Source organism: Heterodontus francisci, chromosome 15, assembly GCF_036365525.1.
Source record: "Heterodontus francisci isolate sHetFra1 chromosome 15, sHetFra1.hap1, whole genome shotgun sequence".
Classification (NCBI taxonomy): Eukaryota; Metazoa; Chordata; class Chondrichthyes; order Heterodontiformes; family Heterodontidae; genus Heterodontus; species Heterodontus francisci.
In genome coordinates this window covers 95364869-95436957 of record NC_090385.1, presented here as the reverse complement: position 1 = coordinate 95436957, position 72089 = coordinate 95364869, and the positions used below count along the sequence as shown (strand labels likewise).

Here is a 72089-nt window from a genome sequence, read left to right as displayed (position 1 = left end):
CAGGTTACTGGTGATAGTTGAGCCTAGGTAGGTGAACTCTTGAACCACTTCCAGAGCGTGGTCGCCAATATTGATGGATGGAGCATTTCTGACATCCTGCCCCATGATGTTCGTTTTCTTGAGGCTGATGGTTAGGCCAAATTCATTGCAGGCAGACGCAAACCTGTCGATGAGACTCTGCAGGCATTCTTCAGTGTGAGATGTTAAAGCAGCATCGTCAGCAAAGAGGAGTTCTCTGATGAGGACTTTCCGTACTTTGGACTTCGCTCTTAGACGGGCAAGGTTGAACAACCTGCCCCCTGATCTTGTGTGGAGGAAAATTCCTTCTTCAGAGGATTTGAACGCATGTGAAAGCAGCAGGGAGAAGAAAATCCCAAAAAGTGTGGGTGCGAGAACACAGCCCTGTTTCACACCACTCAGGATAGGAAAGGGCTCTGATGAGGAGCCACCATGTTGAATTGTGCCTTTCATATTGTCATGGAATGAGGTGATGATACTTAGTAGCTTTGGTGGACATCCGATCTTTTCTAGTAGTCTGAAGAGACCACGTCTGCTGACGAGGTCAAAGGCTTTGGTGAGATCAATGAAAGCAATGTAGAGGGGCATCTGTTGTTCACGGCATTTCTCCTGTATCTGACGAAGGGAGAACAGCATGTCAATAGTCGATCTCTCTGCACGAAAGCCACACTGTGCCTGTGTGATATACATAAATGATTTGGAGGAAAGTATAGGTGGTCTGATTAGCAAGTTTGCAGACGACACTAAGATTGGTGGAGTAGCAGATAGTGAAGGGGATTGTCAGAGAATACAGCAGAATATAGATAGACTGGAGAGTTGGGCAGAGAAATGGCAGATGGAGTTCAATCAGGGCAAATGCGAGGTGATGCATTTTGGAAGATCCAATTCAGAGTGAACTATACAGTAAATGGAAAAGTCCTGGGGAAAATTGATGTACAGAGAGATTTGGGTGTTCAGGTCCATTGTTCCCTGAAGGTGGCAACGCAGGTCAATAGAGTGGTCAAGAAGGCATACGGCATGCTTTCCTTCATCGGACGGGGTATTGAGTACAAGAGTTGGCAGGTCATGTTACAGTTGTATAGGACTTTGGTTCGGCCACATTTGGAATACTGCGTGCAGTTCTGGTCGCCACATTACCAAAAGGATGTGGATGCTTTGGAGAGGGTGCAGTGGAGGTTCACCAGGATGTTGCCTGATATGGAGGGCGCTAGCTATGAAGAGAGGTTAAGTAGATTAGGATTATTTTCATTAGAAAGACGGAGGTTGAGGGGGGACCTGATTGAGGTGTACAAAATCATGAGAGGTATAGACAGGTTGGATAGCAAGAAGCTTTTTCCCAGAGTGGGGGATTCAGTTACTAGGGGACACGAGTTCAAAGTGAAAGGGGAAAGGTTTAGGGGGGATATGCATGGAAAGTTCTTTACGCAGAGGGTGGTGGGTGCCTGGAACGCGTTGCCAGCGGAGGTGGTAGACGCAGGCACGATAGCGTCTTTTAAGATGTATCTAGACAGATACATGAATGGGCAGGAAGTAAAGAGATACAGACCCTTAGAAAATAGGCGACAGGTTTAGATAGAGGATTTGGATCGGCGTAGGCTTGGAGGGCCGAAGGGCCTGTTCCTGTGCTGTAATTTTCTTTGTTCTTTGTTCTTTTATTGTACTTAAACTGAACTAATTAAAATAAACTACGCGCCAACTTTCACACATGCACATATATATGCACACGCACACAAATACATTCCAGAGTAGGGAAGGGTAGATTGGTTGAGTTAGAGTCCCATAGAAAAAAAGCTATACAGTCTGTGGAGTTTGATGATTTGGATAGCTTCTAGCTGAATTCAGTGGTTCTGTGGCATTTAGTTTGAAGCAATACTTGACTGGTTCAGTGGGTCTTTTGGAGACAGCGATGCAGATGATTTCCTCCAAAGTGGTTTCTGATTTTCGGAGTATGCAAAGGTGGTCAGTCAACAGGCAGGTTTTTAAGCTTTCATACTGGAATTGAGAAAGGGAGAGAGAGACCCCCACTTAGGTCTGCTCATGCCAGAATCCAGTTGCTTCTCCTTTCTCTGCTGCGGAAAGCCACAAGCTTAAAACCACATGTGGGGAAGGGCTTGTCACATGACAGTCACTCAGTGATTCAAACATAGCAGGCAGCAGCAGTTCTCTCTTGCTAAAAAGAACAAGCAGTTCCCTTAAACTTCCTGGATCTTGGTTCTTGTTGAGAAATGTAGCCAGTTCATTTCCCTCCTCACAGTTCTTGCAATGTCTTCAAAAAAATATAAATTTAGATCGCCAGTCAGTGGATTAAAGAAAATTATCATTCAACAAAGCAAAGTGACATAGCAATGCTAATATGTTGCCCCCCTATACTATGGTTCTTTATTTTGTTTCGTAACCTTTGAAGTGGCACCTTATCAAACGCCTTCTGGAAATCCAAGTACACCACATCCACAGGCTCCCCCTTATCTATGTTTCTTGTTACTTCCTCAAAGAACGCTAATAAATTAGTCAAACATGATCTCCCTTTCACAAAACCATGATTACATTGAGGTTTTCCAAATGGCCTGTATAACCTCCTTATGACTAACTGGCCTGTAGTTTCTCTCTTCCTCCTTTCTTGAATAGTGGAGTTACATTAACTATTTTCCAATCTGTTGGGACCTTTCCAGAATCTAGAGAATTTTTTGAAAAATTAAAACCAATGGATCCATTATCTCAGCAGCCACTTCTTTTAAGGCCCGAGGATGAAATCCATCAGGACCTGGGTACTTGTTAGCTTTTAATTCTAATAATGTTTTCACTCCCCTTTCCCCGCTGTGGTAATTGTTTTAAGTTCCTCCCTCCCTTTCAACTCTTGATTCACAATTATTTCTGGGATGTTATTTGTATCCTCTACAGTGAAGACAGATGCAAAAAAAATCTGTCCAGTTGCTCTTCCATTTTCTTATTTTCCCTAACTATCTCCCCAGATTCACTCTCTAGAGGACCAACACTCACGTGACTTACTCTTTTCCTTTTTAAATAGCTGTAGAAACTCTAACCATCTGTTTTTATATTTCTAGCTAGCTTGCTCTCGTACTCTAATTTCTCTCTCATTATTCTTTTAGTCATTCTGTGCTGTTTTCAAAATTCTGTCCAATCATCTGACCTGTCACTACTCTTGGCTGACTTGTACACTTTTGCTTTCAATTTGATACCATCATTAACTTCCTTCATTAACCATAGATACTGTGTCCTTCTCCTAGAATCTTACTTTCGCACTGGAATGTATCTTTGCTGAGAATTATGAAATTGCTCCTTAAATGTCTGCCACTGCATCTCTTCTCTTAACCTAATTTCCCAGTTTAATTTAGCCATCTCGGTCTTCAAACCTTCATAATTACCCTTATTTAAGTTAAAAACACTAGTCTTAGATCCACTCTTCTCACCCTCAAACTGAATATGAAATTCAATCATGTTGTGATCACTGCTACCGAGGGCACCTTTACTATGAGGTCATTAATTAATCCCGTCTTGTTACACATTACCAGATCTAGAATAGTTCTGTTTTACATTTGAGCCACACAAACATTATTCTTTTCCACCACTTTTCCATCTTACTCATTCTTCCCAACCCAGTCACATTTTTCCTGAATTTCACCCCCCCCACCTTCACCAAACCCACACGCTTATCCACACTATAATATCTGCCCAGTGATACTGTTTCTAACAGATCTCCTCATTGACTGACACTGAGAGTCAGAGACAGTGGCATCGAATTTCTAGCTCATTGGGCAGCATTTAATGTAGGAAGCAGGGGGTCAGAAGCTGGGATAAAAACAAGAAATGCTGGAAATACTCAGCAGGTCTGGCAGCATCTGTGGAGAGAGAAGCAGAGTTAACGTTTCAGGTCAGTGACTCTTCTTCAGAACTGACAAATATTAGAAATGTGAAAGGTTATAAGCAAGTAAAGCGGGGGTGGGGCAAGAGATAACAAAGGAGAAGGTGTAGATAGGACAAGGTCACAGAATAGCTGACCGGAAGGTCATGGAGCAAAGGCAAACAATATGTTAATGGTGTGTTGAAAAACAAAGCATTCATACAGATAGGGTGTCAACGGACTGAAAATTGAACAGCCACAAGTACAAATGAAAAAAAACCAATGGGTAAGCAAACTGAACAAACTAAGGTGAAATAAAATAAAATAAACACACAAAAAAATATAAAAAAGAAAAAAATAACTAAAAATAAAAGTAAAATGGGGGGCCCGTCATGCTCTGAAATTATTGAACTCAATGTTCAGTCTGGCAGGCTGTAGTGTGCCTAATCGGTAAATGAGATGCTGTTCTTCGAGCTTGCGTTGATGTTCACTATGAACTGCTCATTACAACTGCCCACGACACTGCAGCAATCCCAGGACAGAGATGTGAGCATGAGAGCAGGGGGGAGTGTTGAAATGGCCGGCAACCGGAAGCTCGGGGTCATGCTTCCGGACTGTGCGGAGGTGTTCCGCAAAGCGGTCACCCAGTCTGCGTTTGGTCTCCCCAATGCAGAGGAGACCACATTGTGAGCAGCGAATACAGTATACTACATTGAAAGAGGTACAAGTAAATCGCTGCTTCACCTGAAAGGAGTGTTTGGGGCCTGGGATAGTGAGGGGAGTGGAGGTAAATGGGCAGGTATTACACCTCCTGTGATTGCAGGGGAGGGTGCCATGGGAAGGGGATGAGGTGGTGGGGGTAATGGAGGAGTAGGCCAGGGTGTTGCAGAGGGAATGATCCCTTCGGAATGCTGACAGGGGAAGGGAGGGGAAGATGCGTTTGGTTGTGGCATCACGCTGGAGGTGGCGGAAATGGCGGAGGATGATCCTTTGGATCTGGAGGCTGATGGGGTGGAAAATGAGGACAAGGGGAACCCTGTTGCGGTTCTGGGAGGGAGGGTAAGGGGTGAGGGTAGAAGTGCGGGAAATGGGCCGGACACGGTTGAGGGCCCTGTCAACCACAGTGGGGAGGAATCCTCGGTTGAGGAAAAAGGAAGACATATCAGAAGTGCTGTCATGGAAGGTAGCATCATCAGAGCAGATGTGTCAGAGACGGAGAAACTGGGAGAATGGAATGGAGTCCTTACAGGAGGTAGGGTGTGAAGAAGTGTAGTCGAGGTAGCTGTGGGAGTCGGTGGGCTTATAATGGATATTTGTAAACAGCCTATCCCCAGAGATGGAGACGGAGAAGTTGAGGAAGGGAAGGGAAGGGAAATGTTGGAGATGGACCATGTAAAAGTGAGAGAAGGGTGGAAATTAGAAGCAAAGTTGATAAAATTTTCCAGTTCGGGGCGGGAGCAGGAAACGGCACCGATACAGTCATCAACGTACCGTAAAAAGAGTTGGGGGAGGGGGCCTGAGTAGGACTGAAACAAGGAATGTTCAACATATCCCACAAAAAGACCGGCATAACTATGACCCATGCAGGTACCCATAGCGACACCTTTTACTTGAAGGAAGTGAGTGGAGTTGAAGGAGAAGTTGTTCAATGTGAGAACAAGTTCAGCCAGGTGGAGGAGGGTGGTGGTGGATGGGGACTGGTCGGGCCTCTGTTCAGGGAAGAAGCGGAGAGCCCTCTAACTGTCCTGGTGGGGGATGGAGGTGTAGAGAGATTGGATGTCCATAGTGAAGAGGAGGCGGTTGGGACCAGGAAACTGGAAATTGTCAAAATGACGTAGGTCAGAAGCTGGGACTGCAAGTGAGGAGTGACACCACTTTAGCGGGTAGTGAGACCTATGGCCACATTTTGCTGGTGGCAGCTACTTATTGGCTGCCACCGAGGCTGCTGACCCTATTAAAGATGGCGGCCCAGTTCAAGCTGCACCTGGAAGATGAGGGTGCCTCGATGGCCGTGCACCCTCAAAGTCAGGTAAGTGGGGTTTGGGGGCATGGCCACCAGTGGGTGGGTGCGTCGCAAGGTCAGATGGTATAGTTGTTGTGGAGGTGACCATTGCTGGTGGCAAGCCCCTCTGTGGGCCAAAAAGTGCCTAAAAAGGAGCCCCCCCCCCCCATCACTCTCCCCTCCCCGACCCCCCACTGCCCTGCCACCCCTGGAGTCCACTAGGAGCCTGCCAGGTTTACCTAGTGGTCTCCCCACACAAGGTGGGCCCCCTCCCCCAGCAGTTGGAGGAGGTGAGAAGAGTCCCTTAATTGGCCACTTAAGTGGCTCAATTGGACTTCAGGCAAGTGGGCCGTTTGCCACCTTTCCCACCTCTGGCAATATGGCATAGCAACAGAAAGTCAGTGGACATGCCACTTAACGCCTTCCCACGCCATTTTGCCATCTTTCCCTCCTGCCAGCGCGTCCGGAAAGAGCTGATAAAATTAATCCCATTGTGTTCATTTTTTTTTTAAGAGATACAGCACTGAAACAGGCCCTTCGGCCCACCGAGTCTGTGCCGACCAACAACCACCTATTTATGCTAACCCTACAGTAATCCCATATTCCCTATCACCTACCTACACTAGGGGCAATTTACAATGGCCAATTTACCTACCACCTGCAAGTCTTTGGCTGTGGGAGGAAACCGGAGCACCCGGCGAAAACCCACACGGTCACAGGGAGAACTTGCAAACTCCGCACAGGCAGTACCCAGAATCGAACCCGGGTCCCTGGAGCTGTGAGGCTGCGATGCTAACCACTGCGCCACTGTGCCTACTTCATTGACTTGCTCCTGGCTGAGATGCTCAGTGCTGCTGGATTACTGAAAGAGAAATTGATGAACTCATGGCACATATTACTGAAAGAGAAATTGATGAACTCATGGCACATGACCTGTTACCACAAAAGAGGAACAGGCTATGTCACTGTGCTCATACCCTGTGTGGATTGATCATAACTGACTCTGAGTGAGAATGAGAGTAAGCTGTCACTTATGGAAAATGATTTGGGCTTCTCTGCAAAATGCACAGACACACATCTACACAGCATGTTTATTATCATGCAACATATAAGAAGATCACATCATATATACTGTACACAAACATTTCACCATATTCAATATGCACAAACATTTCCAAATCAATGACACACATACAGATATCTTACTGATTTTTCTTCATCCTCCCCTGCCGTCTCCATCTTCAGCCTCTCGCTTATGCATAGCGATTCACCCTATGCCCCTCCTCCAGCTTTCTAACTACACTCTCTGGGGCACTGGTACCCATGCTGCAGACTTTGGATTGGGGGAGTGCTTGCTGCAAAGTGCTGTGATGTGTGACAGGCTGTGCAGCCACTTGGTCCTGTCACCACACCCTGGGCTGGTGTTACTGACCCTGGACAGTTACATCTCAGGATGTAAAGTGATTTCAGCTCCAGTTGGGAAAGTCCCGTCAATTTAGGAATGCTTCATCAGACCCAATTACTGAATGATTCAGCAGGGTCGTTTCCATAGTCCAAGCAAGATATCATCAGAACAATAACAAATGTTTGATTGGCTTCCCTTTTGAAACCAAACACTTCATTTTTGTAGAAGAAGGACTTTGAAACATTAGTTAATGCACAATAATCTTTGTAGAATCAGCAAAGTCTCTCAGGCTCAACTATATAAGCAAAAAAGGAAATCCTTGCATTTATGTAGTGACTTTCATTCTATCAGGACATCAGAAAGTGTTTTGTACAGAAACAATGGAAAAACAAACTTGCCTTTATATAGCACCTTTTACATCCTAGGAACATCCCAAAGCCGATAAAGTACTTTTGAAGTGTAGTCACATGTGACAGCCATTTTGTACACAGTAAGACTCCATAAACAGCAGGGGATTAATGACCAGTTAATCTGTTTAGTGACTTTGACTGAGGAACAAACATTGGCAGAATACCAAGGCAACCTGTCCTGCTCTTTTACAAAGTGAGTCATAGGACTGTTTGTATTGACCTGAGAGGACACATTCAACAGTGCAGCACTGGGAGTGTCAGCCTGGATTATGGGCTCGAGTCTCTGGAGTGAGATTTGAACCCACAACCTTCAGATTTAGAGGTGAGAGTATTTCGACTGAGCCAGGATAACAGCTACAATATACTTAAAGATATTGCATAGATATTGTTCAACTGAGTGCTGAATGAAGTTAAATATATCCATGGCGTCCAGTTCAAGAAACAAGTCACTCAATACAGCAGCAAGAGCCACTTGCATTTCTATAGCACCTTTAACATTAAAAAACATCTCAGGTGCTTCACAGATGTGTCACGAAACCAGAAATGAGCCAATGAGAATAGGAAGGATGACCTGGAGTTGTTTTTTTTAAGGACAGCTTAAAGGAAGAGAGAGAGATGGAGAGGCAGAGGGATTTAAGGAGGAATTTCCAGAGACTGGGACACAGGTGGCTGAAAGTGTGGCTGCCAGAGGTTGGGATGAAGGAAACAGAATATTGGAGTCAGAGAACCAGGTGGGGGTGGGGGGTGGGAGGTTGGGGGTGGTTAGCATTGTAAAACAGGCGAAGGTTACACGAGATGAGGTAGGGGAGGCCGAGGAAGTATTTTACTTTGAAGGCGCTGGGGACCGGGAGTCAATGAATATCACTGAGAACAGTTGCAATGGGCAAGTGGGACTTGGTGTGGGTTAGGATGCGGGCAACAGAATTTTAGATGAGCTGATGTTTACAGAGGGTGCAAGATGGAAGGCAAGCAATGGGAGCATTGACTGGAGATGACAAAGGCACGGATGAGCAGCATGTACTGAGATAGTGTCAGTGCTTGATGATGTAATGGATCTGGAAGTATTTCCCTTTGTGATAATAGACAAAAACGGCCAAATATTAGCGACATTTTGAACGGGAGCCAAGGTTGCCAACAGCCCGGTTCAGCCTGGGAGAGTTTAGGGAGATGGAATCAGTGCTGATAGTATGGACTTGTGGTGGGGCAAAAGATGACAGCTTTGGTCTTTCCAATGTATAAGTGGAAAACATTAAGATTCATCCAAGGCTGGATATAAGCAAGCAGTTTGACAGCACAGTGAAGAGGCAAAGAGACACGATGGAGGGGAGACATCAGTGTGATCAGCATAGTTGCAGTGATCGGATGAAGTGGCAGTGTGAAAGTTAGTGAGCAATCAGTAGTGTTTAAGATTGTGAATAGTCTGTAGTGTGCAGACTGTAGTGAGCAATCTGTAGTGAGCAGTCTGTAGTGTTCAGAACTGTGAGCAGTCTGTAGTGATGAGTCTGTAGTGAACAGTTTGTAGTGAGCAGTCTCTAGTGAGCAGCCTGCAGTGAAGAGTCTAAAGTGAGCAGTCTAAAGTGAGCAGTCTGTAGTGAGCAGTGTATAGTGAGCGGTCTGTACTGAGCAGTCTATAGTGGGCACTCTGAAGTGAGCAATCTGTAGTGAAGAGTTTGTATTTAGCAGTCTATAGTGAGCAGTCTGGAATGAGTAATCTATAGTACAAAGTCTGTAGTGAAGTGAGCAGTCTGCAGTACGGAGGTTAAAATAAGCAGTCCACAGTGAGCAGTTTGTGGTGAGCAGCCTATCGTGTGCAGTCTGTGCTTAGTGTGTAGTCAGTGTGTAGTTGAAGTCAGTCGTGAGCTGACTGTAGTGAGACATCTGTCATGGGCAGTTGTAATGAGCAGTTCATAGTGAGCTGATGTGCAGTCTATAGTGAACAACTGTAGTGAACAGTCTAGATTGAACAGTCTATAATGAGCAATCTGTAATGAGCAGTCTATAGTATGAAATCTGTAGTGAGCAGTCTATAGTGACCAGTCTGTAGTGAACAGTCTATAGAGAGCAGTCTATGGTGAGCAACCGTAGTGAGCAGTCTATAGTGAGAAATCTATGGTCAACTACTTGTTGTGAGCAGTCTATAGTGAGCAACCGTAGTGAGCTGTCTAAATTGAACAGTCGACAATGAGCAGCCTGCAATGAGCACGCTATATTGAACAGTCCAACATGAGGCAACTGTGGTGAGCAGTCTATAATAAGCAGTCTATAGTCTGCAATGAGCAGTATATAGTGAGCAGTCTGTGGTTCGTGTGTAGTTGAGATCAGTAGTGCGCAGACTGTAGTGAAACATCTGTAGTGAGCAGTTGTAGTGAGCAGCCTGTAGTGAGCAACTGTAGTATACTGTCTATATTGAACAGTTGTTATGAAAATGCTTCCATTTTAAAAAAAAATTTTGAGGACTTATATTTTAGAATTGCGGAGATGAATTCATTGGAGGACTGAAGTGATTCCATAGATTCTGGATTTTTTTTTAAATATAAAGGATCATTTTTCAGTCACATGTCTTCAGCTAAACAGTAAGTGCCTCTGACTATGGGAGTTGTTTACAGAGAAGTGACATGTCAATATTTATGGTGGTCAAGAGTTGGGTTTCATTTTTGAAGACTGTTTTGAGTCAGTTGGAGGTGAGCCTGCTAAAAGAGAAGAAACCCTGAGAATTAAGTGTAAGTAATACAGAAACTGAAACATTTCTTCTGAGAAGCTTCCAGAAGACTTCCTCTCAACATCTCCTGAATGAACTGCTTCTGAAAAGATCCCAGCAACCCATCTACGTGAACTCAGACATCACTCTGTATGCCATCTGGAACATAACATATCTAAATGACCTCATAGTTACGGCACCCCTAGGTAGCAGCGATCATGATTGAATTTTACATTCTGTTTGAGGGAGAGAAGAGTGGTTCCAAGACGCGTATTTTAAACTTAAATAAGGGTAATTATGATGGCATGAAAGCGGAGCTAGCTAAAGTGAACTGGCAAATCAGGTTAAGGGATACGTCAATAGAGATGCAGTGGCAGACATTTTAGGGGATATTTCAGAATACACAGAACAGATACATTTCAATGAGAAAGAAAAATTCCAAGGGTGGGACCGGTCATCCGTGGTTAATTAAAACAGTTAAAGATAGTATCAAACTTAAAGAAAAAGCCAAGAATTGCACAAAGATGGGAGGCAGATAAGAAGATTGGACAGAATATAAAAATCAGCAAAGAATGACTAAAAGATTGATAAGGAAGGTAAAATTAGAGTACGAGAGAAAGCTAGCTAGAAATATAAAGACAGATAGTAAGAGTTTCTATAGATATATATTCTATTCTTCACTATTGAGGTTACAAGTAACATCCAGTATTAGCTGCAAGTCAGGAAATGGAAGGGAGGGAGGAACTCAAGAAAATTACAATCACCAGGGAAGTGGTACTGAACAAATTGTTGGAGCTGTGGGCTGACAAGTCCCTGGGTCCTGTTGGACTTCATCCTAGGGTGTTAAAAGAAGTGGCTAGTAAGATAGTTGATGCATTAGTTTTAATTTTCCAAAATTCCCTATATTCGGGGAAAGTTCCTTTAGATTGGAAAATAGCGAATGTAACTCTTCCATTCAGAAAGGGACGGAGACAGAAAGCAGGAAACTACAAGTCAGTTAGCTTAACATCTGTCTTAGGGAAAATGTTAGAAGTTATTATTAAAGATATTAGAGCAAGGCATTTAGAAAAATTTGAGGTAATCAGGCAGAGTCAACATGGTTGTGTGAAAGGGAAATCATGTTTAACCAATTTTTCAGAGTTCTTTGAGGGAGTTACATGTGCTGTGGATAAAGGGGAACTGGTGGATGTACTTAGATTTCCAGAAAGCATTTGATAAGGTGCCACATCAAAGGCTATTGCAGAAAATAAAAGGTCATGGTGTAGGGGGTAACATACAGGCATGGATAGAAGATTGGTTAGCTAGCAGGAAACAGAGAGTAGGCATAAATTGGTCATTTTATGGTTGGCAAGATGTAACGAGTGGTGCCTCAACTTTTTACAATTTATATATATGATTTAGATGAAGGGAACGAAGGTATGGTTGCTAAATTGGCTGATGACACAAATATAGGTAGGAAAATAAGTTGTGAAGATGACATAAGGAGGCTACAAAGGTATATAGATAGGTTAAGTGAGTGGGCAAAGACCTAGCAAATGGAGTATAATGTTGGAAAGTGTGAAATTGTCCACTTTGGTAGGAAGAATAAAAAAGAAGCATATTATCTAAATGGTGAGAGATTGCAGAGCTCTGAGATGCAGAGGGATCTGGGTGTCCTAATGCATGAATTGCAAAAGGCCAGTTTGCAGGTACAGCATGTAATTAGGAAAGCTAATAGAATGTCATTATTTATCGCGAGGGGCATTGAATACAAAAGTAGGGAAGTTATGCTTCAGCTGTACAGGGCTTACATGAGACCACATCTGGAGTACTGTGCATAGTACTGGTCTCCTTATTTAAGGAGGGAAGCAGTACAGAGAAGGTTTACTAGACTAATACCTGGAATGGGGAAAGATTGGGCAGGCTAAGCTTATATCCACTGGAACTTAGAAGAGTAAGAGGTAACTTGATTGAAACATATAAGATCCTGAGGGGTCTTGACAGGGTAGATGTGGAAAGGATGTTTCCCCTTGTGGGAGAATCTAGAACTAGGGGTCACTGTTTAAAAATAAGGGGTCGTCCATTTAAGACAGAGATGAGGAGAATTTTTTTTCTCTCAGAGGGTCATGAGTCTTTGGAATTCTCTTCCTCAAAAGGCAGTGGAAGCAGAGTCTTTGAATATTTATAAGACAGAGGTAGATAGATTCTTGATAAGCAAGGAAGTGGAAGGTTATTGGGGGTAGTTGGAAATGTGAAGTAATCAGTTCAGCCATGAACTTATTGAATGGTGGAGCAGGCTTGAGGGGTCAAGTGGCCTGCTCCTGCTCCTAATTTGTATGTTATCCTTTTTCTTCAAAAAATCAATAAGTACTTTGGCCAAAGCATCTTTATTTTTCCTTTAACTGGTGTGTGTGTGTATGTGTTGGATTTTTATAACGGAATATATATATCTACTGTCATATTTCAAACTGTGTGATAAAGCTTTGCATCTTTATTGACTAAGTCTTGTTTTATAATAAATTAATAATTTGTTGTTTATTAAAGAAACCTGTATTTGATTCTGAAACAAAAACTAGAGTATATAAATGGCCATATTGGTAACTGGGCAAATATTTAAATCTATGTTTTGACCAGTGGAGAAGTGGAACGAGAGAAAGATAGTGCACTCCTCCCACCTCATTCGTAACACAGTCTGTAATGACCAGTCTGCAGGGAGCAGTCGAGAGTGCACACTCTACAGTGAGCAGTCTATAATGAGCAGTTTGTAGGGAACAGTCTATACTGAACAGTTTGTATTCAGGAGTCTGCAGTGAGCAGTCATAGTGAGCAGCATACAGTGAGCAATCAGTAGTTTGCATTCTATACTGAGAAGTTTATAGTGAGCAGTTGTGACAAGTGTGTCGTTGAAGTCCATTATGAGCAGTCTGAAGTGAGAAGTCTATAGTGAGGAGCCAATAGTGATCAGTCGGTCACGAGAAGTCTATTGTGGGCAGTCAATAGTAAGCAGTCTGCAGTGATCAGTCTCTAGTGTGCATTCTGTAATGAGCAGTCTATAGTGCAAAGTCTGTAGTGAGGAGTCTGTAGTGAGCAGTCTACATTGAACAGTCTCTAGTGAGCATTCTGTAATGAGCAGTCTATAGTGCAAAGTCTATAGTGAGGAGTCTGTAATGAGCAGTCTATGGTGCAAATTCTGTAGTGAGCAGTCAATAGTGAGAAGTCTATAGTGAGCAGTCTGTAGTGAGCATTCTATGGTGAGCAGTCATAGAATAGAATCATAGAATCTTAGAAAGTTTAAGACAAACAAAGAGGCTACTTGACCCATTGTGTCTGTGCCGGCCGAAAAATGGTCCACCTATTCTAATCCCACCTTCCAGCATTTAGCCCGTAGACCTGCAGATTACAGCAATTGAGGTGCATATCCAGACTCCTCCAGTCTATTGTGAGCAGTCTATTTTGAGAAGTCCGTAATGAGCAGTCATAGAATCATAGAGTCATAGAAATTCACAGCACAGAAGAAGCTATTCAGCCCATGTTGTCTGTGCTGGCGGAAACATATCTACCCAGTCTAAAGCCATGCTCCTGCTCTTGGTCAGTAGCACTTGAAATACATATCTAAGTACTGTCACACCTGTGCAATCCAAAATTATGAACTATAAAATGAACTTATGAAGTAAAACCAAATGGACACTTTTCTTGTAAACAAATGGAGTAAGATGTCAGCTGACCTTTTCCTTCTTGCCAACACGCATAGAACTACAAGAACCCTGAGCTAATTTTCATGTCTGGACAAGTCTTGGAGAAGTCGTTAAAATTCTTTCAGGATACATCCTTGAGAAGTGATTAAGATGCAAATGGCCCTTTCTCTGGTAATGGCTGCATCTCTCCAACCATTTAAGTTAACAATACTGTGGCAGACTTTTTGACTCCCAGCTTGGACTCCAGAGAATGGGTGTGAAAAGCTATACTTTATCAGAATGAAATGCGATTGAGTCACACCTGAACTCTATTGTATGACAACAGCCTAACCATCAGAAACTATTTATAAATTCAATGGAAGAGAAACTCTGGTCACATGACAGAAACTAGGTTTCTGATAAGAAGTTTTAATGAAGGCATATTCTGGGCAGGCAAAAACAGAAGAGAAAGGACCCTGCCTAATATTTGACTGGCATGTAGGTAGACACTGGAGTTTGGCCTTGAACTCCTTACCTTAGACATCGTACCAGGACTTCACCATTCACCTTTGGCTGGAATATAACAGGAGCAGTCTACAGCAGTACATCCATCTTTCTGAACTTCCCATGTTTTTCTTCTGTTACAACCAGGTGAGAAAGGGGTCTAGAGTTCCCTCTCAGTCTTCACCTGGTCTTACCGTAACAGGGTTTAATTTTTAAACACATTGTGTTTTAGCTCCCCGTTAATGAATCTTTGTTCACTGCTTCCCAATTTTAAGGCAAAGAAATCAGTTCAGACAGGTTTTCTTGGATTTAAATATGAAAGGTAGAAGTTTATTAATCTTAAACTCTAATCTGGTTAACGCCTATCGATACGTGACACACCAATGCTATCATGCATACGCGATACACACATGCAGATAGAGACAGAAAAGAGCAGAAAGTGGTAAAGTTTGAGGCAATATCTAAAGATGGTTTCGGTTACTGATCTTTGAGCTTGCTCTAGAATCCTTGATTGTAGGTAGGTCTTGCTTTTTTGTTGGGGCCCAGTATTCTTCTTAAACCTTTGTAGGAAACTTTTCTGTCTTGATGCTCACGTATCTTCACTGGGTCCAGAGGCTTGTGAGAAAGAGATGGGAGCAGACAGGAGAGGTCTTCTCAGTCCAGGAGCAAACAATGTTTCTGACTTCAAAAACTCTGTGGCTAGTTCAAAAAACCCTGCACTAGCCAGTTAGTCATGTGACCAGCTGGTTTAACCTGGCTTTTGTGGATTGTATCATCTTAGCAGTCTTTGGAATGCTCTTCCTTACACCTTCGATGTCTGGTGATCAAAGTCCATTGTGGGTTGAATGTGTCAGGGAATGGTCCTTTGTCTCCACAAGGACTGTCTGTTAGTATGTAAATATTTTTTCCAGCCATGGTTGATCTGTTTAACAAGTCATTTCCTCGCTCCAGCAACAGTTTGAAATCAATGTTCATATGACAAAATTAATATGCCTCATCTTGGCAGGTGGGGCCTACATGACATTTCAGTGAACCAGGGAAAAGATTATAGGCCTGCACTGTTTCAAGTCTTCACCCGGGGAAAAGTAAGTTTAACAGAGAACTCATTAAAATTAACAGACCAACGCATATTACCCTTATAATCTCTATCTATTTTGATTGTTTGTATTCCTGTATGAATGTATAGGTGGGTGTCATTACAAATATTTCAGGTGTTATATAATAAACATTTATCGTTCTTTTAAATTTATGAGAAAACCTGTCATTTGTCTTTTCTTGGTAATCGGAGAACTCAGGGGTTAAAAAACATCTTGTAAAAAAAACGTTGTCTTTGGTCAGTCAAGAGGTGAAAAAGGGGAAAGCATCCCTAACACCTCTCACTTGTATGTAATTCCAAATGTGATTAGCGTTTCTGCTTCGACAACCCTGTCAGGCAGTGAGTTCCAACCCATCACTACCACCCTTTGGGTGAAAAGATTTCTCCTGAACTCTCCCTTAATCCATCTGCCAATTACTTTAGATCTATGACCACTGATAAGCAGTGTGAGCAGTGTGTAGTGAGCAGTCCGTAGCAAGCAGTCTTTCGTGCAAAGTCTGTACTCAGCAGTCTATAGTGGAAAGTCTGTTGTGAGAAGTCTGGAGTGAGCAGTCTGTAGTGAGGAGTCTATCGTGAGCAATCTACCATGAACAGTCCGCAGTGAGCAGTCTGTAGTGAAGAGTCGGTAGTGAGCAGTCTATTGTGAGCAGTCTATTGTGAGCAGTCTATAGTGCAGTGCTATAATGAGAAGTCTATAGTGAACAATCTATCGTGAGAAGTCTGCAGTGAATAGTCTGTAGTGAGCAGTCTATAGGGAACAATCGGAAGGCCAGCAGCTCTGCAGTATTGGTAGTGACACTGGGAGAAGTGGTCACTGCCATCATCTATACCAATGACTTAGATGAAGCGACAGAGAGTAATGTATCTAAGTTTGCTGATGATACAAAGCTAGGTGGAAAGGTAAGCTGTTGGGAGGATGCAGAGAGGCTGCAAAGAGATATAAACAGGTTAGATGAGTGGGCCACAAGGTGGCAGATTGAGTAGAATGTAGGAAGTGTGAAGTTATTCACTTTGGTCATAAGAATAGAAAAGCAAAATTTTTTTTAATAAGGTGTGAAACTTGTAAGTATTGGTTTTCAAATAGACTTGGGTGTGCTTGTACAAAGATCACAAAAAGTTAGCATGTAGGTACAGCAAGCAATTAGAAAGGCAAATGGCATGTTGGCCTTTATTGCAAGGGGATTGAAGTACAAGAATAAAGAAGTCTTGCTACAATTGTACAGGGTTTTGGTGAGACCACATCTGGAATGCTGTGTGCAGTTTAGATCTCCACATTTATGAAAGGATATACTTGCATTGGAGACAGTGCAGTGAAGGTTCACTAATTTGGTCCCTGGGTTGAGGAGGTTGTCCTATGATGAGAGGCTGAGTAAATTGGGCCTATATTCTCTGGAGTTTAGAAGAATGAGAGGCGATCTCATTGAAACATGTAAGATTCTGAAAGAGCTGGATTGGGTAAACACTGAGAGATTGTTTCCACTGGTCAGGGAATCTAAAACACTGGGGCACAGTCTCAGGATAAAGGGCCTCTCATTTAGGAATGAGATGAGGAGAAATTACTTCACTCAAAGGGTCCTGAATCTTTGGAATTCTCTACCCCAGAGGGTTGTGGATGCTCCATCATTGAATATATTTACAGTTGGGATAGACAGAGTTTTGGTCCCTCAGGGAATTGAGGGATATGGCGAGCAGACAGCAAAGTGGAGGTAAATCCCAAGATCAGCCTTGATTGTATCGAATAGCGGAGCAGGCTCAATAGGCCATATGGTCTACTCCTGCTCCTATTTCATGTGTTCTTGTGTCCTTGTGTATGCAGGAAGCCCTGCGGTATGAAGAGAGGAGAAGATCTCAGAACAGGTGAGTGGGGTTGGGGTCACCAGGGCCATTCAGGCATGCTCCGGCGACAGGGTAGGTTTGGGTGTTAGTGAATATGGGGAGAGGTCTTCCTGGGAGCAGCGGCAGCAGACTCTTCCGCTTTCACTTGAAGTGGAGTCGGAAAGAAGTCCTTAATCGACCTTCCCTGTCGCAGACTAATTTGGAAGAAGCGAGAAGGAAATGGGCACTCTTGCTCCCACAACCACCCCACCTACACCCCGCCCCACCGCCTTCCCATGCAATTTTATGGGAACCCCCACCTCCGTTCCCATCCCTATGGGAACAAACAATTCAGCCCTCAAAATCTGCTGCCCGTATCCTAACTTGCACAAAATCCCATTCCCATTATCCCTGTGCTCGCTGACCTACGACGGCTCCCAGTCCACCAGCGCTTCGAATGTAAAATTCTCATCCTTGTTTTTAAATCTCTCTGTGCCCTCGCCCCATCCTATCTATATAACTTCCTCCGGCCCTGCAACCTTTCAAGAACTCAGCATTGCTCCAATTCTGACCTCTTGTGTATCTCTCCATTCCTTCACCCTAAAATTGGCAGCTGTGCCTGCAGCTAATGAGGCCCCAAGCTCTGGAATTCCCACCTTAATCCTCTCTGCCTCTCTGCTCATTTAAGGTGCTCCTTAAAGAAAGACTTGCATTTCATGACCACCGGACTTCTTAAAGCACATTACTGCCGATTAAGTACTTTTGAAGTATAATCATTTTTGCAATGTAGGAAACACGGCAGGCAATTTGCATACAGCAAGCTCGCACAAACAGCAATGTGATAATTGTAGTATAAGAACCTGAAAGGGTTAATGCTGGAGACAGTGAGAGCAACCCCTCCCACTGTAGTGATGATGTAATAGTCACATGGTGATGGATTTTGGAAGAAGATCGACCATTGACATGCTGTTCGCCCTTCGTCAGCTACAGGAGAAATGCCGCGAACAACAGATGCCCCTCTACGTTGCTTTCATAGATTTCACCAAAGCCTTTGACCTCGTCAGCAGACGTGGTCTCTTCAGACTACTAGAAAAGATCAGATGTCCACCAAAGCTATTAAGTATCATCACCTCATTCCATGACAATATGAAAAGCACAATTCAGCATGGCGGCACCTCATCAGACACCTTTCCTATCCTGAGTGGCATGAAACAGGGCTGTGTTCTCGCACCGACGCTGTTTGGGATTTTCTTCTCCCTGCTGCTCTCACATGCGTTCAAGTCTTCAGAGGAAGGAATTTTCCTTCACGCAAGATCAGGTGGCAGGTTGTTCAACCTTGCCCATCTAAGAGCGAAGACCAAAGTACGGAAAGTCCTCATCAGGGAACTTCTCTTTGCTGACGCTGCTGCATTAACATCTCACACTGAAGAGTGTCTGCAGAATCTCATCAACAGGTTTGCGGCTGCCTGCAACGAATTTGGTCTGACCATCAGCCTCAAGAAAACGAACATCATGGGACAGGGCGTCAGAAATGCTCCATCCATCAATATCGGCGACCACGCTCTGGAAGTGGTTCAAGAGTTCACCTACCGAGGCTCAACTATCACCAGTAACCTGTCTCTCGATGCAGAAATCAACAAGCGCATGGGAAAGGCTTCCACTGCTATGTCCAGACTGGCCAAGAGAGTGTGGGAAAATGGTGCACTGACACGGAACACAAAAGTCCGCGTGTATCAAGCCTGTGTCCTCAGTACCTTGCTCTACGGCAGCGAGGCCTGGACAACATATGTCAGCCAAGAGCGATGTCTCAATTCATTCCATCTTCGCTGCCTCCGGAGAATCCTTGGCATCAGGTGGCAGGACCGTATCTCCAACACAGAAGTCCTCGAGGCAGCCAACATCCCCAGCTTATACACCTTACTGAGTCAGCGGCGCTTGAGATGGCTTGGCCATGTGAGCCGCATGGAAGATGGCAGGTTCCCCAAAGACACATTGTACAGTGATCTAGTCACTGGTATCAGACCCATCGGCCGTCCATGTCTCCGCTTTAAAGACGTCTGCAAACGCGACATGAAGTCCTGTGACATTGCTATATATGCACGTTATGGCTGTTGTCATTGCTAAGCAGCTCAGCAAAGCCCAGTGTCTCCCTAATGATCTCCCTGAACAACCCTGGTAAAAGCCATGGGGCCCAGGGGAGAGGCTCCAAGCCTGCAGCATGCCAACTGGAAATGACCCCCACGATACATTTTATCAACCTGCTTAGAAGGGACATGCAATATTGCTACCATCTTCCTACACACTTCACAATCCTATTAAATGTCTTACAACTCGTTCAGTCGCTCAGTGTTGAGTATGAAGAATTATATTTTGTTGAATACTGCTGTCGCGGTTATAACAACATTGCCTGCTCAGATCATGGCTGTGCTAGTCTCTAAATTTCCAGTCATGCAGCATTAATCCAATCCACAGCACTTCAGACAATCTTTCTCGGCTACTTAGAGCTGGGGATGACTGCTCTGAGTAACCCAAAAGGTTTGCCCATATTTCCTGTAAGCCAGTTTTTAACAGAGGTACTGTCTCAAGTAATTGGTGCTTAGTGAACAAGAGATGCTATGAAATTCTTTATCCTGGGCACTTTGCCAATCAATAAGATTGCTCATTGGAATCAAAATCCTTTCACTGAAGGTACCTTGGCACAGTTATTAACCAGCAATGTGCATTGCTTCCATTCCATTCTTGTCTCAGACTAACCACAGATTAGATCAAACATTCCTGGTCTCCACCCAAAATGAAAGAACACTTTCAAGCTTGAGTCGATTTGTCTGGGCTTCGTATCAAACTTGATACATTTTATTTTCTGGAATTAAATGACAACATCTGTTTCATTTGTGGATTTGATCTGAAGTAACTGGCGAGGGATATCCTCCCAACTCAGAACAGTTGGCCATTTTGCTTCCTGTCACATGCATGTGTCATCCATTTGTCCAGACCTTCTATCACACTGACTGTAAAATCCTCGAGGATGGTTAGTGTGCTGCCACAATTGCACTACACCGTTGGGCTTTCCTGTTTTGTGAATACCACAAAAATATTCATTGAGTACATTTAGGTGGCAGCCGTGGCACTCTTGCCTCTTGGGTTGATAGGTCATGTGTTTGCATTCCACTCCAGAGACTTGAGCCCATAATCCAGGCTAAAACTTCTGTGCAGTACTGAGGGAGTGCTGCACTGTCAGAAGTGCTATCTTAACAATGAAATGTTAAACCAAAGCTCCGTTTGCCCTCTCAGGTGCATGTAAATGATCCCACAACACTATTAGAAAAAGAGCAGGGGAGTGTTTTTTAAAAAATTCATTCATGGGATAAGCACATCTCTGGCAAGGTCAGCATTTATCACCTATCCCTAACTGCCCTTGAGAGGTTGGTGGTGAGCCAAGTTCTTGAATATGACTGAGTGGATTGCTAGGCCTTTTCACAAGGAAATTAACATTGCTTTGGATCTGGACTCACACAGAGGCAGATTTCCATTCCTAAAGGTCATTAGTGAATCAGATGGGTTTTTACATCAATCTTGTAGTTTAATGATCACTATAACTTAAGCTAGCTTTTTATTCAGGGTTGATTTAATGAACTGAATTTGAATTCACCAGTTGCAATGGTGGGATTTAAATTCATGTCACCAGATAATTAGTCCAGGCCTCTGGATTATTAGACCAGTAACATAATCACTATACTACTGTACCCACACATTGGCTGCTGCCGTTCTTACATTAGAATGGTGACTACACTTTAAGAGAACTTAATTGGCTGTAAAACGCTTTGGGGTATTCTAAGGTCATGAAAAACACTCTATAAATGTAATTCTTTCTTTGATTTTCAGCTCAGACATCACAGTCATTACTTGAGCCTCATCGTATAATGTTGAAAAATTTGTGGCCTCAATGGGCTGTGTCTAATTTAATGATATTAGGCTCACTCCCTCATTTTCCTAGACTCCCTGCAATACATACTCAGTGAGTCAAATCTGTAAAGAGCTGACCGCCAGTTGCAAACCTGAGGTAGTCGGCTGCTTTTAAAGGGAAGCTGCTCATCCTTAAAGGGAGAATTCTTATTTGTTCTGCTTGGAAAACTTAATTTCAATTGGTGAGTCATGGCTGGAAAAAGTCAATGTGGGGAAAATTACCCCTCACAGCGAGTGCCTACTGAGGCACATTCAAACATGAGGGGTGAGGATCATGGGGGTGTTGTAGGGTTGGGTGTGGGGGTGAGGGCCGGTCTCCAGTGAATGCACTGCTACTAACTGTGTGGAAGCAGAGAGCAGAGCAGATCAACTGGACATTAGAAGAAGAAAGTGAAGTGCTTTCAGAAGCACCGAGAATGATGGACTTCCCTTTGCATGAAGGCTGCCATTCCCTCCCTGGCTGATGTGCTATGGAGGATCAGGGGCTCGCCTGCCCTTTCAGGAGGACAGGATAGGGACAGCACAATCACCTTCTCTCAGCACGCCTGCAAGCAACATAAGGCACCCTAATACCTTACACGGCGCAAATTAAAAATATGTGCAAGGTGAATACAGTGGAGAAGAAATGAAGTCAGCACAACTTTAATGGAGAGCCCTGAAAATGCAGCAACCAGTACAAGAAGTCTTCATCCCAGAGAGCTGTCGTTGAGTATATTCAAGACTGAAATTGATAGATTTTGGGGCACTAAGGGAATCAAGTGATATGGGGATGGGAACGGAAAGTGGAGTTGAGGTAAAAATTGAGCCATGATCTTACTGAGAAGAGGAACTGAATAAGCTGCTGCTGCTCCCATTTCTTATGTTCTTAAGAAAATAATAATTCCAAAATGCACAGTCAAACTGTAAACAAGTAGGATTAGGAACGCCTACGAAAGAGGCCATGCTGGTTTCTGACCCAACTCATCGTTCAGGCTCACAAATGAAGAAGGTCATTTGGACAAAGTACTGGAGAGCAGCCATTGCCATTGGACCTGTCCTTCAGCAAGCAGTCAGCACCTTGAGGAGATCAGGGGAGAATAGGAGAGGAAAAGACTTCAGAAACTCTAAGGAATGGACATTGCTGCTCAGCTTAATGGGCTTCCCTTTGAGATCCCAGGATATTCTCAACACACCCGTGGAAATGCACACGAGGAAGAACTGCACACAGCAGTGTGGAAGAACAGAAATACAATGGACTTAGAAAAGCATAGTATGATTAGAACAAGTCAACATGCTTTTGCTAAAGGGAAATCCTGTTTGACAAATTTATTAGAGTTTTTTGAGGGGGCAACTAGTAGGGTAGATAAAGGGCAACCAGTAGACGTAGTAAACCTGGATTTCCAAAAGGGATTCGATAAGGTGCCTCACAAAAGGTTAATTGGCAAGATAAGGGCTCATGGAGTTGGGGGTAATATGTCATCATGGATATATGATTGGTTAACAGACAGGAAGCAACGGGGCATTTTCAACTTGGTAGACAGTAAATAGTGGAATTTTTTAAATTCTTTTCATGGGACGTGGCGCTATTGGTAGGCCAGCATTTATTACCCATCACTAATTGCCCTTGAACTGAATGACTTGCCTTGCAGAGGACATTTTCAGAGTCAACAATATTGTTGTGATCTGAAGTCACAAAGCAGATTGATTTCCTTCCCTAAAGGACATTAGTGAACCAGATGGTGTCACAAGGATCAGTGCTGGGACCTCAGCTATTTACAATCTATATCAGTGACTTAGATGAAGAGACAGTGAGTAATGTATCTAAGTTTGTGATGGTATAAAGGTAGGTGGAAAGGTAAGCTGTGGGGAGGACACAGAGAGGCTGTAAAGAGATATAGACAGGTTTAGTGAGTGCGTAACAAGATGGCAGATGAAGTATATGTAGGGAAGTGCAAAGTTATGGACTTTGATCGTAAAAATAGCAAAGCAGAATATTTTTTAAAAGGTGTGAAACTTGTAAGTGTCGATGTTCGAAAAGACTTGGGTGTGCTTGTACAAGGAAAGGATAAAGTTAACATGCAGGTACAACAAGCAATTAGGAAGGCAAATGGCATGTTGGCCTTTATTACAAGGGGATTGGAGTACAAGGTTTTGCTGAGATCACATTTGGAGTACTATGTGCAGTTTTGGTCTCCACATTTAAGAAACGATGTACCAGCATTGGAGGCAGTGCAGCAAAGGTTCACTAGACTGGTCCCTGGGATGAGGGGTTGTCCTATGATGAGAAACTAAGTAAATTGGGCCTGTATTCTCTGGAGTTTAGAAGAATGAGAGATAATCTCATTGAAACATATAAGATTCTGAAGGGGCTGGATAGAGACTGAGAGATTATTTCTGCTGGTCGACGAATCTAAAACACAGGGGCACAGTCTCAGGATAAGGGGCTGATCATTTAGGACTGAGATAAGGCAAAATTACTTCATTCAAAGGGTTGTGAATCTTTGGATTTCTCTACCGAGAGGGTTGTGAATGCTCCATCATTGAATGCATTTAAGGTTGGGATAGACCGATTTTGGTCTCTTAAGGAATCAAGGGGTATGGTGAGTGGGTGGGAAAGTGGAGTTGAATCCTAAGATCAGCCATGATCATTTTGAATTACAGAGCAGGCTCGATAGGCCATATGTTCTACTCCTGCTTCTATTTCTTGTGTTCTTGTGAGCCATAACCTTCACCCAAACAATAACACCTGCATCTTTTAAAAGGCTGTTAGTTAATTTCAATCCTTCCTGTTCTAGCAGTTTTTCTTGTACAACTATTACAGCTGTTAGTGTCTGAGGTTAAACCACCTTGATAACCGAGGTGGGAGGAAGTGTTACCAGGATAGTAACATCAGAGTGGAGTATACGCTCAGAGTCTATTTGGAGAAGATGAGCAGTTAAAATGTGCAGCTTGTAAATAGAGTAAGACAAGAGCCAATGAGTCTGTAAATGGTGTAAAACATGGATTTTGTGTTCATCCAGTAGTGCACTGAGCAATGTTATCACAAAGGCAACTGAACTGTCTTCCAGATATCTATAGCAGGTATGAGTGAGCAGTGGTTTAGCAACTTCAGGAAAACAGCAGAATGTGGGCAGAAAGGAGAGGAGAGAAACAAGCATTAACATAGCATCACACACTTGCTGCACTTGCAAAGAAGGTGTTTGACCTTTGGGAGAAATGCAAAGCTAAGCATGAAAGCTTTATATGAATCTTTCCACTCCAGCCCATATAGAGAGTAGTGCAAATAGCAGCTGACATTGTTACGTGTCTCGCACAAGACCTAACATCGAATTCTGAACTGTTTCATATCATGTTAGCAAAGGAAATTCTAAAGATTAACAAGCAGTTTAAACAGAGTCGAAAAATCTCTTCGATATTCTTGATATATTTTATACATTCTCCTCTCTACCTCTTCAGACATTATGGGATGAATCTTAACTCCTAAGCTTTAATGGGTTGGGTCAAGCCAGAGGTTAAAATCAAAAAATCTGATTCAGTAACCCAACCCGCCTTGAACCTGCCCACTTCACTTTTAACAGAGGTCGAATGAGAGGCGGGAAAACAATCCACTCATGGGTAGCGGGTTGTCATTTAAATATTATAATGAGGCTGCCTGCCTTCACTCTAATATTCTATTTTTTACTCATATTGCCCTGGTTTCCCAGGCATCAAGAAACCCAGCAGGTGAAAGGAGGTGAGAATGGCTGAATCCGTGACATAAGTGGCTTTACATCTCTGCTTGTGGGACATGAGGAGCAGAAGTGTTTCCTCCAGGCCCAACAATCTACCCAGTATCTGCCCACACCCCTGTGATCCTTCTGCTGTAACCCCCACCACAATCTGCTTCTCCCAACCACCATCTTTCCCCTGACCACCATTGGACCACCCCAACCACCAGCTTCCACACCACTGACCACCATCTGCTCCCTCACCCACCACCATCTCCTCCACCTCTGGTCACAGGACATACCCCACTCCCCGACCACCACTGGACTGTCCTGAACTTTCAAAAAAAATTATTTGGCTTCCCAAACTGTCCCCTCTGCACAGAATGTGCCTCTGGGCTAAAATCCAGGCCCATGAGGCTGTAAATGTCTTTGGACATCAGTCAATGTCAATATCTAAAATAATATTTACTTGAACAGACTCATAACAAGCAACCTCTGAACCAATTCAGGTCAATGTTCCATTAGTCACTGCACAGAATTATATTCACTAATATCCAACATATCAGTCTTCCTGCAAAAATCCTTTCCTGCTGGTCAGTCCTGCAGCTCTTCTTCTTCTTCTTATCCAGGAGCAAGCCCCTGATCTTTGCAGTGCCAGACTCTCCCAGGCCATCCATTCCTTCTCCTCCTCTTACCTCCATTAAAATGGCTCCATTTGCCATCTCTGGCTGGACCATATTCCAGGAGGTTTCATCAAATGACCACCAACCAACTTGTAGTATAAGGGCCTGAAAGGGTTAATGTTTGAGACAGTGAGAGAAAACTCCTCCCACTGTAGTGATGATGGTGTAATAGTCACGTGAGCTTGGAAGAAGCTAGAAGCAGCACAAGGTCTTCTGGCTAGACGGGCTTCTGGAGAGTGTAAATAGTTATATGTATATAATAAATGAGTTAATCCTTAGCCCTACAAAGACTCCGAGACTTCTGTAAACAACACTCGATCTACGCGACAACAATACACAACATACTCTCCCGCCATTGGTCACCCGACATGTCACTGTTTGCAGCATTTGATCAATAATCCACCGGTGATTTTTTTTTCCCCAGTTTTTTTTTCACACAGGAATGCTCAAGAAATTAATCTTCAATTGCTGGAGACACCAGGAGGGTTGACAACCACAAATACTCACACTGCCTATCAAATTAGACAAACTGTCTCCACCTGATCTTTAATGCCCTGCCTCTTGCTATTCCGCAAGCTACCCACTCTTCATCTCTTTAATTCCAACCTTTGTTAGGTATGAAACTAATGTTCAAAATGAAGACATGAATGGTAGCATAATGTACTCATTATTGTCTCTTAACACAGACTTGACAAGCTGAAACTGAATTATGAAAGAAATTTTAATTTGTATTCCTCTGGGAAGCAACAGAAATACTCTGCTAATTTGCACTTGAAAAATTACTTCCACTTACAGCTCAATTGCTTTGATGCCCGATTTCCTATTCATATTACAAAGGGAAATAAAAGAATGTTTAGAGAGTTGAAAGTTATCAGGCCAAATAAGATAGGGCCTTTGACAGAACTCAGTTTCCCCACAGGCTCTGAACAAGTGAATACAGCAAGTACTGGTGGGGAGTGAAGAGAAACAGATTTCTGAGCTTTCATCATCTTGTGTGAGCCTCAGCAACCATTGACATGGATCTTAAAACTATGGCCACCCGCCCTTGATTTTCCATTCATTTTAAAAGATGATAGATGGTGGGCCCAAGTATCCTGAAATCTGCAAGTAGTAGGCAAGGCTCCCTGCTGGCAGTGTTAACTTGAAAATTTAAACAAATTGTGCTAGATCTGTTCTTCAAAATAAACTAAGATCACAGATCATTTAAGAAATTTGCATAACACCTTTCATAACCTCAGGATGTCTCAAAGTATTGTAAAGCTGACTGCGGTCATAGTTACTTCATAGAAAAATGCGACATCAAATTTGTACACATCAAGATCCCACAAAAGTGAATGAAATAGATAGAGTCAAACAGTTATACAGCACAGAAACAGGCCGCTTGGCCCATCGTGTCTGTACTGGCCTACAAGCACCTAACTATTCTAATCCCATTTTCCAGCACTTAGTCCGTAGCCTTGTATGCTATGGCATTTCAAGTGCTCATCTAAATACATCTTAAAGTTATGAAGGCTCCTGCCTCTACCACCCCTTCAGGCAGTGTGTTCCAGATTCCAACAAAGCTCCGGGTGAAAAGATTCTTCCTCAACTCCCCTCTAAACCTCCTGCCCCTTAACTTAAATCTGAGCTCCCTGGTTATTGACCCCTCCACTAAGGGAAAACGTTTCTTCCTATCTAGCCTATCAATGCCCCTCATGATTTTGTATACCTCAATCAGGTCTCCCCTCAGCTTTCTCTGCTATAAGGAAAACAATCCTAGCCTATCCAGTCTCTCTTCAGAGTCGAAATGCTCTAGCCCAGGCAACATCCTGGTGAATCTCCTCTGCACCCTCTCCAGTGCAATCACATCCTTCCTATAGTGTGGTGACCAGAACTTTACACAGTACTCCAGCTGTGGCCTAACTAGCGTTTTATACAGCTCCATCATAACCTCCCTGATCTTATATTCTGTGCCTTGGCTAATAAACACAAGTATCCCATATGCCTTCCTAACCACCTTATCTACCTGTGCTGCTACCTTCAGTGATCTATGGACAAGTACACCAAGGTCCCTCTGACCCTCTGTACTTCATCCATTGTCTTTTCCTTTGCCTTGTTAGTCCTCCCAAAATGCATCACCTCACACTTTTCAGGATCAAATTCCATCTGCCACTGCTCCGCCCATCTTATCAGCCCATCTATATTATCCTGTCATCTAAGGCTTTCCTCCTCACTATTTACAACACCACCAATTTTCATGTCATCTGCAAGCACACTGATCCTACCTCCTATATTCACGTCTAAATCATTAATGTACACTACAAACAGCAAGGGTCCCAGCACCAATCCCTGCGGTACACCACTGGTCACAGGCTTCCATTCACAAAAACAACTTTTGACCATCACTCTTTGCCTCCTGCCACTAGGACAATTTTGGATCCAATATGCTCTTACCTTCTTAACCAATCTCCAATGTGGAACCTTATCAAAAGCCTTACTGAAGTCCATGTAGACGACATCAACTGCTTTACCCTCATCTACGCATCTAGTCACCTCTTCAAAAAATTCAATCAAGTTTGTAAGACATGATCTCCCCCTGACAAAGCCATGCTGACTATCACTGATTCATCCCTGCCTCTCCAAGTGGAGATTAATCCTGTCGCTCAGAATTTTTCCAATTGTTTCCCTACCACTGATGTTAGAGTCACTGGCCTATAATTACCTGGTTTATTCCTGCTACCCTTCTTGAATAATGGTACCACATTCACTGTCCTCCAGTCCTCTGGCACCTCTCCTGTGGCCAGAGAAGATTTGTAAATTTGTGTCAGAGCCCCTGCTATCTCCTCCCTTGCTTCACATAACAGCCTGGGATACATCTCATCTGGGCCTGGGCTTTTATCCACTTTTATGCCCGTTAAAACGGTTAATACTTCCTCCCTTTCAATGCTAATTTGTTCAAGTATATCACAATCCCCCTCCCTGATCTCTACACCTACATCGTCCTTCTCCATAGTGAACACAGATGAAAAGTAATCATTTAAAACCTCACCTATGTCCTCCGGCTCCACACACAGATTGCCACATTGGTCCCTGATGAGCCCTACTCTTTCCCTCGTTATCCTCTTACCCTTAATATACTTATAAAATGCCATGGGATTTTCCTTTATCTTTCCCGCCGGTGTTTTTTGATGTCCCCTCTTCGCTCTCCTAATTACTTTTTTAAGCACCCCCCTACACTTGCTATACTCCTCTAGAGCCTCCACTGTTTTCAGCTCTTTGAATCTGCCATAAGCCTCTTTTTTTTTCTATATCCAATCCTCTATATGCCTTGACATCCAGGGTTCCCTGGACCTGTGGTCCTCCCCTTCACCTTTACGGGAACATGTTGGCCCTGAACTCTCACTATTTCCTTTTTGAATGACTCCCACTGGTCTGATGTAGACTTTCCTACAAGTAGCTGCTCCCAGTCCACTTTGGCCAGATCCTGTTTTATCATATTGAAATCGGCCTTCCCCCAATTCAGTATCTTTATTTCCGATCCATCTTTTTTCTGTTCATAATTACCTTAAATCTTACAGAGTTATGGTCACTATCCCCGAAATGCACCCCCACTGACACTTCTACCATTTGTCTGGCTTCATTCCCTGGGACTAGGTTCAGTACCGCCCCTTCTCTTGTCGGACTTTCTACGTGCTGGCTCAAAAAGCTCTCCTGTATGCACTTTAAGAATTCCACCCCCTTTAAGCCTTTTGCACTAAGACTATCCCAATTGATATTGGGGAAGTTGAAATCCCCTACTATTATTATCCTATTATTTTTGCATCCCTCTTGGATTTGCCTACATATCTGCTCTTCTATATCTCTCTGACTGTTTGGAGGCGTGTTGTACACTCCCAGCCAAGTGATTGCCCCCTTTTTGTTTTTAAGTTCTACCCATATGGCCTCATTTGAGGAATCTTCTAAGATATCATCCCTCCTTACTGGAGTAATTGACTCCTTGATCAACAGTGCAATGCCACCTCCTCTTTTATACACTCCCCTGTCACGCCTGAAGATTCTATACCCTGGAATATTGAGTTGCCAGTCCTTCCCTTCCCTCAACCATGTCTCTGTGATCGCAATAATATCATATTCCCATGTGTTAATCAATGCCCTCAATTCATCTGCCTTACTAGTAAGACTCCTAATCCATTTGCAAAGTTGGTTGAGGAATAGGTATTGGATAGGAAAGTGGGAGAACTCCTCTTCCAGTAGTGCCATGGGATCTTTTACCTGAGAGGGGAGACGGGTCTCAGTTTAACATATATGAAAGATTGCACCTCTGACATTGCCGCATTCCCTCAGCACAGCACTGTCAACCTAGATTGTGTGTTCAGGTCCTGAAGTGGGATCTGTACCCAGAACAAACCATCACCCTGACCCCACCTGAATATCCTGGGACAGAGAAATAAGTGATAGTGAAACAAACTGCCAATTCCCTATTACCTGTTTGTGGTGCCACACAAGACAGACTCATACCCCAAAGTGTTTCGAGAAAAATTAATTCAGAAAGCAAAATATAAAGAGTTCGAGTATTTTATTGGTTTCAAATAGATAAATATTTACTTTACAAAATGTACATGTAAGTATCTCGATCTCCAGTTTTGAAATAGCAATCAGTTGCTGTTAAGATTGCTGTTTGCCTCGAGAGAGCTACAGGCAATGCAGAACACGATATTGCTTTCAACATGACACATAGGAAGTCTGCAACAACAAAAAAATAAGTCAATTTGCAATGCAACCTCCTTCCTGTGTAGGTCGGTTGCCTGCACAAGGCAGCAGCATCTCTTAAACAGTTCCGCTCCAGTCTTCATCTCAACTTTGCAAGCAAGTGCTGCAGCATGAGGAGCCAAGCTTGTCCGAGGCTGCATCCGGTCAGCACGATATTCAAGCATTACGTTTTGTTGAGAAACAGGAGTAGGGTGTGTCACCTCTAGTTACATCATCTCTGTAACATGAAAAAATGTTTACTGCACATTGTACCAGGCACATTAGAAGGAGGGGAAGAAGGCAGTTCATTACAGGCTGTGTTTGTTAATTGCAGTGTAAACTGCCACAAATAATAACAGGGTTTGAAAAAAGAAATTCTGCAGAGCTACATTACAACTCCTGTCTAAAACATTTACTTGTCTCTGCCTACAGAGTAATGAAATATTCTTCCAGGGCAAGTTTTCTTCATTTCAAGTTAAATCAGGAGTCAAACTGTCGCAACCTCACCCAATACTTTGGTTCATCTGTATGGTGAGGTTGTGGGAGATAATGAGAAGTAGTTCAGTATTCTGTAATCCTTGGAAGCAATATTAAAAAGGCAATTACGGTGAACCCCTAAGATCACTTTTTTAGGTGCAAATTAGTGAAAGCATTCTAAAATAGAGAGATTGTTTAAGGGTTTGTTAGCTAACCCAACACTTGAAGTAACAGTTAGTAGTTTAATGCTTTAGATTAGAAGCCAGATGACTGTGAGGATATGAGGGAAGGGAAGGAGGGAGATAGATTGCAACTCAATTTCAAAGTATTCATTATTTCACCTGCAAACAAGAGCAAGTGGGATCTCAGAATAAAGACTTACATTTATGTGGAATCTTTCACAACTTCAGGATGTCCCAAAGTGCTTTAGTGCTGATGAAGCATTTTTGAAATGTGGTCAGTGCTGCAAAGCAGGAAAGAGGGCAGCCAATTTGCACACAGCAAGTTCCACCAACAGCAATAAGACAATGACCACATAATCTATTTTAGTGATGTTGGTTGAGGTACAAATATTGGCCTAGACACTAGGGAGAGCTTCCCTGCTCTTATTTGAATAGCGCCATCCAGAGTGACACTCTTGTGTACTACTGAGGGAGTGCCACACTGTCAGAGGTGCCACCTTTTCAATGTGACTTAAGCTGAGGCCCCCTTTTGCCCTCTCAGGTGAATGCAAAAGATCCCATGGCAAAGAAGAGCAGGGGAGTCTTTTCCTGGTGACTTAGCCAATATTTATCATTCAGTCAACATCACTAATGCAGATTATCTGTCCATTACCACATTGGCTTCATGGGAGCTTGCTGTGCACAATTTGGCTGCTGCATTTCCTACATTACAACACTGACTACACTTCAAAAACTACTTCATTGGCTGTAAAGCACTTTAGGACATCCTGAGGTGGCATATAAATGTTAGTCTTTTGTCCAATAAGATAAAGAATCATTCTGTAGCTATTTACAGGAACCTTAACAGGATCAATGAGTAGCTTAACTATAAACACCATGTAACTTTAAATATTTGTTCTTGGGGATTTAAGGTTATCTGTCCTGCTCTTGTAGCAGTGGTTCTGAAAAGTCTGGCCTAGTTAAAGTTGAGGTCAATGGCAACATTTTGATGGTAGAAAGCTTGCCAAGGTTGATAGTTAGGGAGAAATTATTAGCTTTTTCCTTTTTCAATGAAGTAACTACTTGGCAATTGTGAGATCACGGTTACCTGCTACTTGTCTACCCAAAAAGTTATCCAAATCCTGCTGCAGGCTGGCATAGGCTGCTTCGTTATTGAAAGCTGCATTTCAAATTGAGCTGATTGCTAAGACCAGGTGAGAAAGGTGTCTAGGGTTCCTTCTCAGCCTTCACCTGGTCTTACCATAACAGAGTTTAATTTTAAACACACCGTGTTTTTAGCACCCCCTTGCTCAATCCTTGTTTACCGCTTCCCAATTGTAAGGCAAAGAAACCAGCACAAACAGGTTTTCTTAGGTTCAAAGAAGAAAGGTTGAAATTTTTAAATTTAAACTTTAATTCAGTTAACATCTACGGATACACGACACGCCCACGCTAGCATGCATACGCAATACACAAGTGCAGATAGATACAGAAAAGAGCAGAAGAAATAAAGTGGAAAAGTTTGAGGCAATATCTGAAGAGGGTTTTTGCTACGGTTCTTCGAGCTCACTGTAGAGTCCTTGATTGTAGGTAGATCTTGCATTTTGTTGGGGCCCAGTATTCTTCTTACATCTTGTTCGCTGTCGGAGACTTTTCTCTCTTAGGGTTCATGTGCCTTCAGTGGATTCAGAGACTTGTGAGAAAGAGATGGGAGCAGACAGGAGAGATCTTCTCAGTCCAGGAGCAAACAGTCTTTCTGAGTTCAAACTCTCTGTGGCTACAGGCAGGTGAAGGCTGAGAGGGAACCCCAGACACCTTTCTCACCTGGTCATAACAATCAGCTCAATTTGCAATGCAGCCTCCAATAATAAAGCAGCCCATGCCAGCCTACAGCAGTATTTGGATAACATCTTGGGCAGACATGAAGCAGGTAACCGTGATGCCACAATTGCCACGCAGTTACTTCGTTGACAAAGGAAAAAGCTAACCACTTCTCCCTAACAATCAACATTGGCAAGCTTTCCACCATCAAAATGTTTCCATTGACCTTAACCTTAACTAGGCCAGACTTTTCAAAACCACTGCTGCAAAAGACCCTGGAACAGCCAGTTCATCATATGACTAGCTGGTCTAACCAGTCCTGGATTGTAGCACCTTAGCAGTCTCTGGAATGCTCCTCTTACACACAATACCTGGTGATCAAGGTCCATTGTGGGTTGAATGTGTCAGGGAATGGTCCTTTGTCCTTCCAAGCACTGTCTGTTAATATGCAAATATCTTTTCCAGCCACGGCTGATCTGTTTAACAAGTCATTTCCTCGCTCCAGCAACAGTTTGAAATCAATGTTCATGACAAAATTAATGTGCCTCATTCTTGGCAGGTGGGGGCCTAGCATGACATGATCATATGCAATTTTTTTTTTATATTTGTTCACGGGATGTGGGCATCACTGACTAGACAAGCATTTATTGCCCATCCCTAATTGCCCTTGAACTGAGAGGCTTGCTAGGCCATTTCAGAGGGTATTTAGAGCCAACCACATTGCTGTGAGTGTGGAATCACATGTAGGCCAGACCAAGTAAGGACAGCAGATTTACGTCCCTAAAGGACATAAGTGAACCAGATGGGTTTTTACAACAATCGACAAATTGTCAAAGAACCATCCTAAACTGGACATTATGATGGAGGTAAGGTCAATGAAGTAGCTGAAGATGGTTGAGCCCAGGACACTTTCTGCAGTTATGTCCTGGAGCTGTGAAAACTGGCCTCTGACAACCACAACCATCATGATTCCAGGTTCGATTGAATGGGCCTCGATGTAGAAGCCAGCTACTTTTCTCACCTTTGACATTCAACTCTTGCAACCATATCTGGATGAAGGCTACCATGAGCCTGGAGCCAACTGGTTTTGGCAGAACCTGAACTGAACTATTGCTGAGCAGGTTATTTAACATCGAAAACTTGCTTTATATCTGGGACTGTAGGAAATAGTTTTACATTGGTTTTGTATCTGGGACTATAGGGAGTAGTGTTAAACCAATCGCATATCTGGAGCAACAAGGCAGCAGAGCCATATTTAAGTGCAGGTGAAGAACTGATAAGGCACTGAAAAAAACTAATGGGAGGTGGCAGCAGCTTGGCTCCCGTCATGGTCACCTAGTGTTTAACTAGAGAACAGTTCATCCATGGCGAGAGGGTAAACAAGTGGCAATGCAGATTGTAAATAAAGCCTTTTAGAGTTATCCAAATACTTAGCAAAAGGACTATATACCTGCTAATGTCTGGTCCAGGTCGGCAATAAAATCCTCCAAATCCCTTGTGTCTCCAAGTTTAGCTTAAGGGAAAAAAACAAACTATTTAAGCGACAGGTTGAGAATAACTCAAGGATAGCAAGAGCAATCCTTTACACACTCCATTTGGAGTAAAGCAAGGTCACAATACACTATGCTTAAATTGCTTAATTTTGTCATGCACAAGAAAATAAAGATATTGAAGTAAGTATCAGGTGGGGTATATAATGGGCAGCCGATGCAATACCGCCAGTTTTACATCACTGCCCAAGATGAATTTCTACCCCTTCTACGTTTAATCCCCCAGCTCTATTATATCCCAATAATTACCTATGATCACCAGCCCTTTCCTCTACATTCCTTAACCACTGCAAATAGACTGTTTCTACCTCCTCCGCCTGATCCCTTCACACGTTTTCAATCAAATCACCCATGATCCCTATTCTGATAAAAACAGTCCTTTGGATCGAAACCAAAATACCGCAGATGCAGGAAATCTGAAATAAAAACAGAAAATGCTGGAAATACTCAGCAGGTCTGGCAGCAACTGTGGAGCGAGAAACAGAGTTAACGTTTCAGGTCAATGACCTTTCATCAGAACTGGAAAATGTTAGAAATGTAATAGGTTTTAAGCAATTGAAAGGTGGAGGGTGGAAAAAGAACAAAAGGGAAGGTCTATGATAGGGCGGAGGCAAGGAGAGATTAAATGACAAAAGGGATGGTGGTGCAGGGTCAAAGGGAGTGGCAATGGAACAAGTAAAGAAACAAAAGCTGTATCTAGAGGAGGTATGATTTTTGTTTTTATTCATTCATGGGATGTGGGCGTCGTTGGCCAGGCCAGCATTTATTGCCCATCCCCTAATTGCCCTTGAGAAGGTGGTGGTGAGCTGCCTTCTTGAACCGCTGCAGTCCATGTGGGGTAGGTATACCCACAGTGCTGTTAGGAAGGGAGTTCCAGGATTTTGACCCAGCGACAGTGAAGGAACGGCGATATAGTTCCAAGTCAGGGTGGTGTGTGACTTGGAGGGGAACTTGCAGGTGGTGGTGTTCCCATGTATTTGCTGCTCTTGTCCTTCTAGTTGGTAGTGGTCGGGGGTTTGGAAGGTGCTGTCTAAGGAGCTTTGGTGCATTGCTGCAGTGCATCTTGTAGATGGTACACACTGTTGCCACTGTGCGTCGGCGGTGGAGGGAGTGAATGTTTGTAGATGGGGTGCCAATCAAGTGGGCAGCTTTGTCCTGGATGGCGTCGAGCTTCTTGACTAACAGAAATAATGAACAGCTGCCGTCCGAAAAAGAGACTGAAACTAAAACCTGCAAAGGAAAAGGAAATAAAATGGGGGCAGAGATTACAGTCTGAAATTGTTAAACTCAGTGTTGAGTCTGGAAGACTGTAAATTGCCTAATCAAAAAATGAGGTGCTGTTCTTCGAGCTTACATTGGGCTATATTGGAGCACTGCAGAGGCTGAGGATTGAGAGGTCAGTCTGAGAGCAAGGTGGAGAATTAAAATGACAGGCGAGTGGAATGAACAGAGTTGTTCCACAAAGTGGTCACCCAATCTGCAATCGGCCTCCCCAACATAGAGCAGACGGCATTGTGAGCAGCGAAGTCTTCATAGTAAATCCTTTGGATCAGTTTTGTTGCTCTTCTCAACACTTGTTAAGGGATGCTAGTGATTAAAATTAATGCAGTGTGTTCCATGAATGTTAAAGGCTTACCAGCACCGCGGTTCGCCCTATATATTCTATCACTTACTAATTGCTTTGCCACATTGTCCAGGCATTTGGAGCAATTATTCCCTGACCCTTTCCTAAGTCTCCCTGTGCCAGTTCAAATATATGTATACTTATAACCCATAATTTGTTTTGCTCATTGCAGTACTTCATGTTTCACAGTGTTAAATTTAAATTGCTAATTCTGGAATTATGTGGAATGAATCTAAATCCCTTAGTTGCACACTTTGGGCTGGATTTTGTTCCCAGCCCGACATCAGGTTCCGTGGCGGAGAGAGCCTGAGAATCAGAGCGGCAGCGGCCGCCACAGAACCCGATGCCGGGATTGCCAGGCTCGATCTTCCTGGCGACGGGATAGGCCAATGTTGGTCTTTCCGCCCAGAGGCTAATTGAGACCCTTGAGTGGACTATTGATGGTCAATTAAGGGCCTCTTCCCACCACCGCTGGGATCTTAAAACAAGGCGCCCTCTCTGTGGCCTTGCAGTTGGAGGGGTGTAACCTCCTTTGTGGGCAATTTGCGGCCCATGGAGGATTCCCCCCTGCCTGCCCTGGGAATCACCGTATCCCCAGGAGCCCCCTTCCTCCTGGACCAAACGCTTACCCCACTGACCCCCACTTGCCGGGGCCTTCCAGACCAGCCCCAGTGACCCCGCCTCACCTACCTTGGGTCCGGAGTTCCAGCGCTGGGCCTGGGTCCGAGGCCTCTGCAGTACTGGTGGCACTGCCGATACTGTAGAGCTACCGGTCCTGTGATTGGCCAGCAGCTCTTGGGGATGGGTTCCCTGTCCTTATTAAGTGTTTAAAGGGACGGGGATCCCGCCTCCTTAAATGTTGACCCCAAAAGACCAGAGGATCACTCTGGGGGTTAGAAAAAATGTTCCCCCCATCTTTTCGGCCCGGCACTGGGAGCCCCGCCTCCTGCATAAAATCCAGCCATTTGTCTCCACTTTCCTCCTACAGGAGATTACAGTTCATTTTAGTATCCAGGCCTTTTCTGCATACAAAATCTCGGAAATAATTTAATGGGGTTAAACCAGACAGGCTATCTGAGCACTACTGAACCATACAGATCAGGAAGATCCCAGCTTCACTCCTGGTAAGTACTGATCTCACCCAGGGCTGTGGTAAGAGTGGTATAATTGGCACAATGCACATTGTTGGTGAATGAGGAAAGCCACGATTTCTGATCTGATTGGCTATACTCCTGTTGGAAAAAATTGCTTGGACAAGATCACATTCAGCTGTGATATCTCCATAGCCAAAAGCCTAACTCATTGTCGAAACTCAGGCTTGAATGAGGTATTGGAAACTCCTTGCAAATATGTGTCATCAGGAATTGGTCCCCTTAGAAGACATGGGGAAGAAATTAGTGCAGGGTTGGCTAGAGTTCATTGAGTCAGTAACTATTAGAACTTCTGTCTGAGTAGGTGTGTGAAAATAATGCTACAATATTCTGACATCCCTTTGAAGGGTCTGATTGCAGAATTGAACTGTCCCTTAACCATTCACAACATAACTCATTGAATAACCAGACCCCAGAGATTGCTATCCCATTAGCCAATCAGAACCAATTAGATCTCAGAACCAATTAACAAGATTCCACACAGACCTAAGGCTGATTACTGGACTGCCATTTCTAAACTAATCACTGTACCAAATAATATTTGGATTATAAATATCTCATTCTTTACTAAGATATGTAACAATTATATTTGTGACATAATGGACATATCAATTTGATAATCCAGAAAGGTAATCTCTCTCCCATGCTTGGCAATCCCTACCTGGCCACCAACCCTAACACCCCACTCCTTTATTGGGAGGCCCAGTGTAAAGGTACCCCACTTATGTACATACCCACCACTGTTAGAAGAGATCAGGTAACCTATGGTTCCAAGGCATGGAGACAAGAATGCACTTATCTTGTAATCAGTAATGGACCTGATAAACAAACAGAGGCACAGGGACCTAACTCCCTGGAATGAACGTCTGGCTGTTTGTGTATTGCAGCTATGCTGTGGCACCAAGAAGGTGAAAGGAAATGTAAAAGGAAAGAAATCTTTCTGAAAAAGAAAGATTGAGTGAGATCCCATCTCATGGCAGGCAGGGAAAGCAAGCGATCGGGAAAAGATGAGAGCTTTGGGGATGTGAAACGTGGACACATTGGAAGCGAGTGAGCATTTTGGAGGAGAGGGACAGATACTCTGTTGGAAGGAGGGTGGAGAAGATCAAAAGGGAGGTTCAGGTGGGAAATGAGGATAAATGAGAGCAAGACACATACACCCCTGCTGAATGAGAAAAGAAGAGACGGAAACCCTGTTGCAGTGTATACCCCAACTCCCCCTTTAACAAATCTGCTCTACCACCAGTATTAAATAACTCATGGGACTGGGGAATTCATTGGAATTCTATGTCATTTCCCAGATATCACTGAAATTATTGAAGATTCTAGAACAATAAGTGATATCACAGCAACTGAAACACATCTTCACACTCACAATGCACAATTCCAATAAGGAGTGGGTTTCACAAGAGTACAAGAAATAGGAGCTGGAGTAGACCATATGGCCCATCGAGCCTGCTCCGCCATTCAATACGATCATGGCTGATCTTCGGCTTTGACTCCACGTTCCCGCTCGCTCCCCATATCCCTTGATTCCCTGAAACACCAAAAAACTGTCTATCCCTTATGCCTTAAATGTATTCAATGATGGAGCATCCACAACCTTCTGAAGTAGAGAATTCCAAAGATTCACAACGCTTTGAGTGAAGTAATTTCTCCTCATCTCAGTCCTGAATGATCGGTCCCTTATCCTGAGTCTGTGTCCCCATGTTTTAGATTCCTCAGCCAGCAGAAACAATCTCCCAGTTTCACGCCCCCTTCTGAATCTTGTATGTTTCAATGAGATCGCTCTCATTCTTCTAAACTCCAGAGAATATAAGATCAATTTACTCAGCCTCTCATCATAGGACAACCCCCTCATACCAGGGACCAATTTAGTGAACCTTCGCTGTACTGCCTCCAATGCAAGCATATCCTTTCTTAAAGGTGGAGACCAAAATTGCACACAGTATTCCAGATGTGGAAATAAAGGTCAACATGCCATTTGCCTTCCTAATTACTTGCTGTACCTGCATGTTAACTTTTTGTGTTTCTTGTACAAGCACACCCAAGTCTCTTTGAACATCAATACTTACAAGTTTCACACCTTTTAAAATATATTCTGCTTTTCTATTCTTACGATCAAAGTGAATAACTTCACTCTTCCCTACATTATATTCCATCTGCCATCTTGTTACCCACTCACTTAACCTGTCCATATCTCTTCACAGCCTCGATGTGTCCTCCCCACAGTTTACCTTTCCACCTACCTTTGTATCATCAGCAAACTTAGACACATTACTCTCTGTCTCTCCATCTAAGCCATTAATATAGATTGTAAATAGCTGAGGCCCCAGCACTGATCCTTGTGGCACTCCACTACTGCCTGTCAACTGGAAAATGCCCCATTTATGCCCACTCATTGCTTCCTGTTCACTAACCAATCCTCTATCCATCCTTATATATTACCCTCAACTCCATGAGAGATGAAAGGCAGGATTGGTCACCAACCTACACTTATAGTTGATTATCTTCACAGGTACCTAGACACTACTGCCACCACTGCAACAGTTCCAAGAGGAAAGATAGGAGGCTTTAATAATGTAAGTTATTTAGATCTTACCTTTGGTTGTTGCCGTGCCGACTGAATTCAGTTTCTCAATACTACAGTTTAAGCTGCTCGCAGCAGACGAACCCGTACCTGTTAGTAATAAAAGTGAGACCTCAAGAGTGTTGCTTTTTCCTGCTGTTTACACAGGATCATACGCATTTCAGATAAATTATCAACATCAAAGGTCAGCACCCACTTCACAGATCAGACTTCAGCAAGGGTAGAGTCTGTTCTGTTCAAGTTCCAGAATGATAACTTTATTTTTAAGATTGCACATTATAAAATGTCCAGTCCTCATTAAGATGTTTGTACCCCAGCCTACACCACAAACAGGTTATTTACCTCAGTTTAACCCAGGGTTGTCAAACCTTTTCAGGCAGAGGGCTGTATTACAATGTTTGCTCGGCCCAGGGGGCCAGTGAGCAAATTTCGAAAGATAAAGGCATTAAAAATTTATCTTACCAATAAAAACAACAACAAATGTGTATTTTTGTGAAGAAGCTTTAAATGAGAAGGCTAATTTATTGACTTTTTCATCACTATATTGTAAACTGATTTACTGACATTCCTGGCATTGTTTTTGCTTTAATAAGTAGTCAATCTCAGCCCGTACACTTGATGTAGCAATGCAGAGTATTCTGGATAGATATTCACCTTTCTGGAGAGACCTTGATCTCTCTTCCCCCTCTCCCTACACGGTGTGTGTGTATCTCATTCTCTCTTCCCCCAACCTGCAACCACCACCCCCCCCCCCCCCCCACCACCTTCCCTTCTAGGACTAGGGGACACAGATTCAAATTTTTGTACAAAATATGCAAGGGGAATATGAGGAAGCACATTTCTAAGCAGTGGGTGGTAATGACCTGGAACTCGCTGCCCACAAGGGTGGTGGAAGCGGAGACGATCAATGACTTCAAGAGGAAGTTGGATGGCCACCTGAGAGAAATAGACTTGCAGGGCTACAAGGATCAAGCCAAGGTTTGCAACTGACTGCATAGCTCCATGGAGAGCTGACATGGTTTCGATGGACAAAGTGGCCTCTTCTTGTGCCATAAGTTAATGACTCTTTGGCTCTCTCTGTATCTCTCCCCCACTCTTTTTCTCTACCCCTGTGTCTCCAGTGTTCCCCACTCCCCGCTCAGTGTACCCCGCACAGTATTACCTGATCCCTACGCTTTCTGTCCCCCGTCTCTCTGTCCCCTTTCTCTCTCTCTTTCTCTCTGCCCCTCCTCTCTCCTTCTCTCTGTCCTTCCTCTCTTTCTCTCTGTCCCCCTTTCTCTCACTCTCTGTTCCCCCCTCTCCCTTAGTCTCTCTCCCCCTCCCTCTCCCACTCTCTCCCACACAGATGCAGAGAGTGGAACGCTCAGCAGATGGTTGGTCACTTCTTTTCAGAAAGATCACTGTCAGTTTCACAGCTGGCAGCTGCAAACATTGGGAATAGCCATTTCCCAACGGACTCGGGGCTTTTCAGCAGGCGTGTAAAACAAAAGTCAGAACCCGCTGGAATATCCCTAGCGTGTTGGGAAATGGTTGTTCCCAATGTCAGCAGCTGTCAGCTGTGAAACTGACAGCGCGACGTTTTTAAAAAGACCACTCTGTAAGAAGAAGACAGTGGGAAATTTCGAGACGGATCCTGGCCCGTGGGCCATATGTCGAATAGCCCTGGTTTAACCAGTCATTCATCTCATTGCAGCTTGTGGGACCTTGCAGTGTGCAAACTAGCAATTGTGTTTCCCTGAATTACAACAGTGACTACATTTCCAAAGTACTTCATTGACTGTGAAGTACTTTGGGATATTTTGAGGCCATGTAAGGCCCTATATGAATAGTGTCTATCATGAGTGAATTGAAAGTGACTATGACTCATTGCTGACTAATGCATAGTGGCCACATGCATGAAGTGATACTAAAAGTAGTGCACTTAAAGCAGACCAAAAATACACACAATCTTTCCCCTTCCCTTGAGGAGGAAGAGAAACAAATAAACATGCTTCAGAGCCATTTTGATTCCATGATATGTTAGGTCAGGTACTTGAAACTGATGATCTGGCATTGATCCCTGCCAGTGATTGGTATACATTTAATGAGCCCAATTTCAGACCAAGTTGGCAAATTTTCATTATAATTCTACACATGAAGCAGGTTCAAATAAGCATTATAAATTGGTTCCACGTCATAAGCAGTCAAAAGGAGACCTAAAAAACAACACAGTAAATAAGAAGGACCAACACAATTGGGTAGGGTTGTAAACAGAAGCTTCCACATGCCTGGTTTAATTTTAATCTAACTCCCTGAGTGGGAAGCCCACAGAATCGGCTGGAATACTGGTTATAGACTCCAACCAATGACTTCAATGGGGAGTAAAATTGGTCAAGTTATAAAACCAATGTTGCACCCAATCCTGTCAGTTTACCAATGGGCAGGTTAAAATTGGTTGAAATTGCAACCCTTGTAACAGTGCAGTAGCATCAGGGAGTGTGTTCATTCACCCGGCAAGTTTGATCAAAGGTTTATCAGCAGAAGACACTTGCAGGCATGAAGGGAAAGCATCTGGGCTTCTCTCAACTATTAAGGGCAGTGACATGGGATGTGTTGCTACCCCACCCTAATTCATGTCATCACTGCCAAAATTAATCAGAAGAAAATAAAAGACTTGCTTTAATATGGCACCTTTCACAACCTCGGGAGATTCCAACATGCTTTGCATATCCCGACTCCTTTTGAATGAGTTGAGGGTTTCTGCCTCAACTACCCTTCAGGCAGTGAGTTCCAGACCCCCACCACCTTCTGGCTGAAAAAGTTTTTCCTCATCTCCCCTATAATCTTTCTACCAATCACTTTAAATCTATGCTCCCTTGTCACTGATCTCTCTGCTAAGGTGAATAGACCCTTCATCTCCACTCTATCCAGGCCGCTCAAAATTTGGTACATTTAAATCAGAACCTAAAAGCAGAATATAGGGAGCTAGGAAGTAAGCTGAAAAGTAGGACCTCAAAGGTAGTGATCTCAGGATTACTACCAGTGCCACATGCCAGTCAGAGTAGAAATAGCAGGATATATCGGATGAATATGTGGCTGAAGAGATGGTGTGAGGGGGAGGGTTTTAGATTCCTGGGGCATTGGGACCGGTTCTGGGAGAGGTGGGACCAGTACAAACTGGACAGGTTACACGTGGGCAGGACCGGGACTGATGTCCTGTGGGGGGGGCGGTATTTGCTAGAGTGGTTGGGGAGGATTTAAACTAAAATGGCAGGGGGATGGGAACCTTTGCAAGGAGTCAGAGGAGGGGGGTTCAAAGACAAGAACAAAAGACAATAAGGGGAATAAGAAAAGTGATAGGCAGAGAAATCAAGGGCCAGAATCAAACAGGGCAACAGTGAAATATAGTGGTAAGGCTTTCTGCCTTAACGCGCGGAACATTCGCAATGAAGTGGATGAATTAATCGCACAAATAGATGTAAACGGGCATGATATAGTCAGGATTACGGAGACATGGCTGCAAGGTGACCAGGGATGGGAAATGAACATCCAGGGGTATTCAGTATTTAGGAAGGACAGACAAAAAGCAAAAGGCGGTGGAGTTGCATTGCTGGTTAAAGAGGAAATTAACGCAATAGTGAGGAAAGATATTAGTTCTGAGGATGTGGAATCTGTATGGGTACAGCTGAGAAACACTAAGGGGCAAAAAACGTTAGTGGGGGTTGTATATAGACCCCCAAACTGTAGTGGTGATGTTGGGAATGGCATTAAACAAGAAATTAGAGACGCATGCGATAAAGGAACATCTGTAATTATGGGTGACTTTCATCTGCTTACAGATTGGACAAATCAAATTAGTCACAATACTGCAGAGGAGGAATTCTTGGAGTGTATACGGGATGGTTTTCTGGACCAATACGTTGAGGAACCAACTAGAGAACAGGCCATCCTAGACTGGGTATTGTGTAATGAGAGAGGAATAATTGACAATCTAGTGGTATGAGACCGCTTGGGGATCAGCGACCATAATATGATAGAATTCTTCATCAAGATGGAGAGTGACGTAGTTGATTCTGAGACTAGGGTCCAGAATCTTAGTAAAGGAAACTACGAAGGTATGAGGCGCGAGTTGGCTATGACGGATTGGGAAACGTTACTTAAAGGGATAATGGTGGATAGGCAATGGCAAACATTTAAAGAGCGCATGGATGAACTGCAACAATTGTTTATCCCTGTCTGGCGCAAAAGTAAAACGGGAAAGGTAGCCAAACCATGGCTGACAAGGGAAATTAGAGATAGCACTAGATCCAAGGAAGAGGCATACAAATTTGCCAGAAAAAACAACAGACCTGAGGATTGGGAGCAGTTTGGAATTCAGCAAAGGAGGACAAAGGGATTAATTAAGAAGGGTGAAATAGAGTACGAGAGCAAGCTTGCGGGGGACATAAAAACTGACTGTAAAAGTTTCTATAGGTATGTGAAGATAAAAAGATTGGTGAAGACAAATGTAGGTCCCTTACAGTCAGAAACAGGGGAATTTATTTTGGGGAACAAAGAAATGGCTGACCAGCTAAATGCATACTTTGGTTCTGTCTTCACAAAGGAGGACACAAATATCATACCAGAAATGTTGGGGAACACAGGAGGGAGGGGGTGGAGAGAGAGGGAGGTGTGAGAGGAAGGAACTGAAGGAAATAAGTATTAATAGAGAAATGGTGTTGGGGAAATTGATGGGATTGAAGGCCAATAAATCCCCAGGGCCTGATGGTATGCGTCCCAGAGTACTTAAGGAAGTGGCCCTAGATATAGTGGATGCATTGGTGGTCATCTTCCAAGATTCCATAGACTCTGGAACAGTTCCTACAGGTTGGAGGGTAGCTAATGTAAACCAGACAGCCTGACGTCAGTAGTGGGGATAATTCTGAAGTCCATTATCAAAGATTTTATAGCAGAGCACTTAGAGAACAGTGATAGAATTGGACAGAGTCAGCATGGATTTACGAAAGGGAAATCATGCTTGACAAATCCACTCGAATTCTTCCAGGATGTAACTAGTAGAGTTGATGAAGAGGATCCAGTGAATGTGGTTTCTTCGGACTTTCAGAAGGCTTTCGACAAAGTTCCACATAAGGGATTAGCGTGCAAAATTAAAGCGCATGGGAGAGGGGAGCGTGTATTGCGATGAATAGAAAATTGGTTGGCAGACTGGAAACAAAGAGTAGGGATAAATGGGTCTTTTTCCGAATGGCGGGCAGTGACTAGTGGGGTACTGCAGGGATCGGTGCTAGGACCCCAGCTATTCACAATATATATTCATGATTTAGATGAGGGAACTAATTGTAATATCTCCAAATTTGCAGATGACACAAAATTGGGTGGGAGGGTGAGTTGTGAGGAGGATGCAGAGAGGCTTCAGGGTGATTTGGACAGGTTGAGTGAGTGGGCAAATGCATGGTTGATGCAGTATAATGTGGATAAATGTGAGGCTATTATCTGAACGGCTATAAACTGAGAGAGGGGAATATGCAACAAGACCTGGGTGTTCTTGTACACCAGTCGCTGAAGGTAAGCATGTAGGTCCAACATGCGGTAAAAAAGGCAAATGGTATGTTGGCCTTCATAGTGAAAGGATTCAAGTACAGGAGCAGGGATGTCTTGCTGCAACTATATAGGGCCTTGGTGAGGCCACACCTGGAATATTGTGTGCAGTTTTGGTCTCCTTATCTGAGGAAGAATGTTCTTGCTATAGAGGGAGTGCAGCGAAGGTTTACCAGACTGATTCCTGGGATGGCAGGACTGAAATATGAGGAAAGATTGAGTCGGTTAGGATTATATTCGCTGGAGTTCAGAAGGGTGAGGGGGGATCTCATAGAAACCAATAAAATTCTAACAGGACTTGGTAGGGTAGATGCAGGAAGGATGTTCCCGATGATGGGGGAGTCCAGAACCAGGGGTTATAGTCTAAGGATATGGGGTAAACCTTTCAGGACTGAGATAAGAAGAAATTTCTTCACCCAAAGAGTGGTGAGCCTGTGGAATTCGCTACCACAGAAAGCAGTTGATGCCAAAAACTTTGTATGTTTTCAAGAAGGAGTTAGATATAGCTCCTGGGTCTAAAGGGATCAAAGGCTATGGGATGAAAGCGGGAACAGGTTACTGAGTTGGATGATCAGCCATGATCATAATGAATGGCGGAGCAGGCTTGAAGGGCCAAATGGCCTACTCCTGTTCCTATTTTCTATGTTTCTCTGTTTCTCCTCTCAGCCCTCTCTGTTCCAAGGAGAACAACCTCATCCTATCCAATCTTTCCTCATAGCTGCATTTTTACAGTCCTGGCAACATCCTCGTAAATCTCCTCTGTACCCTCTCTAGTGCAATTACATCCTTTCTGTAATGAGGTGACCAGAACTGCACACAGTACTCAAGTTGTGACCTAACCAATGATTTATATAGTTCCAGCATAACCTCCCTGCTCTTATATTCTATACCTCGGCTTCATACCAGGGGAAAACACATTTATGTAGAATGGTGACACTTTTGTTTAGGGAAGTTAACAAAGTGGAGAAAGGCATCCTTTATAAAAATGGACAGATTAAGAGACCCATTTTGTACTGTAACAGTAGAACAAGCTTCCTTGGGGGTGGGTGACTCATAGTGCGGCCATGCAAAGAGCAACTTAAGCAGCTCGTGCTGACTGATGAGGGGACTTGACAGGCAACCATACACAATTTGTACTGTGGGTTTAGTAAGTGTGTTTTTTTTTAAAATTTATTTCATGGGGATGTGGGCATTGCTGGCAAGGCCAGCATTTGTTGGCCATCCCTAACTGCCCTTGCGAAGGTGGTGGCTATGTTACTAGCCTAGTGATCCTGAGACCTGGATTAAAAATTCAGATGGCAGTTTCAGGAATAGAATTCACTGTGCTTTCTTAAATCTAGAAAACCAAATCTGTATTACTAAAAGTGACCATGAGCCTGTCAGATTGTTGTAAATACCCAACTGTCTCAGTATTGCCCTTTAGGGAAGAAAATCTGCTGTCCTTACCTAATCTGGTTTATATGTGACTCTAGCCCCACATCAATGTGGTTGACTCTTAACAGCCTTCTGTAATGACCCAGCAAGCCTTTAAGTTATATAGAACCACTCAAGAAGGCAACCATCACCTTCTCAGGGTAACTGGGGATGGGTTGGACCTACATCTTCCCTCCAAAACCAATAACATAGAATTACATACAATGTACAGCACAGAAACAGGTCATTTATCTCAATAGCTCTTTGCCAGTGTTTATCCTCCCACCCTTCTTCATCAAACCCAATTAGCATACCCTTCTATTCCTTTCTCCCCAATGAACTTCAGTCACCTTTTCACAGATATCAGCATCAAAGAATATGTTTCCAACCTAATACAGTGACAGTTCTGTGACCACATCAATCTCCTCTTGACATTGCAGCCCTTAAAATGAGCATCTCTTGATAACTATGAACCTCTGCTTAACTTTTGTACAAACTAAAGACAGCTTGTGCATTGATGTTTAGTCAGCAGTGATTCACAGTACACTGTGAGTAAATCCCAAAACCTGCATGCAATAAAATATCAAACTTATGCCATTTGGCCAGTTTTCAATTGTTTTGAATTTAAAACAAAAACATCTGAACTGTAACAGTAAAATGCAATTGTTACCCCACCCCTCACATCCACATGGGAGCTATCAAACAGTTAATAATCACACAAACTGTGCATTACTCACTCTCCGAGTCATCGATTCCACTGTCAACAGCACTGGTAGCACCCATCCTCTTCATTTGATTTAAATGCTCCTCATACTGAACACCAGTGTTTGCAGAGCAGGAGAGGTCTTCCATGACCATATTGAATTCATTCAGGACAGCATCAAATTCATCCTCATTCCACACTGAAAGTTTTTGAAAAGTCTTATTTAGTTAAGTTGCTTTGTTAAAATGTAACAGTCTGAGTGTGTTCAGACTAACATTAAAATAACTTTGCCATCTAATATCAAACAATCAAACTGTACTTTATAGGTTTCGTGATTCACTGCATACAGTCATTTCATAAAATAAGATTATCAGTCAAAATTCAGTGTCACTCTCACCTCTAAGTCAGAAAATCATGGGTTCAAGTCCTACTCCAGACACGTGAGTGCATAGTCCAGGCTGACACTCAGTGCAGTACTGAGAGAGTGCTGCACTCTCAGAGGTACTGTCTTTCAGATGCCCTGTCTGCCCTCTCAGATAGACATTTCCTATTTCACCACTATTTCAAAGAAGAGCAGGGGTGTTTTCCGAAGTGGCCCAGCCAATATCTACTCCTTAACAAAATTATCTTTAAAAAACAGGTATTTGATCATTACTTCATTGCAGTCTGTGGCATCTTGTTGCATGTAAATTGACTGTCACATTTAATTCACTATAAAGCACTTTGAAATGTCCTGAGGTCTTGAGAGATGATGTTGCCAAGACAGGACTTGGTTTCTGATCTCTGCCACAATCCCAGGTGGAAAGTAATGATTGAAGGACAAGATGTATCCCCACCTAGGGTGCTAATAAAACACACCACCAGAGACCTGCAACCAACCTCCAAGTATGATGCACAACACAAAGCCATGGATATAATCATGAAAAGGCTTCATTCCAGGACATAGCCTAGATTACAACTGGATTACCTCACACCATTTAGTTAGGAAACATAAACTCTTCCGATTGTACATCAGCTAGGGCACCTTGCTGCATCTGCCCATGCCAACTTCAGTCAACCAGATTTTGTTGATGAGCTCAACAGAGAGAATAAAAGGAGTTTAAGGGGCTTTTATCCTTATACCATGAATGAGTTCTCAGCAATTGTGAATACTCAGCATCACTTAATGCACAGTCTTTAATCTTAACCTTAGAGTGTCCCGCAGTCTCTAGCAACCAGCTCAGGAAGTAGATACTAGGAGATTGGCAGGTGTACATAGCTGGTTTTGTTATAGACTTTTAAGAATTCATTCACAGGACATGGATGTTGCTGGCTAGGTCAGCATTTATTGCCCATCGCCTAACTGCCCTTGAGAAGGTGATGGTGAGCCGCATTCTTGAACTGCTGCAGTTTGTGTGGTGAAGGTGCTCCCACAGTGCTGTTAGGGAGGCATTCCAGGTTTTTAACCCAGTGACAGTAATGAAATGGCAATACAGTTCCAAGTCAGGATAGTATGTGACTTGGAGGGGAACTTGCAGGTGTGGATGTTCCCAAGTGTCTGCTGCCCTTGTTTTTCTTGGTGGTAGAGGTCGCAGGTTTGGGAAGTGCTGTCGAAGGAACCTTGGTGAGTTGCTGCAGTGCATCTTGTAGATGATACACACCGCTACCACTGTGCATCACTGGTGGAGGGAGCGAATGTTGAAGGTGGTTGATGGGGTGCAGATCAAGTGAGTTACTTTGTCCTGAATGGTATCACTCTCAATAAGAGGACAGCAACCCTGTTCAGTGCCCTTAAATCAACTCTTCTTTCTGTCACTAGAACCACTCAGGGTCCCTAATTTGCATGAGGTCTCTTGCAATCAGCGGCAGCATTTTTAACCCGGGGATCCTGTTCAAAGATTTGGTGACCCTAAATGATTACCTTTTTCTATTACTGGATCCACTGGAGGCCCTGACTAACTCATGGAATTGCAGGTCCTGCACAGTCCTGACACCACCTGTTGCAAAAGGGCCCAGTAAATATGGAAATTTGTGGGCTGGCGGCAGAAGAAATGACTGTTAAAAAGTGTAAAAACAAACTGCCTGGTTTTAAGGAGGGAACCTGATGGTCTGGTCAGATGGGCAGAAAAGTGGCAAATGGAATTCAACCTGGAGAAGTGTGAGGTGATGCATTTGGAGAGATCAAACAAAGCGAAGGAATACATGATTAATGGGAAAATACTGAGAAATGTAGAGGAAGTAAGAGACCTTGGAGTGAATGTCCACAGATCCCTGAAGCAGGACAGGTTGATAAGGTGATTAAGAAGGCATATGGAATCCTTTCCTTTATTAACTGAGGTATAGAATATAAGAGCAGGGAGGTTATACTGGAACTGTATAACTCATTGGTTAGGTCATAACTTGAGTACTGTGTGCAGTTCTGGTCACCTCATTACAGAAAGGATGTAATTGCACTAGAGAGGGTACAGAGGAGATTTACGAGGATGTTGCCAGGACTGGACAAATGCAGCTGTGAGGAATGATTGGATAGGCTGGGGTTGTTCTCCTTGGAACAGAGAAGGCTGAGGGGAGATCTGATTGAAATGTACCAAATTTTGAGGGGCCTGGATAGAGTGGAGGTGAAGGGTCTATTCACCTTAGCAGAGAGGTCAGTGATGAGGGGACATAGATTTAAAGTGACTGGTAGAAAGGTTAGAGGGGAGATGAGGAAAACCTTTTCCACCCAGAGAGTGGTGATGGTCTGGAACTCACTGCCCAAAAGGGTAGTTGAGGCAGAAACCCTCAACTCATTCAAAAGGAGTCTGGATATGCACCTCAACTGTCGTAATCTGCAGGGTAATGGATCAAATGCTGGAAAGTGGGATTATAATAGTGGGATCGTTTTTTGGCTGGCACAGATACGATGGGCCAAGTGGCCTCTTTCTGTGCTTTAAACTTTCTATGATTCTATGACTCCAGTCCTATGTTATAGGTTGAACTTAATGCCTTCAGTGTAACAAGGGCTGGGCTTTGTGTTGCCGCCTTGTTAACCAACCACACCCAAGAACAAATTTTAAAAGACACTTTAAGCTGGAATAAAAGATTAGAAAATGAAAGTACAGTGTAAGGGAGGGTGATCAGAAACAGTCAACTAATCTCAAAGTTTCAGACCCCACAGACCAGGGCTAACCCCAGGATAAGGTAACTCCATACGAAAATACAACTACAAAAGGCAAAATACTACGGATGCTGGCAATCTGAATTATAAACCGAAAATGCTGGAAATGCTCATTTGATCAGGCAGTATCTGTGGGGGGAGAAACCGAATTAATGTTCCAGGTCTGTCACGTTTCATCAGAAATGTTGCCAGTTTTGACAAAGGGTCACAGACTTGAAACGCAAACTCTTGTTTCCTTCTCCACAGACGCTGCCACACCTACTTACAGTTTGCAGCATGTGTTGTCTATATGGTAGAAATACAGGCTTCTAGTCGCCGGCCGAAAGCAGAGCGATGCCCACTTCAGCAGCTGCAGTCAGCACTGGCTCAGTAACTTTCAACATCTCCCTTCCTCCCTCCCAACAGCCAAACACCTCCAACACGGTTAAAGACCAGACAAAGCGAGATGTAACTCCGAGCAAGTTTCAGTGTTAGACCCTGTCTCAGATTCAGTATCAGACTCAGACTTGGTGCCAGTCCCAGTGCCATTCTCAGTAAGTGTCAGTGCCAATCCAAGACTCAGACTCAGTGCCAGTACCAGTCCGTCTCAGTGCCAGTCTCAGTCAGTCTTAATGCCCTATCAGTCTCGGTCAGTCTCAGTGCCAGTCCCAGTCAGTCTCAGTGCCAGTCTCAGTCAGTCTTAATGCCCTATTAGTCTCGGTCAGTCTCAATGCCAGTCTCAGTCTCTTACCGGATTTGGCTTGATCAGATGAACTCATGGTGATGGGCTCGGCTCCACTTCTGTCTCACTTTCTTTGCGGGACTTGTCCTTTTAACCATCACATCTTCCCGCCCCCATAGCCGGATCCGACCAATCATAACCCGAAGATGTGTCTGAATGATGGTCCCTCAAACCAATCAGCGAAAACTCTGGAGGGGGCGGAAACTCTGTCTCTTCCTGATGTCATCGAAAGAAATTTCAAATAAGAAGGAATCCCCCACACGTCATGGAATCTCCACTACTCACCCAAAAGGTTCTGAAATTATTAAACTTTAAGTCTGGTTGTATGTTCTAAAGCTTTGAGGGGATGAAGGTTCTACCCCTGTTCTTATGTTTCTATGTCTTTCTGTGCCGCTTAAAATATTACACATTCATAGAATAGTTACAGCACAGAAGTAGGCCATTCGGCCCGTCGGGACCCTGCCAGCTCCCTGCCAGAGCAACACAGCAAGTCGCACACCCAGCCTCTTCCCCGCAGCCCTAAACTTTTTTTTTTCAAACTCCCTTTTCCCCTTTGAAAGCTCCGATTAAATCTGCCTCCACTACAATCTCAGGCAGTGCATTCCGGACACTAACCAGTCACTGTATAAAAACGTTTTTCCTCATGTTGCTGTTGTGTCTTTTACAGAAGGCTGGAAGCACTACACCTATCTAGTGGAAAGCTCAGACTGTGACCCTTAAGTCTCTATTCTGTAATGCAATGCTACACTCTGAGGTGCCAACTGTCATGTTTTAGTCGTTCATGGCATGTGGGCATCACTGGCTAGGCCAGCATTTACTGCCCATCCCTAATTGCCATTGTCTTTAAGAAGGTGGTGATGAGCCACCTTCATGAAGCGCTGTTGTCTATGTGGGGTAGGTACATCCACAGTGCTGTTAGGAAGGGAGTTCCAAGATTTTGACCCAGTGACAGTGAAGGAAGGGCGATATAGTTCCAAGTCAGGATGGTGTGTGACTGCTTTGTCCTGGATGGTGCCGAGCCTTCTTGAGTGTTATTGGAGCTGCACCTATTAGGCAAGTGGAGAGTATTCCATCACACTCCTGATTTGTGCCTTGTAAATGGTGCACAAGCTTTGGGGAGTCAGGAGACTCGCCGCAGGATTCCCAGTCTCTGGCTTGCTTTTGCAGACACAGTCCTTAGATGGCTGGTCCAGTTCAATTTCTGGTCAATGGTAACCTCTGAGATGAGACTGAGATGAGTGACCTCCAACAACCACAACCATCTTCCTTTGTGTTAGGTATGACTCCAACCAGTGGAGAGTTTTTCCCTGATTCCCATTGACTCCGGTTTTGTTAGGGCTCCTTGATGCCATACTCGGTCAAGTGCTGCCTTGATGTCAAGGACAGTCACCCTCACCTCACCTCTTGAGTTCAGCTCTTTTGTGCATGTTTGGACTAAGGCTGTAATGAGGTCAGGAGGTGAGTGGCTCTACTGGAACCCAAACTGAACATTACTGAGTATGTGCCACTTGCTAGCACCATATAATAACCCATTCCCACTGCAACTTACCCCAATTTGCATGTTTCTCATGCTTCCAAATCTATACATCTAGCCCCCTTTAGTTATTTTTACAGTGAGTCAAATGATGAAAACATCATGAATGCTCCTGGTTATTTCGCATTGTTGTGCTGGATAAGGTGATTGGCATCGCACATGAGTGACAACTTAAAAGCCCTTTCCTGTTCATACAATTGACGTGGTTTACAAATGGGGCTTTCAGTGCCCGGTACTAATATTAATGTTGTGCCCAATGCTAGTATTAATTAATGTGCCCAATATTAATTGCTCCCATGCACTTGTAGGAGCTCTTCTTAGTCTATAGAACTGGATAGCGTTCTTTGTTTCTCTGGTTCCATTGGAAAGGAATTGCTTTGTGCTGCCCTCTTGAATGGAGAATTAGTCATCTTCCTGAGGCAGTGGTGAGCATCTGCCTGACCACTATGGTAACAGTCACATAATGCTGCAGAGATTGCCAAGAAATTCAAGGCATTGGTGACCTTGATTGATAAAGACAATGCTGCTCTCCGGTGAAAGTGGGCTGGAGATCTCCCAGCAGACTCTTTGGGAGGGGTTGGTGCACCCTTCTGAGACATTCAGAGAAGTCTAAGTAAGATCTTCTTGAACAGTATACCCTAGAAAGTGGATTTGTGCATGTAGGGAGTGAACATCATTGATGTTTCATGCTAAAAGCCTACAATGCAGACTCTTCCATTTCCTCCTCATCATCCTTCTTTTGACAACAAACGAATGGAGGTGTTCCCATTCAAAGTTCCATGTTCCCAACTCAGCTGTGGGTTGCCTGTTGGGGAAATTGAATTGGAGAGCTTCGTTATGTCAACTTGACCCTGTTTAAATGTGTAGAGTGCGCCTTAAAATAGACTGGTGAACTTTTTCAAGAAAAATCTTGGTGCTGGTTTTGATTAATATTTTGAGGTGGGGTGTGAATTACTGCCCCCTTTTAGTCTACTTACTGCTCAAAATTCACTCTGAAATGGGTGGTCAATCGGAGGACCATCCAACACCAAGCAAAGGACACTTCTACAGTTTAATCAACTAAAGTTCCCAACTCTGCGAAATATAGGATGTTTATCCAAAGGATTCTACTTCATGGTTTGGAACTTCTAGGCATGCGGCAGAAAAGCTTCCTTCATGGAGGTGGTTAAGGAGCAAATGTTCGGTCAATTTTGACAGTGGATTCAATGAATAGGGAAAGCATTCTCTACCATTTTAGCAAAATACAACTAAAGCTCTTTGAATATTGTTCTTGGCAAAACTGTCAAAAAACAAGAACAAAGTGTACACCTTGTGTTATAGCAGTGAATCGCTATTGCCATTCTGAAATTGTGATGTAACATTGTGCTGTCAATCAATAAAATGATAGGGTGAGATGAAATAAGGTGGGAGGAGTCTCATGTAGAATACTAGCATAGACCTATTGGGCCAAATGCCGTCTTTCTGTGCTGTAAATATTATTTAAAAATATAGGTCACTAATTAATGAAGCTGTTGGGGAATGAATAGAGTGGAAGATTGGTCAGAATTGAATTCTAATGCTGGAGATTTTTAAGTCATTTTTATTATTTGACCAATTTAACAATGAATGTCAGCAGATATTTTATCCCATTCTTCAAGTCCTCTCTGAACTTAGTCTGGATCACAGCATAAATACACATGTTGGTGCAGCAATTCAGGAGCTCAAGCATGATCCCAACTTCCTGAGCAAGAGGTGATTAAACATAGATCCTGAAATTTGACATGAATGCAATCCACAGGAATGAATAATACAAAACAAGCCACCCACAAAAGTATAAAACTGTCTGATGTGGTGAAGGTTAAGATGACAGATTATCTTCAGTTCTCCATCTCTGGATCATGGTGAGTCTCCCCACTGCATGCAGACTCTACTGGCCACTAAGACGTATCTTACAGTCAGGGTGTTAAGCAGCAAAATCAGAAAGAAGTGGGGTGAAAAAATAGTGAAAAATCTCAACAGCTGCCCATAAGGATGAAGTGATGTAGTTTGAAGAGTAGATACAAGCTGTCTTTATAGTGACATCATAAATAAAGTACCAAGGAACATTTAATAAACAAATTAGGGCATTGACAGTTGCAAATAACCATGGTCAGTTTTCTCAGCAATACTTTGGATTCAGTTTCCAAAGTGACAAATCACCAGGAAATGATTAAACATGAAACTGACAGTCGGTTAGACTGAAGTGTCTGTGGATTCATAACACAGAACAGTTTGGAGATTACATGCGGGACTGAGCTGCAGCAAATTAAATTTAAAATAAAGTGGGGCAAACCATCTCATTATCATCTCAATGATTACCATCAGTAGGGCAGATACCACCATGGCCACCAGGTCGCAAGTGGCAAATTGGGAGAGACTGCACTTTCCTTGGGACAGGATCACAATCGCCACCAAATTAACTCTGAGACAAGAAAACAGAAATTCTCAGACTCCCATCAGAAGTATTGTTTTGGCAGAATTTGGTGTGAGAGTTCAGGTGTGATTACTACATATAAATTTCCTAACATCCCATCACTTCAGTGTGGTTTTATGGTGAAATAATAAGAGGGAAGTTGGTCAGCAAATAAAGGGAACAGACAGTGATTACAGTGCAAATACTGGTTAAGGTGCAAAAGGAACTGAGTAGTTATGATACCAATACACACAAGTTAGGGTATGAGCAAGGGGGATTCCAAAGTGCACCAAGAGGAATGGGCTGGTTGGTTGGAATTGGGCACCAGAGCAAAAAGTCTCTAATTTTCTGGAAGAATCCAAGTGATAGTGATCGTGTTTTGAAATGGTGTGTAGGATTGGAGGAGGTTAGTGAAATAGGGCCAAGCAGGGAGATTAACAGGAAGAGAAAACAATAGTGAACAAGAAGGGAAACAGGAGCTGACCTGGAAAGGCAATGGTAGAATGAAGCAGTGATGCAGTTTAAGAGGACAGAGAGCCCTGTTACTCTCCGCAATGACTGTACGTACCGTTAGACCAACCAGCTCATAAGATTGACCTTTTCATACCTGAATTTTTTGGATTCCTCACACCAATAAGGTATTTGTTGAACTGTGAATCAAGTTAATTACTCAGTGTGCCTTGATAGCAAACCTGATTGGCAAAGGAACAAAGAGGCTCTAAAAATCTCAACTCGCCCATCAGAGAACTAAAGATTGGAAGGCCATTAGAAAAGGTCATCGACTAAAGGAGGTGTCAGTATTTGAAGACTGACCATTTGAAAAAGAAATAGTGCCTTAGAATCCTGTTACATACAAATGTAAAGATCCGGAAACAAAATATTCAATGGCCCAGATTTTGCTTTAGTAATGATGATGAAACTGTCAACGTTTACAGTCATTACTCCTCTGAAACTGGCAGCAACCTCTGGAGTTCGCACATGTGTGGATGAACATGGAAATCCAGAAACTGGTGTCAGTGATTCCACACTGCTGCAGAGGTTACGCTGTTGAGGTCCCCTGGATGGCAATCAATTAGAATCACTGAACTGATGAGAACTTGCACTTTCATGCTGAGTCTCGTCGTAAAACCTTTGAAAAAATTACACCTTGTGAACTGTTTTTCAATAGTGTAATGAGTTCATAAATACTGCTAAACAGCCTCACCAGTACTGAAAGTGCAATTTTATATTTGATGAATGTCAATTTTCTCCATTATGATAAGAAATTCAACATATATTGAACATTTTTTTTTTAAGTTTGTTTATCATATTTTATCTTCTACTTTAATCCCATGTGTACGTCCCAATCATTTATTTCGCTATCTGTAAAATCTAAAAATTGAAAGTGAAGGGATTCAGTGGTTTGCCATTTGTAAGAATACTTCAATATACATACAAACATACAAATTAGGAGCAGAAGTCGACCATTTGGTCCCTCGAGCCTGCTCTACCATTCAATAAGATCATGGCTGATCTGTTTGTGTTTCAAATTCCACACTCCCATCTACCCCCGATAACCTTTGATTTCCTTGCCTAACAAGAATTTATCTACCTCTGCCTTAAAAATATTCAATGACCCCTCCTCCACCACCTGATGGTAATGTCATTGAATGTCAAGGGGAGATGGTTCGAATCTCTCTTGTTGGAGATGGTCATTGCCTGGCACTTGTGTGGCGTGAATGTTACTCGCCACTTATCAGCCCAAGCCTGGATATTGTCTCGGCCTTGCTGCATTTCTACACAGACTGCTACAGTGTCTGAGGAGTCGTGAATAGTGCTGAACATTGTGCAATCATCAGCGAACACCCCCACTTCTGCCCTTATAATTGAAGGAAGGTCATTGATGAAGTAGCCGAAGATGGTTGGGCCTAGGACACTACCCTGAGGAACTCCTGCAGTGATGTCCTGGAGCAAAGATGATTGACCTCCAACAACCATAACCATCTTCCTTTGCGCTAGGTATGACTCCAACCAGCGGAGGGTTTTCCCCCTGATTCCCATTGACTTCAGTTTTTCTAGGGCTCCTTGATGCCATACTCAGTCAAATGCTGCCTTGATGTCAAGGTCAGTCACTCTCATCTCACCTCTTGAGTTCAGCTCTTTTGTCCATGTTTGAACCAAGGCTGTAATGAGGTCAGGAGCTGAGTGGCCCTGGCGGAACCCAAACTGAGCGTCACTGAGCAGGTTATTGCTAAGCAGGTGCCGCTTGATGGCACTGTTGATGACACCTTCCATCACTTTACTGATGATTGAGAGTAGGCTGATCATAATTCGCCAGGTTGGTCTTGTTCTGCTTTTTGTGTATAGGACATACATGGGCAATTTTCCACATTGCAGGTAGATGCCAGTGTTGTAGCTGTACTGGAACAGCTTGGCTAGAGGTGTGGTAAGTTCTGGAGCACAGGTCTTCAGTACTATTTCTGGAATATTGTCAGGGCCCATAGCCTTTGCAGTATCCAGTGCCTTCAGACGTTTCTTGATATCACGCAGAGTGAATCGGATTGGCTGAAGTCTGGCATCTGTGATGCTGGGGATTTCAGGAGAAGACCGAGATGGATCATCAACTCGGCACTTCTGGCTGAAGATTGTTGCAAATGCTTCAGCGTTATCTTTCGCACTGATGTTCTGGGCTCCCCCTTCATTGAGGATGGGGATATTTGTGGAGCCACCTCCTCCAGTTAGTTGTTTGATTGTCCACCACCATTCACGGCTGGATGTGGCAGGACTGCAGAGCTTAGATCTGATCCGTTGGTTATGGGATCGCTTCGCTCTGTCTATTGTATGCTGCTTACGCAGTTTGGCACACAGATAGTCCTGTGTTGTAGCTTCACCAGGTTGACACCTCATTTTTAGGTATGCCTGGTGCTGCTCCTGGCATGCCCTCCTGCACTCTTCATTGAGCCAGGGTTCATCTCCTGGCTTGATGGTAATGGTAGAGTGGGGGATATGTCAGGCCATGAGGTTACAGATTGTGGTTGAATACAATTCTGCTGCTACTGATGGCCTACAGCGCCTCATGGATGCCCAGTTTTGCATTGCTAGATCTGTTCGAAATCTATCCCATTTAGCATGGTGGTATTTCCACACAACACGATGGACGGTATCCTCAATGTGAAGGCGGGACTTCGTCTCCACAAGGGCTATGCAGTGGTCACTCCTACCAATACTGTCATGGACAGATGCATCTGCGGCAGGCAGATTGGTGAGGACGAGGTCAAGTATGTTTTTCCCACTTGTTGGTCTCTCACCACCTCTGCATACCCAGTCTAGCAGCTATGTCCTTTAGGACTCGGCCAGCTCGGTCAGTAGTGGTGCTACCGAGCCACTCTTGGTAATGGACATTGAAGTTCCCTACCCAGAGTACATTCTGTGCCCTTGCCACCCTCAGTGCTTCCTCCAAGTGGTGTTCAACATGGAGGAGTACTGACTCATCAGCTGAGGGAGGGCAGTAGGTGGTAATCAGCTGGAGGTTTCCTTGCCCATGTTTCACCTGATGCCATGAGACTTCATGTGGTCCAGAGTTGATGTTGAGGACTCCCAGGGCAACTCCCTCCTGACTGTATACCACTGTGCTGCCACCTCTGGTGGATCTGTCCTGCCGGTGGGACAGGACATTCCCAGGGATGGTGATGGCAGTGTCTGGGACATTGTCTGTCAGGTATGATTCCGTGAGTATGAGTATTCCCATACTTGACTAGTTGCTTGACTAGTCTGTGGGACAGCTCTCCCAACTTTGGCACAAGCCCCCAGATGTTAGCGAGGAGGAATTTGCAGTCGACAGGACTGGGTTTGCCTTGGTCTACATAATCATTGATATTACTAACAGTTCTTTGAACAAACATGTTTTCGTATGCACGCTGAGGTCACCCAGCTCTACTTCACCACCAGTTGTTTCGGTTCCTCCACTGTTGCTAAATAATCATACTGCTTATCTGACATCCGGTACTGGATGAACAGAAATTTCCTTGATTAAATACTGGAACCAGTGAAGCCATTGATTTCGGTCCCCACTCCAAACTCCATTCCCTAGCTCCCAACTCCATCCCACTCATTGACAACAGCCTGCGATTAGGCCAGTCTGTTCGTAACATTGGTGTCACATTTACCCTGAGATGAGCTTCTGAACTCATATTCAAGCCGTCACTAACCTCATCTATTTCCACATTTTTTTTATTCGTTCAAGGGATGTGGGCATCGCTGGCCAGGCCAGCATTTATTGTCCATCCCTAATTGCCCTTGAGAAGGTGATGGTGAGTTGCCTTGGGGTGTAGGCACACGCACAGTGCTGTTAGGAAGAGAGTTCAAGGATTTTGACCCAGCGACAGTGAAGGAACGGCGATATAGTTCCAAGTCAGGACGGTGTGTGGCTTGAAGGGGATCTTGCAGGTGGTGGTGTTCCCATGTATCTGCTGCCCTTGTCCTTCTAGGTTGTAGAGATCACAGTTTGGAAGGTGCTGTCAAAGGAGCCTTGCTGCGTTGTTGCAGTGTATCTGGTAGATGGTACACGCTGCTCCCACTGTGCGTCAGTGGTTGAAGGAGTGAATATTGAGGGTTGTGGATGGGGTGCCAATAAAGCGGGCTGCTTTGTCCTGAATGATGTCGTGCTTCTTGAGTGTTATTGGGGCTGCACCCATCCAGGCAAGTGGAGAGTGTTCCATCACATCCCTGAATTGTGCCTTGTAGATGGTGGACAGGCATTGGGGAGACAGGAGGTGCAGAATTCCCAGCCTCTGACCTGCTCTTGTAGGTACAACATTTATGTGGCTAGTTCAGTTCAGTTTCTGGTCAATGGTGACCCCCAGGATGTTGATAGTGGGGGATGCAGCGATGATAATTCCATTGAATGTCAAGGTGAGATGGTTAGATTCTCTCTTGTTGGAGATGGTCATTGCCTGGCACTTGTGTGGTGCGAATGTTACCTCCATAACATTGCCCGACTTTGCCCCTATCTCAGCTTATCTGTTCATCTGAAACTCTGATTCATGCCTTCATTTTCACTAGATTTGACTATTCCAATGCACTCCTGGCTGGTCTTCCACATTCTACTCTCTGTGAACTTGAGGTCTCCAAAACTCTGCTGCCCATGTCTTGGCTTGCACCAAGTCCGGTTTCCCTATCACTCCTGTGCTCACTGACCTACACTGGCTTCTGGTCAAGCAACGTCTTGATTTTAAATATCTCATCCTTCTTTTCAAATCCCTCCATAGCTTTGCCCCTCCCTATCTCTGTAATCTCCTCCAGCCCCACAATCCTCCAAGATATCTGCACTCCTCTAGTTCTTACCTCTTGAGCACCTCTGATTTTAATTGTTCCACCATTGGTGGCTATGCCCTCATTTGCCTCGGCCCCAAGCTCTGGAATACCCTTCCTACACCTCTCCGCCTCTCCACCTCACTTTCCTCCTTGAAGACACTCCTTAAATCCGACCTCTGTGACCAAGGTTTTGGTCATCTGACCTAATATCTTCTTTTGTGGCTCAGTGTCATACTTTGTTTTATAATGTTCCTGTGAAGCACCTTGGGATGGTGTATTATGTTAAAGGTGCTATAGAAGTTCATATAAGTTGCTGTTGTTAATCGAACCACACCTGTCACTCAAATCCCTGTTCTGCAATATATTAAGTTTGCCTATATATTTTAAAGTTTTAAAGCAAAACTCCAAATTACAGTGCTTATTTTGGGTGAGTACACTGACATCTTTGCCCAGACAGAAACTTGGCTCACAGATAATGATGGATTGCTCCTTACTGATGCCTCCCACTTCGAACACTATGAACTTTGCCAACAGATCTACGATCATTGCCCCTCTATGCATCTCCCTCCAAAATGTTCATTCACTTGTGAACAAGGTGCTTGCCATCCATAATCTTATTGTGGAAGTTGCTGGATGGAAACTTGGTTTACAGGTGATGGCATCTTCCCCCTTACTGAAGCCTGCCTGCCAGGCTATTACTCGCACCATCCAAACCGTCACAGTGGTGAATCATAGAACCATAGAAAAATTACAGAAGGAGGACATTCAGCTCGTCGTATCCATGCTGGCCGAAGAAAAGTAGCCGCCCAATCTAATCCTACCTTCCAGCACCTGGACCATAGCCTTGACAGTTACAGCACTTCAGATGCAGGGCTAGGTACCTTTTAAAAGAATCGAGTGTTTCTGCCTCCATCACCGTTCCTGGCAGTGAATTCCAGACACCCACCACCCTCTGAATGAAAACCAGTTTCCTCATGCCCCTGTAATCCTTCTACCAAACACCTTAAATCTGTGCCCCTTGGTAATTGAAATCTCCACTAGGGGAAACAGGCCCTTCCTGTCTACTCTATCGAGGCCACTCATAATTTTGTACACCTCATTTAAGTCATCCCTCAGCCTCCTCTGTTCTAAGGAAAACAACCCTAGCCTAGACAATCTTTCCTCATAGCTGCAGCTTTCAAGCCCTGGCAACGTTCTTGTAAATCTCCTCTGTACTCTCTCCCGAGCAATTATGCCCTTTCTGTAATGTGACCAGAACTGTAGACAGTACTCCAACTGTGACCTAATCAGTTTTTTATACAGTTCCAGCATTACATCCCTGCTTTTGTATTTTATACCTCGGCCAACAAAGGAAAGCATTCCATATGCCTTCTTCACCACTCTATCTACCTGTCCTGCCACCTTCAGGGATCTGTGGACATGCACTCCAAGATCTCACACTCCTTCCACCCCTCTCAATATCCTCCCGTTTATTGTGTATTCCCTCGCTTTATTGGCCCTCCCCAAAATGCATTAACTCATTCTTTTCTGGATTGAATTCCATTTGCCACTTTTCCACCTACTCAACCAAACCATTGATATCATTCTGGAGTCCACAGCTATCCTCTTCACTATCAACTACATGGCCAATTTTTGTGTCATCACCAAATTTCCCAATCATGCCTCCCACATTTAAGTCCAAATCATTAATATATATCACAAACAGCAAGTGACCCAACACTGAGCCTTGTGGAACGCCACTTGAAACCGCTTTCCATTCATAAAAACATCTGACAACTACTACCCTTTGTTTTCTGTCCCTGAACCAATTGTGGATCCAACCTGCTGCATTCCCCTGTTTCCCATGGGCTTTCACTTTACTGACCAGTCTGCCATGTGGTGTGTTGTCAAATGTCTGAGTAAAGTCCATGTACATCACATCCGCTACCCACAACAATCCTTCTTGTTACTTCCTCAAAAAAATCAATTAAGTCAGTAAGCACAGTGGCGCAGTGGTAAGCACCGCAGCCTCACAGCTCCAGCGACCCAGGTTCAATTCGGGGTACTGCCTGTTTGGAGTTTGCAAGTTCTCCTTGTGCCTGCGTGGGTTTCCTCTGGGTGCTCCGATTTCCTCCCACATGCCAAAGACTTGCAAGTTGCTAGGTTAATTGGCCATTATAAATTGTCCCTAGTATAGGTAGGTGGTAGGGAAATATAGGGACAGGTGGGGATGTGGTAGGGATATGGGATTAGTGTAGGATTAGTATAAATGGGTGGTTGATGGTCGGCACAGACTCGGTGGGCCGAAGGGCCTGATTCAGTGCTGTATCACTAAACTAAACTAAATATGACCTTCCCTTAATAATTCCATGCTGACTATCCCTGATTCATCTGTGCCTTTCTAAGTGGCAGTTTATCCTGTCCCTCAGAATTGATTCTAACAATTTACCCACCATTGAGGTCAGACTGACTGGCCTATAATTGTTTGGCTTATCCCTCACACCCTTTTTAAACAATGGTACAAAGTTCGCAGATCTCCAACCATCTGGTACCTCGCCTGTATCTAGTGAGGATTTGAAGATGATCCTTAGCGCATCTGTTATTTCCTCCCTGGCTTCCTTTAATAACCTGGGATGCAATCCATCCAGCCCTGGCAATTTATCCACTTTCAAGGATGTCAGACCCTCCAGTACTTCCTCTCTCATTATGCTAATCGTATCTAATATTTCACACTCCCCCTCTTTCACTACAATATCTACATCAAAACTCTCCTTTGTGAAGACAGAGACAAAAAACTCATTAAGAACCCTGCCCACATCTTCTGCATCCAAGCTTAAGTTCCCTTGTACATCTCTGATAGGCCCTACCCTTTCCTTAGTTATCCTCTTGCTCTCAATGTACTGATAAAACATCTTTGGGTTTTCCTTGATTTTACCTGCCAATAACTTTTCACGTCCATCTCTTTGCTTTTCTAATTTCCTGTTTTACTTCACCCCTGCACTTTTTATACTCCGCTAAGCTTTCTAAAGTATTAAGATTTTTGTGATCGTCATAAGCTTTCTTTTTCTGCTTTAACTTACCCTGTAAGCTTTTAGATAACCAAGGGACTCTAGCTTTGGCAGTACCACCCTTTATCTTTGTGGATACATGCCTACACTGTGCCTGTCGTATCTCGCTTTTGAATGCCTTCCACTGGTTTGTCACTGATTTTCCTTCAAGTAGCTGTATCCAGTCCACTTTCGCCAGGTCACCTCTCAGTTTCTTAAAATTTGCCTTCCCCCAATTTAGAACTTTTATTCCTGTTTTATCTTTGTCCTTATCCATTTTTATGCAAATATTTACTGTATTATGGTCACTATCTCCAAAATGGCCACCCACTGTTATTTCATCCACTTACCCAGCTTCATTCCCGAAGACTACATCTAGAATTGCCCCTCTCGTTGGGCTTGTTATATGCTGGCTAAAAACATTCTCTTGAATGCAGTTCAAGAATTTTGTCTCCTCTGTGCCTTTCACACTGTGTGTATCCCAGTTGATACTGGGGTAGTTGAAATTCCCCACTATTATTGTCCTATAGTTTTTGAACTCAGAAATTTGCCTACATATTTGTTCTTCTACCTTCCTCTCATTATTTGGGGGTCTGTAGTACACTCCTAGTAGCATGGCTGCCCCTTTTCTATTTCTGAGCTCCACACATATGGCCTCATTTGATTTGTTTAGCATATCATCCCTCCTCAAAGCTGTTATTGATTCCTTAACTAATAATGCTACACCCACTCCTTTTTTATCTCAGTCTCTATCCCGCCTGAAAACTCTATATCCAGGGATGTTGAGTTGCCATTCTTGCCCCTCCTTAAGCCAAGTTTCCATTATAGCAACAGTATCATGTTGCTATGTGTCTATCTGTGCCCTCAGCTCATCGGCTTTATTTACTATACACCTTGTGTTTAAATAAATACCCTTTAACAATGCCAAATTCCTGTGCTGCACACTTTTAAACCTTTACTGCTTCTTCTGTCTTTCAGAGTCACTCACTAATTTTCTGCCTCCTGCTCCCTGCACTGAAAATGTCCTATCTAAGACTGCGCTCAGGTTCCCATCCCCCTGCCAAGCTAGTTTAAACCATCCCCAACAGCACTAGCAAACCTTCCTGCAAGGATATTTGTCCTAGTCCTGTTCACGTGTAGACCATCTGGCTTGTACAGGTCTCACCTTCCCCAGTATCGGTCCCAATGCCCCAGAAATCTGAAGCCCTCACTCCTGTACCATCTCTGCAGCCACGCATTCATCTGATGTATTTTCCTATTTCTATGCTCACTCGCACGTGGCCTTGGAAGTAATCTGAAGTTTACTACCTTTGAGGTCCTGCTTACCAATCTCATTCCTAACTCCCTAAACTCAGTCTGCAGGACCTCATCCCTCTTTCTTCCTATATTGTTGGCACCAATGTGGACCATGACCTCTGGCTGTGCACCCTCACCCTCCTGAATGCTCTGTAGTCGCTCGGTGATGTCCATGACCTTTTCACCAGGGAGACAACATACCATCCTGGAATCACATCTGCGACCACAGAAATGCCTATCTGTTCCCCTAACTATAGAATCTCCTATCACTATTGCTCTCTTGTTCTTTTTCCTCCCTCCTTGCACAGCTGAGCCACCCATGGTGCTCTAGTCATGACTCTCGCTGCACTCTCCAGAGGAACCCTCTCTCCCATCAGTACTCAGAGCTGAATACCGGTTAGAAAGTGGGATGCCCTCCGGGGACTCCTGCACTACCTGCCTTGACCTTCTTGTCTCTCTGGCAGCCATCCAGTCCCTCTCTGCCTGTGCTCTCTTGAGCTCCAGGGTGACTACCTCCTCAAAGCTGCTATCCACGTAGTTCTCTGCCTCGCGGATGTACCACAGTGACTCCAGCTGCTGCTCGAGTTCCGAAACTCAGAGCTCAAGCTTCTGCAGATGTGTCTGTCAAGGACACATGGTGCGTCCACGACTTCCCACCTACCACAGGAGGCACATTCCACTTGGCTGAGCTGCCCTGCCATTACTTAGCTTTACAAACTAATTATTGCTAATGTAATAAGTGGAATAATTTACCAGTTACCTGCCAATCAGCTTCTTCCCCCGTACCATGGAGGCTGAAAAGGCAGAAAAGAAAAGAAAGACTGCAAAGAGCACCACCTTCCCCGAGTCAGTAAAATCCTTCACACACAACTCACAGGCTGACTGTGTCCAAACAGCACTGTTCTAATTAGTAATTATTAATAAATTACACTAATTAAAACAAAATCTTAGTAATACTAACCTTATCACTTATAAAGGTAGCTATTTGAGGGTTTAAAATAATAACTTTTTCTCTCTGATGTTTTAAAGCTATTTTCAGGTAATAAAGCAGCTTATAAAATCAGCTTACAAACCTCCCGTGATGTCACTGGTAGTTTCTTTTCCGTCTTTTTCTTCTTTCCAAACCCGCTCTCCAGGTGCCGCTCTGGTGTGGCCTTTATCACCAAATCACATCTTGGTCTGACCCCCAATTATTAATTTTTATTCATTCCCGTGATGTGAGCATCCCTGGCAAGGCCAGCATTTATTGTTCATCCCTATTTGCTGTTAAGAAGCTAGTGGTGAGCTTCCTTATTGAACTGCTGCAGTCCATGTGGTGTAGGTACACCCACAGTGCGCCCGTGGTGGAGAGAGTGAATGTTTAAGGTGGTTGATGGGTTGCTGATCAAGCAGGCTGCTTTGTCTTGGATGTTGTTGAGCTTCTTGAGTGCTGCTGGAGTTGCACCCATCCAGGCAAGTGGAGAGTATACCATCACACTCCTGACTAATGCCTTGTTGATGGTGGACAGGCTTTGGGGAGTCAAGAAGGAAGTGAGTTACTTGCTGCAGAATTCCAAGCTTCTGACGTGCTCTTCTCACCACATTATTTATATGGCGAGTCCAATTAAGTTATTGCTGCATTAGTTTGAAATTGTTTTACAGTATTTTAGCTGGGACAAGGATAGAATTCCATTATGTTTTGAACACGACCATCTCTGTATTGTATATTTTTATATTACATGAGACAACTCAGAGTAATATGTGCTGCAAGTGCAGTCAATACCTGTGGCTGAAACATCCGACCATACCAAGAATGCGTGGGAATAGCCATTAGGTTTGTGGGAAGGTAGCTAGCCTTTTTCTGTGTTAACACCGAATCAGAGACTAATCTGCTCAAATTTCCTTGACTGGTCCTTCAAGGTTTTGAAGTGTTAACGTGTGTGAACTTGGAGGTTCAACCAGGCTATAACAGTGGTTCGTATGTTCATAGGTTAATCTTAACTCTCAGTGATGGAAACTGAGGTAGACCTTATCACGTTCCCACCTGAAACAGCAGGGATAGGGCACGGAGCCCACTCATCTGATGATGCTGTGTTGTATGGAACAGAACAGCACCCCTCGTCAAAAATAACCAGCACATAAACCTGACAAGAGATAGCAGGCAGGGTCAGTGATTAGGACTAGGGGTAGGCTGTGGCGTAGTGGTATTATCACTGGACTAGTAACCCAGAGACACAGGGTATTTATCTGGGGACATGGGTTCGAATCCCACCACAGCAGAAGGTGGAATTTGAATTTAATTAATAAATCTGGAACTAAAAGCTAGTCTAATGATGGCCATGAAACCATTGTCAATTGTTGTAAAAACCCATCTGGTTCACTAATGTCCTTGAGGGAAGGAAATCTGCTGTCCTTACCTGGTCTGGCCTACATGTGACTCCAGACCCACAGCAATGTGGTTAACTCTTACATGCCCTCTGAAATGGCCTAGCAAGCCACTCAGTTGTACCTAACTGCTACAAAGTCTATAAAAAGGGATGAAACCGGACGGACCACCCGGCATCGACCTAGGCACCGGATACGACAACAGCAAACCCAGCCCTGTCGACCCTGCAAAGTCCTCCTTACTAACATCTGGGGGCTTGTGCCAAAGTTGGGAGAGCTGTCCCACAGACTAGTCAAGTATGGGAATACTCATACTCACGGAATCATACCTGACAGACAATGTCCCAGACACTGCCATCACCATCCCTGGGAATGTCCTGTCCCACCGGCAGGACAGACCCAGCAGAGGTGGTGGCACAGTGGTATACAGTAGGGAGGGAGTTGCCCTGGGAGGCCTTAACATCGACTCCGGACCCCATGAAGTCTCATGGCATCAGGTCAAACATGGACAAGGTAACTTCCTACTGATTACCACCTACTGCCCTCCCTCAGCTGATGATTCAGTACTCCTCTATGTTGAACACCACTTGGAGGAAGCACTGAGGGTGGCAAGGGCTCAAAATGTACTCTGGGTGGGGGAATTCAATGTCCATCACCAAGAGTGGCTCTGTAGCACCACTACTGACCAAGCTGGCCAAGTCCGGAAGGACATGGCTGCTCGACTGGGTCTGTGGAAAGTGGTGGGGGAACCAACACGAGGGAAAAACATACTCGACCTCGTCCTCACCAATCTGCCTGCCGCAGATGCATCTGTCCATGACAGTATTGGTAGGAGTGACCACCGCACAGTCCTTGTGGAGACGAAGTCCCGCCTTCACATTGAGGATACTGTCCATCGGGTTGTGTGGCACTATCACCATGCTGAGTGGGATAGATTTCAAACAGATCTAGCAATGCAAAACTGGGCATCCATGAGGCCAACAGCAGCAGCTGAATTGTACTCAACCACAATCTGTAACCTCATGGCCTGGCATATCCTCCACTCTACCATTACCATCAAGCCAGGAGACCAACCCTGGTTCAATGAAGAGTGCAGGAGGGCATGCCAGGAGCAGCTCCAGGCATACCTCAAAATGAGGTGTCAACCTGGTGAAGCTACAACCCAGGACTACTTGCATGCCAAACTGCGTAGGCAGCATGTGATAGACAGAGCTATCTAACTGGAGGAGGTGGCTCCACAAATATCCCCATCCTCAATGATGGGGGAGCCCAGCACATCAGTGCGAAAGGTAAGGCTGAAGCATTTGCAACAATCTTCAGCCAGAAGTGCCGAGTTGATGATCCATCTCGGCCTCCTCCTGAAGTCCCCAGCATCACAGATGCCAGACTTCAGCCAATTCGATTCACTCCACGTGATATCAAGAAACGACTGAAGGCACTGGATACTGCAAAAGATATGGGCCCTGACAATATTCCGGCAATAGTACTGAAGACTTGTGCTCCAGAACTTGCCGCGCCCCTAGCCAAGCTGTTCCAGTACAGCTGCAACACTGGCATCTACCCTGCAATGTGGAAAATTGCCCAGGTATGTCCTGTGCACAAAAAGCAGGACAAATCCAACCCGGCCAACTACCGCCCCATTAGCCGACACTCAATCATCAGTAAAGTGATGGAAGGTGTCATCAACAGTGCCATCAAGCGGCACTTGCTTAGCAACAACCTGCTCAGTGATGCTCAGTTTGGGTTCCGCCAGGGCCACTCAGCTCCTGACCTCATTACAGCCTTGGTTCAAACATGGACAAAAGAGCTGAACTCAAGAGGTGAGGTGAGAGTGACTGCCCTTGACATCAAGGCAGCATTTGACCGAGTATGGCATCAAGGAGCCCTAGCAAAACTGAGGTCAATGGGAATCAGGGGGAATGCCCCCCGCTGGCTGGAGTCATACCTAGCACAAAGGAAGATGGTTGTGGTTGTTGTAGGTCAATCATCTGAGCTCCAGGACATCACTGCAGGAGTTCCTCAGGGTAGTGTCCTAGGCCCAACAATCTTCAGCTGCTTCATCAATGACCTTCCTTCAATCATAAGGTCAGAAGTGGGGATGTTCGCTGATGATTGCACAATGTTCAGCACCATTCGCAACTCCTCAGATACTGAAGCAGTCCGTGTAGAAATGCAGCAAGACCTGGACAATATCCAGGCTTGGGCTGATAAGTGGCAAATAACATTCGCGCCACACAAGTGCCAGGCAATGACCATCTCAAACAAGAGAGAATCTAACCATCTCCCCCTGACATTCAACAGCATTACCATCGCTGAATCCCCCACTATCAACATCCTAGGGGCTACCATTGACCTGAAACTGAACTGGAGTAGCCATATAAATACCGTGGCTACAACAGCAGGTCAGAGGCTAGGATTCCTGAGACAAGTAACTCACCTCCTGACTCTCCAAAGCCTGTCCACCATCTACAAGGCACAAGTCAGGAGTGTGATGGAATACTCTCCACTTGCCTGGATGGATGCAGCTCCAACAACACTCAAGAAGCTCAACACCATTCAGGACAAAGCAGCCTGCTTGATTGGCATACCATCCTCAAACATTCACTCCCTCCACCACCGACGCACAGTGGCAGCAGTGTGTACCATCTACAAGATGCACTGCAGCAATGCACCAAGGCTCCTTAGACAGCACCTTCCAAACCCGCGACCTCGACCAACGAGAAGGACTAGGGCAGCACATACATGGGAACACCACCACCTGCAAGTTCCCCTCCAAGTCACACACCACCCTGACTTGGAACTATATCGCCGTTCCTTCACTGTCACTGTGTCAAAATCCTGGAACTCCCTTCCTAATAGCACTGTGTATGTACCTACCGCACATGGACTGCAGCGGTTCAAGAAGGCAGCTCAGCACCACCTTCTCAAGGGCAATTAGGGATGGTCAATAAATGCTGGCCTGGCCAGCGACGCCCACATCCCATGAATGAATAAAAAAAATGCAGGTCAGTGAGAAAATGGCAAGACCTTGCCAACTCTCTGTAGAGCAATTCAATCAGTCTCATTCACTCACATACTTGTGGGTAGCAAGTTCCCGGACATTGCCACTCCCTGCTTAACAAAGTTCTTCCTCACATCTCCCCTGCATAACTTGCCCAAAACCATAAATCTGTCACCTGGTCCTTCTACGATCAGCCAATGAGAAAGCTTTTCTTTATCTACCTTATCCAAACCTGTCATAATCTTGTACACCCCTGTCAAATCTCCCCTCAGTCCCCTTTGCTCCAGGGAATACAACCCCAGCTTCTTGCACCTAAAAACCGTCATCCCCGGAACGATTCTAGTAAATGGTGCCTGTCAGATGGACTCATCAAGTGAGAACCAGGCCATATACAATAAGCTGAGAGGGAGGTGAGGAGGAAAATAACACTGCCAAAGAGAGAATATGAGAACAGATTGGGAGTCAACATTAAAGCGAACCCAAAGATCTTCTACCGGCATGTAAATAATAGGCGAATAACAAGAAACATAGAAAATAGGAGCAGGAGTAGGCCATTTGGCCCTTTGAGCCTGCTCTGCCATTCATTATGATCATGGCTGATCATCCAACTCAGTAGCCTGTTTCCACTTTCGCCCCATACCCTTTGATCCCTTTAGACCCAAGAGCTATATCTACTAGAGGAGGTGTTTGGCCTATTAGGGACAGAGAGGGTAATGTATGCTTACAGGCGCAGGGCAAAGCCAATATACTTAATGAGTACTTGGTATCAGAGTTCACTAAGGAAATGAAAGCTGACAGGACAAACAGAGAGAGTAGAGGCAATGGATAGGATAAAAACTGAGAGGGGGTGGTTTTAAAAAGCTGGCTATGCTTAGTATAGATAAGTCACCTGGCCCAGATAGCTTGCATCCCAGGTTACTGAAGGAAGTGGGGATGGAGACAGCGGAAGGGCTTGCCATCATCTTCCAATCTTCCCTTGATATGGGGAACGTGTCAGAGGATTGGAGAGTGGCAAATGTGACACCCCTTATTCAAGAAAGGGTGTAAGGACAATCATAGTAACTACAGGCCAGTTAGTTTAACATCAGTGATGGGTAAGGTTTTAGAAACTATAATCAGGGAAAATATCAACTTCGAGAGGTTCAAGTTAATTAAGGATAGCCAGAATGAATTTGTAAAAGGCAGGTCATGCTTGACTAATCTAATTGAACTTTTTGACAAAGGAACAGAGAAGGTTGGTGAAGGGAATGTGATGGATGTAGTTTATATTGATTTTGAGAAACTATTTGATAAGGTACCACATAAAAGACTGGTTAAGAAAAGTGAGGCTCATGGAATAGGAGGGTCAGTATCCAATTGGATAAAAAAAATTGGCTCAAGGGCAAAAAACAGCGAGTCGTAGTAAATGATTGCTTTTCAGACTGGAGAATGGTAGACAGTGGTGTTCCCCAAGTGTCAATGCTAGAGCCACTGTTTTTTTTTGCTATATATAAGTGACTTGGATATTGGAATACAGAATAGAATCTCAACATTTGCTGATGACATCAAACTTGGAAGTGCAGCAAACAATGAGGATGATATGAACTGCCTTCAACAGAACACAGACGAGCGGAAGGGCAGAGAGGTGGCAGATATAATTTAATACTGACAAGTGTGAACTGATACATTTAGCAGAAGGAATAGGGAGTGGCCCCAACTGGA

At 44.0% G+C, this 72089-nt stretch overlaps 1 protein-coding gene across 1 annotated transcript; it reads right to left on the bottom strand.

The window, feature by feature from the left end:
• Window positions 1–30330: 30330 nt before the first annotated feature.
• LOC137377802 (regulator of cell cycle RGCC-like) lies at window positions 30331–51533 on the bottom strand. The gene is made up of 5 exons (XM_068047871.1): window positions 51454–51533; window positions 47622–47786; window positions 39907–39984; window positions 34430–34492; window positions 30331–30758 (listed from the first exon to the last, which is right to left on the bottom strand). Exons 1-5 carry the CDS (start codon window positions 51479–51481, stop codon window positions 30748–30750), a joined length of 345 nt encoding a protein of 114 aa, XP_067903972.1. The 5' UTR covers window positions 51482–51533; the 3' UTR covers window positions 30331–30747.
• Between the last annotated feature and the right edge of the window lie 20556 nt (window positions 51534–72089).

Excerpts from the sequence above, each read along its gene's own strand:
- LOC137377802 (XM_068047871.1), bottom strand. The coding sequence starts at position 51,481 with ATGAGTTCATCTGATCAAGCCAAATCCG. Across the intron at positions 39,985-47,621 it reads TGGAATCGATGACTCGGAGA|GTACGGGTTCGTCTGCTGCG; the intron begins GTGAGTAATGCA and ends TATTACTAACAG. Across the intron at positions 34,493-39,906 it reads CGGCACGGCAACAACCAAAG|CTAAACTTGGAGACACAAGG; the intron begins GTAAGATCTAAA and ends TTTTCCCTTAAG.